At 37.7% G+C, this 72089-nt stretch overlaps 5 protein-coding genes and 1 pseudogene across 8 annotated transcripts; 3 read left to right on the top strand and 3 right to left on the bottom strand.

The window, feature by feature from the left end:
- Positions 1-7117: 7117 nt before the first annotated feature.
- On the bottom strand, positions 7118-11964 carry TRFL8 (TRF-like 8). Its single transcript, XM_079075420.1, has 8 exons — positions 11717-11964; positions 10851-11016; positions 10506-10558; positions 8781-8865; positions 8070-8692; positions 7749-7976; positions 7563-7619; positions 7118-7441 (listed from the first exon to the last, which is right to left on the bottom strand). The coding sequence occupies exons 1-8, from the start codon at positions 11723-11725 to the stop codon at positions 7250-7252; spliced, it is 1413 nt and encodes a 470-aa protein (XP_078931546.1). The 5' UTR covers positions 11726-11964; the 3' UTR covers positions 7118-7249.
- A 20360-nt stretch (positions 11965-32324) lies between these two features.
- LOC145117699 (uncharacterized) lies at positions 32325-33233 on the bottom strand. Its single transcript, XM_079054008.1, has 3 exons — positions 32812-33233; positions 32595-32742; positions 32325-32504 (listed from the first exon to the last, which is right to left on the bottom strand). Exons 1-3 carry the CDS (start codon positions 33231-33233, stop codon positions 32325-32327), a joined length of 750 nt encoding a protein of 249 aa, XP_078910134.1.
- An 8838-nt stretch (positions 33234-42071) lies between these two features.
- Positions 42072-46917, top strand: LOC145152576 (putative white-brown complex homolog protein 30). 3 transcript variants are annotated; one of them, XM_079075416.1, is made up of 14 exons: positions 42073-42685; positions 42772-42848; positions 42940-43236; positions 43321-43384; positions 43495-43641; positions 43734-43768; positions 43867-43940; positions 44043-44905; positions 45003-45299; positions 45386-45808; positions 45873-46021; positions 46105-46394; positions 46508-46593; positions 46683-46917. In XM_079075416.1, the coding sequence occupies exons 1-14, from the start codon at positions 42432-42434 to the stop codon at positions 46834-46836; spliced, it is 3210 nt and encodes a 1069-aa protein (XP_078931542.1). In that variant the 5' UTR covers positions 42073-42431; the 3' UTR covers positions 46837-46917. The 3 variants fall into 3 exon arrangements, with proteins under 3 accessions (XP_078931543.1, XP_078931542.1, XP_078931541.1); XM_079075415.1 differs by having other exon boundaries at positions 42074-42685; positions 46463-46593; XM_079075417.1 differs by lacking the exons at positions 46508-46593; positions 46683-46917 and having other exon boundaries at positions 42072-42685; positions 45873-46017; positions 46105-46246.
- LOC145152612 (pollen receptor-like kinase 1) lies at positions 46742-50393 on the bottom strand. The gene is made up of 4 exons (XM_079075419.1): positions 50176-50393; positions 48086-49967; positions 47619-48005; positions 46742-47545 (listed from the first exon to the last, which is right to left on the bottom strand). Exons 2-4 carry the CDS (start codon positions 48990-48992, stop codon positions 46938-46940), a joined length of 1902 nt encoding a protein of 633 aa, XP_078931545.1. The 5' UTR covers positions 48993-49967; positions 50176-50393; the 3' UTR covers positions 46742-46937.
- Positions 50394-60688: 10295 nt separating this feature from the next.
- LOC145152560 (Translin family protein) lies at positions 60689-62579 on the top strand. Its single transcript, XM_079075414.1, has 7 exons — positions 60689-61090; positions 61481-61577; positions 61669-61784; positions 61883-61924; positions 62010-62035; positions 62119-62254; positions 62349-62579. Exons 1-7 carry the CDS (start codon positions 60718-60720, stop codon positions 62456-62458), a joined length of 900 nt encoding a protein of 299 aa, XP_078931540.1. The 5' UTR covers positions 60689-60717; the 3' UTR covers positions 62459-62579.
- Positions 62580-64948: 2369 nt separating this feature from the next.
- LOC145117676 (serine/threonine-protein kinase PCRK1 pseudogene) lies at positions 64949-66536 on the top strand (annotated as a pseudogene). Its single transcript, XR_013712743.1, has 3 exons — positions 64949-65299; positions 65411-65713; positions 65792-66536. The product of XR_013712743.1 is annotated as a serine/threonine-protein kinase PCRK1 pseudogene (transcript).
- Positions 66537-72089: the final 5553 nt, after the last annotated feature.

Here is a 72089-nt window from a genome sequence, read left to right as displayed (position 1 = left end):
TATTCTCAGGTAATCGTTAAGCAGGAGGATTTTCAAGTGTGTATGGAATTATTTTGTGTAACATCACTCATCGTACTATTAATACTTTGGATTTATGTAACCTATGACAATGTACTTGATGTGAACAATACCAGCTGTAATATGTAATGTTTGGTGATGAATGTGTTATGTTTCATGTATATTCATTGTGATGATATTTCAATTTATAGTCACACGAGCCCTCGTACGTTTCCGCCGTCTGGTTCGGGGGTGTGACATCTAGAAAGTTCATTTTATTGGAAAGATATGAATGATATTTTTTCGATTAAATGGAAAAAAGACAAATAAGTAAATGATTAATGTCTTGACCCGTTAAGTCTGTTTTTTTTTAAGTCATTAAATCATAAGAATATGACTTAATAAGGTAATTAAGTTTTCGGTTTGTTTACATCTGGGTAACTATTTTTTTTGTACACATCTAGGTAACGAACTTTTTGGAAGTGTTCACATATGACATGCTGTAGCAAGTTACATCTGGTCATAATGGTCATATGTGAACACCTTCAACAAGTTCGTTACCTAGATGTGTACAAAAAAAATAGTTACCCAAATATGAACAAAACGAAAAGTAAAAGTAAATTACACGAATGGTCTCTGTGGTTTAGGGGAATTTGTGTGTTTGGTCCCTAACTTATTTTTTTTAACTCAGATGGTCCCTACTGTTTATTTTTGTTGCGCGTTTGGTCTCTGTCTTACCTAAAAATACTATTGTGGCCTTATTATTTAATTTTCTTATTTATATATTTATTTTTTATATATTTAAAAAAACTAATAGACCCCACATATTTGTATCTTCTCACCCTAAACCTAAAACCACATTTGAGAAATTTAATATGGGTCTCACCAGTCACCATCCCATCTCCCATCATCCCCAACTTCTATTTACTTTCCATCTTTAGTGACATCGACGTCTTCACCATCCCTTCTTTTTTCGGTTCTTCAACTCCGGCGAACCAACACCATAAAAGATGGAAAGGAAATAGAAGTTGTGGTGGTGGAAAATTCGATGAAGAGATAGTGGGTTGTGGTGTTGGTTCGCCGGAGTTAAAGGACCGGAAAAAGAAGGGATGGTGAAGACGTCGATGTCACTAAAGATGGAAAGAAAATAGAAGTTGGGGAGGATGAGAGATGGGATGGTGATCGGTGGGACCCAGATTAAATTTCTTAAATGTGGTTTCAAGTTTAAGGTGAGGAGATACAGATATGTGGGGTTTATTAATTTTTTAAAATATATAAAAAATAAATACATAAATAAGAAAATTAATTAAAAAATAAATTAATAATGGCACAATAGTCTTTTTAGGTAAGACAGGGACTAAACGCGCAACAAAAATAAACAGTATTTTACTCTTACTTTTCGTTTTGTTCATATTTGGGTAACTATTTTCTTTGTACACATCTAGGTAACGAACTTGTTGAAATTGTTCACATATAACCATTATGATCGGATGTAACCTGCTACAGCAGGTCATAATGGTCATATGTGAACATTTCCAAAAAGTTCGTTGCCTAGATGTGTACAAAAAAAAAAAGAATTGTTACCAAGAAACAAACCGAAAAGTTAAATACCTTAATAAGTCATATTTCTTTAAATCTGTAACACCCATAAAAATCAAGTCAATTTAAAACTTTTTCAAACATCCAAAAGCCATCAGTTATTACAAAGTGTTTTCAAAATGGTTTAATATCAGAGTATCCCAGAAACCATAAGTCCAAAACACGAGGATGTGTACGGTCACGCCTTCGCCTTGCCAAGTCATCTGAAGCACCTGAAACAATAAACTGAAACCGTAAGCACAAAGCTTAGTGAGTTACCCCCAAAATACCGATACGCATACAGTCCACATAACAATAACAACAATACATAGCATAACGAAACAATACAGCATGCAACGGTCCACAACTTTACATACTGAATTACCCTTGGCCCACAATGTGAGTCTGGATTGCCTTCCGAGCCCACAGCTCACATCTGGATTGCCTCCGAGCCCACAGTACGAGTCTGGCATACCCTACCCGGCCCTCAGCTCGTATCTGGAATGCTCTCGAGCCCTCAGTATGAGTCTGGCATGCCTTGCCCGACCCTCAGCTCATATCTGGGATACTTTAGGGTTTGTTGGCTACCGCACGGAGCAGTACAACCTCAACCCATCTCATATAACATGTCGACATGTAACAGATAAATGCACATACAGATAATCAATCAGTATCACACGTAGTCCTACAGATCTACCAGACTAGCATATCAACTGGCATACATCACTAACTCAAACTCAACATATTAATAACTACTAGGATATCAAATCCAATGGGCCGACCTTGGTGCCTTAAACCCCTTAGTATTGTGAGGATAACTCACCTGGCACTGCTAAAGTCCTGCAGATAAAACTCCAGTTGCTGGTTGACAGATCCCCGAACTGTCAACATCAAACAATACCCAATTAATAATTGGGTTCCAAGCCCAAGGTCCAACTCACACTACAAAAGCCAAAGTCAAATAATGGGCCAAAGCCCAACATATGGCCCAATTTTCCAAATTGGGCCCAGACCTCCACATGGTCTTTCCTTAAGGCCCATCCAATTATTCCAGTCCAATTCCCATGGCCCAATATTACATAATCATAAAGGCCCAATTATGGCCCATCTATGGCCCAATTTTCCAAATTGGGCCCAAGTCTTTCATATGGACCTTATCCTAAAGCCCATCTAATTATTTTGGTCCATTAACTTGTTCTTGGATAGTCCATCAATAGTCCAATCGCCAAAGCCCAATAGGAAAACCCAACACAAGGCCCAAGTGAAATTAAGGTTTTCACATGAAATGACAATTAATGTTAAGTGTTCCTACTTAACCCATTAAGGACTTAATCCATTAAGTCTAATATTGCTTTAGGTTAATTTGCCAATGATTATTAATTATTATTTTATGTTTAATAATTAATTCCAACGTGGGTCCCGATCAATCCCCAAAATTAGGGTTTCATGACATTAGGGTTTTCCAAACCCTAATTAGGGTTTCCAACCCAATACTAGCCCATTAGTCAATTGGTTGGGCTTTTAGGTCAATTTGGGCTTCATTGGGCCCATTAGGGTTTCTTTGGGCCTACTAGGGTTTCTTTAGGCCCATTCTGTCCAAGCATCTCAAACGAGTCCAAAACGCAAACGAGGCACACCGCCACCCAACACGGCAGCTGGTGGCGGCAGGAGGCGGCAGCCACCACCCTATGGTGGTGGTTTTTGAGTTTTTATTATCATTCCGACACCGATTACAGTTTACAACCCAATCCCGATATCACACGCTCACACACTAATATAAACACACACACACATAGAGACACGCACACAGCCACCACCACGCGGCGGCTGGTGGTGGTAGAACAGAAAGGTGGCGATAACCACCATGGTTGGCAGCCATGGTGGTTTTTCCATGGTTTCCGGCCAAAAGGGCACAACCACCCTCGAGCAGCAACACCAAAACACACACAAGCATGAACTGATCACGCAAACCCATCCATCAACGACCTGGAGGCGGCAAGCGGTGGTAGATGGTGGCAGGAAAACGGCAGCAACAGCAATATGGCGTCCGGCGGCAGCAGCAACGCGAGTGGCGGCGACAGCCGCGATTTTAGAAATGGCAGCCACCACCTCACGGTGGTGGCGGTGACTTCTCTTGGTTCCCAACCAAATAACTTCGACCTAACGCGAGCAGACGGCACACGGACCCAAGCCCCGTCGTCAGATACGCACCCACCTCGGTCGCTTTGGGGTGGCAGCAGCAGTGTTTGTGATGAAAGCCACCACCTCACGGTGGTGGCGGTGGTTTGCTTCTTGATTCACAGCCCAGTATCACGTCACCCACACAAGAGATGACGTGAATCGGTATCCCTCAGCCACCGACTGTGGTGGCGCTACGATGGCGAGGCGGAGGAACGGCGGCAGTACCCGACGGATGATCTTCCGACTTCAATGGAGACGGCAGCGGTGTTATTTGGTCTGGCGACCCATGGAACCAACGTCACGGAAGGCTATTCGTCGTTGTCGTGGTTGCACCGTCGGTTGGCTTGGACGCGGCGGCCGGACATAGCAACCATGGATGCGACGGCTGGAGAATGGAGGAAGGGAGAGGTGGCGGTTGGAGCTTAGAGCATCTAGGGTTAGGGTTTAGAGGGATAGACGGGTTATATACCTGGTTCCTTAGGCTTTATCCCATAATAGCAAAAATGGTCCCTCCTTGTATTATTCTTTTCAAAACAAATCCCTAATTTACCAATTAAACCCCGTCTTCTGAAAACCTTTCCAAATCAAGTCCAAAATGTTATCAAGCAGCCCCTCCTCTACAAAATCTTCTCATCTTAGGTCCAGAACTTACTCTTTAGTCCATGCTTCCATAAATCCTTACAAATTAAGTCCCAAAATTACACTTTAACCCCTGTAGATTCAAATCTTGTCATTTGACTTCCCGAAACAAACTCCCAACTAATTATTATTTGGTTTTGGATTATTATAATATTAAATAATAATAATAATAAAACTTGCTTCTCGGGGTTCCGGGTTTATTATTTAATTATTATATTTTAAATGGGATTTCACAAAATCATTATGTTAATATTTATGTTAATATTTAGTGAAATGAAACAAGGTTATTAAGTCAACAATAGTAAGACGTATATAGATTTCATATTAAATATTTAACACATTAAACTTAATAAATAAAAAAAAGAATATTATAACTGTTCAACCACTTTACATATTAAATGTTTTCAACCATTAAACTTACTATAAAAACAAAATAAATAAATAAACCCTATATATAACTATTCAACCACTTTATCAACACCTAAACCACTTAACGGAGAAGAAAAAACAACCCATTAACTTTCATTCAAACGATATAATTTTACGTTAATCGCTATCATCAAAAAACAGAAGATTTTACAACACAAAATTATCATATTTTATAAATAATCATTAATTTTACAAAATAACTTTTACAGAATTACTTTAACTTAACCGAGTGATCCCCACTACAAAAAAACATCCCACTTGCTAGTTATTCGCAAAATAGGTATTTTCACAAAAGAAAATCGCTCTTCGCAAAATTGTCCATATTTTGTGATATATTTACTCATGCTTATTCTGCAAAATTCTACATATTTTCCCAAAATCTTAAAATTTATGTACTTACTGTTTTAAGCACTATACTTCAGTTTTCTATCCAAACGATATTATATTAGGCCAGGTGGAGTGGGTGCGGTCTAGGTCGCACTCCATTAGCCACATAAGCACAAACACCGCTCCCTGGGTGCGGTCCAGGTGCAGCTGAGGCCGCACTACGGCCTTCCAGGGGAGCGTTTCTTCCTTGATTTTGATTGGTCCTCGTGGTTACCGTTTGCAAACGGTCATTTTTCAAAAACAATAAAAAATTTTTACTAACACTATAAATACCTTATCAAATTAACCAAAAACACTCGCAAACATTTTATTTTTTTACCATCTTCTCTATTTTAAAACCCACAAAAATATCATCCTCCAAAAATCCAACCAACCAAAAAACACCCACTAGAAAAACCACAACTCCAATACCTTCACTCGATCAACCGGTTTATTCACCTCATTTCTACCACTATGGGGGTATGCTTCCCTATTTTCCGCAACATATCCAACAACCACAACGTCCTACGCAACCATTTCCACAAACACAACCACAATTTGACCAAGATTTTGATCCTTTTGATTTTGGTTCTCAACCAGAGTTTGTTCCACAAACACAATCACAACCACAAACACCCATTTCTGAATCCGAACCAAAATTTGTTCCACAAACTCAACCCTCTCAACCAAGAAATAAAAGAAAAGAGAAGGCGGAAGCTAAACTGTGGGAACCTCAAGAAGAGTTAGTATTAGCACAATCATGGATTGACGTTTCAGATGACGCGAAGACGGGAGTCAACCAAAAACATGAGCGTTTTTTGATGCGCGTTAGAGCTCGATTCCACAAAGGAATGAACCTAGAACCATATCGTACTAAACATCAAGTGTACTCAAAATGGGGAAAGATGAACAAAGACGTCATGTTGTTTAACGGTTTATATAACAACATGAAACGACAATGGAAAATCGGCGAAAGTGACGAAGTGATTTTGGAGAAAGCTTTTAACATTTATCAAAAAGAGCAAAATAAGACTTTCAAGTTTTTTGAAGTTTGGAATCTACTCAAAGGCAACAAAAAATGGCAAAATCTAAAAACAAGCGACGAGCACATCAATAGTGGATCAAAACGGTCAAGAACTTCCGAATCCGAACACACATCATCGGATGCTAGTGTTGGTTTCGACCTTAACGAGGACGAGCCCGTTCAAGTGTCACCAACCCCCCCCCCCCCCCCCCCCCCCGGACCAATGGGAAGGGACAAAACAAAAAACAAAGGCAATGGCAAAGCGTCAGAATCAGACGACTTGAAAGAAATTGGCGATAATGTGCAAGGCATAAAAGATGGAATGGATAAATTTTTGCAACTTGCTTCGGATAGATAAAGTCGGAAACAAATGGACAGCGACCTGAGAGTGTTATCGATGGACACGTCGAATTTGACCGGGGATGCGTTTTAAATTGTTTTGCAAATGAAAGAAGACGTTAAAAAACGTTACGCTAATCGTGGTTCATTTGTAGTTGTTGTCCAAGTTTTTAATTATTTGATGTGTGTGTGTGTTTTTTTTAAGTTGTAGGTTTAAGCTTCTAGTTTTTTATTTTCTAATTTCCTAAGATTTTTTTTAATGTCATGTTTTTTTTAAAGTAATGTAATGATTTTTATTTTTAATTAATGAAATCTTTTGTTTTTAATTAAAACTAAAATATTTATTTATTTAAAAATAAAAATAATTAAAAGAGTGGCACCATTCCTTGGAACCACACTTTTGTGGTAAATGATGAAGTGGCGCCTACATGTCACTGCGGTTTCATGAGGATTCCCTCCAGCCTTATATTGTGCTGCTATTTTATATAAAATCATAATCTAGTCAACGAATTTGGAGAGAAAACCTTCATTATGCACATCATGTACTTACTTTACCAGTTGCAATTAATCAGAATCATAGGCTACATATATATATATATATTTCCTTCCATTAAAAGCTAGAGTATCCAAATGGAGCTTCTAATCAATGTCAACTTTCCTTCAAGTACATATTTTTTTTCTATACACAAACGTTTTTCAAACAACAGGGACCTTATTACCTTTTATTCCCTCAGAAAATGACACGTGGGGCACAATTGGAAATTTGGATTTTGAAATCTTTGAATTATTAGCTTCTCGTGGGTATGGATAAGTAGATGCCAATTCTCTCACACGACATAAAATCGATTTTGGCAATGGACGCCATGGCTGACTCCTTTTTTGCTCATCCTGCCATTAAAACAAACTTCCCATTCAGTTATAATCATCATAATCCAAAAAAATTCGAAAATAAAAAACTATAAAGATTAATTGCATTCAAATAATAGAAGATAAAACAAGATTAACTAACCTCTATCCTGCTTCCCTTTAGTGCACGACTTGCTTTCAAAAGATTTCGCCATTTGTCCTGCGAAATATATATATATATATATATATATATATATAAAATTAAAACAGAAAGAAAAAGAAGACATTTTTTCATAAAGGGTACTGTTGGAATTACATAAACATTATGATAGAGGAAGAAAGGTGGCACCTTTAGATCTACAGGCGTTCTATGAACAGATGTTGAAAAGAGTAGTTTCTTGATATGTGTCCATTTTCCTACCCCAAAATGAGCAACACCATCAATCAATTTCTTTACTTCAGAAACAGTCCACAGTCTATGAAGCTTTCTCTGATTGCCACCTGTCATTGATCTCATCATCTGAGTCTCAGAATCATCTCCAGACCCACTTGAAAAACTCTCAATCTGGTTTTCCGTCTGTTCAAGAAAAAGATAAAAAGATATAAAACTTATCACAAACCCAAGATTTTTTCTTTTTAAAAAAAGTTAAGGGGTATTTGTGTAATTTACCGTAGTTGGTAGACTGATTTTTTGACATTCTGTTGGGCATTGAGAGATAAAAGGTACTTGAATGGCTTTACCAAAAGAGATTTCAGAAGATTGGATGTTTTCTTTAGGTTTGACCTCGTTTTGACTTTTGACACGTCGAACCGTTGACATTTTGACTTTAGACATTGAAGAAGGCTCTTTTCTTTTCTTACAATTCTTTAGAGTCAAATTTGATGACTCATCGATGTATCTTTTTGTGGGCTTTCTTGATCTTTTGTGTGTGATTCCACCAACACCATGTTCTTGAGCAGAGTTGGTAATTAGATCTTGACGAAAAGGTGTCAATTCCATTCCGGTTTGTGCAAACTGGAGTGGGAGATTCCCTTCGTCGTCTTCCTCGTCTATGAATGATTTTGAAAAATCTTCAAATTTATCTACGGTTTTCGAATCGGTTCCAAAAATGTTGCCAAGGAAGTAATTCTGGCATTCGGACTCCGGAATGGAATCCGTCAATGAATTTTGTATTCCGAAATTGCCCTTGTTGCGGAACATTGGAAACGGCGATTCCGAGCTAGAGTTTCCGACATGCAAAGGTTCATTGGAAACATAGTCTATACAAGCACCATGGTCAACGTATCCAATATCTGTAGTCAACATGTAAAACATATAACATTATAATGTCATATGATTTTATTTAGGGAAAAAGAAAAAGAGAATAGTATGAAGAATCACCTATGAGATAATCATCACAAGGAGAGATTCCATTTGATGTTAGGAGATTTTCTACTCCAACTTCATGTGGTAAAACATCAAGTGCCTACAAATATGCTATTTCATAAAGATAAATACAACAAATATGAGAAAAATAAACATTATAAAAACTAAAAGGCCATTAAAACCCAAAGCTCCCATAATGTACAATCCTACATAAAAGCTCCCATAGTTTGATTGATCCAATGGTATGTGAGGTTGGCATGTATATACATTGTTATATGAATTTTTATACTATATGTAAATACATTACATAGTTTAATTATTATTTTAATTATAATTATAGAATTTATTATTAACAAAACAATAAATAAATAAATAAACATTATAAAAGGCTATTAAAACCCAAATAAGTTCTAATAAAAGAAATATTTTCTTCTTATTTTTTAGAAAATGAGAATTATAATAGGTTGATCATTGGAATAAAATGATGTAGTCAAACTATTGACAAATATATATTGTTAAAAAAAACTAATTCATTGTCATTAACTAATAAAATTGTAATTTTCTACTAAATTAAAAAACTGATATAAAATATTGTCATTTTCTTGGAGCATGTGATAAAAGAAAAGGGTGTTAGAATAGGTACTTACATTGGACCACATGATCTCAATCCCCTCTACACATAGATTTTTAACTATTATTATACTTAAATGATTTAAAAAGTTTTACGTCGATCATGATAATTTTTTTTCAAATACAAACCATTATTTCCAATCTAATGTAATTTTTTATATTATATATTTTTTAGTTAAATGTAATATTTTTTATCCAACACTATTCTTAAGTATTGCTATTTTTATTTAAGTTAAAAACTAGCAATTCACTAATTTGGACATTTTTTTATTATTTTTAAACATAGCCTTCAGACAATTTTTTAGTTTATTTGACATATAACATCATATTTAAATTAACAAATTAAGTATACTTACTAATTGGTTATATATATTAAGAAATTGGGATGCTACCTCTTAAAATTCAGAATTTTATTTTAAGTTTCAAAGTTAAACACTTCAGATTTAAAGAAAAAGCCTCATAAAAATTAAAAATTGATGCTAAATAATATGTTGGAATCAGTTCACTAATATCCAACGTTATGATTTCTAATAATAGATAAACCTGTGTGCAGATAATAGATAACAAGATAATAAATAACAGATAATAAATAGATCATCACCTTTCAACTTTTAGCAAAAATGGTTAATATATTACAATTCTTTAACAAATGGAAGGAATTTGATGCCTTTAGGAATGGTCCATTCCATTCCTTCTGGCAATGCAAACAGCCTTTTCAATTCCATGGAATGGATCATTCCATTCCTTCTCCGGTTCAGTTATACCAAACACTACCAGAATGCTATATGATCTCTTAGTTATTATTTACTAATAAAAAAATAGCTTCAGAAAAAGTTATTAGCCACCTAAAAGTTATAGTTGTTGGATGTAACCATTAAAGAGTCAATTATATATAATTTAAGCCACAAACAAATAAGATTAGTGATCTTGACATGTCTTTAAGGACAAAAAGCATATAATAATGACCAATATGAGTAAATCCTGCCTAATCATGAAATAATAATCACTTTTATTGACAAACAAGAACCAAAATAACAAGATATGCAAAAAAAAAAAAGAAAAAAAAAAAAAAAAAAAAGGTGTTTAGTTGAGATGGGGTAGAAGACTTACATTAAGCTTTGTTGTATCTACACCTTCCACGTTTATATTTGAATCTGGGACACCTTCACAAGAGGTAAAAAGTAACTTTCATCAAAAACCCATAACGTTAGTCAAATGTCTAAAATACCCTTCAATAATGACTAAACAAGAAAGAAACTTGTGAACCAAAATCAATAGTCTCAAGATTTTGTAGGAATGAACTTGAAAATAATCGAATATGAAAATTTAGCTCAACAACTTGGAAAAGTTGCCATAAATATAGAACAACCCAACCCTTATTAGAAATTGTTGCAATTTTCATGGGACAAAAGGGGTAGAAGCTAACAATATTTAGTATTTACTAACATAATTTACCTAAATTGTAAGAAGCATCTTCAGTTTTTATGCATTTCCCAATGTTATCTTCTTCAAAACACCATACACTACTTACTGAAACTTGGTCAGACCGAGGTTCCACAAGTAGACAATCAACATCGATTGCTTCTTCCTCTAAAGAATGGTATAAAGATTCTTCTTCAACCTATGAAAAATAATAACATAATAAGAAAAATACATCGTAACAGAAATAGCATATTAACAAGAAAAATAATAACATAATTTTACTATTTTGAATCAACGATCGTCATATAAAATCGAAGCGAAATCATTGTGATTCACGATTGTTTCACTAATTGTGCAATAATAAACCCACATTCCTTACAGGCTACAGCATTTCGGTGAATTAGCATATGAGAACATATTATAGCAGTTCACAATATTAACAATTACTACCTGATTGCATAAAATTACTAAATAAAGAAAGAATCGAAAGCATAGATTGCAAGAAGTTAGAAGTAAATACTAGAAAAATGGGGTAAAATATACATTAGAAACATCAACAGATGCCCATAAAAGTCTCGAACATAATCAATACTACATTTCACACTAAGAAACTTAGAAAATGTCCATGAGAGTGTCAAACAAAAATCTGTTGTCAATATCCTCAAATTTAATCAAAAAGAGAACTAAACACAAACACAATGATTTCAAGAATCACATGCATACACTGGAGAAAATCTAGAGTAAATACAAAAATGCGAAAATTCAAGACTATAATTCCCACAAAAACCCAAATGGAGGACCATTTACAGATGCCCATTAAAGTGAGAAGCAGAAACCCCATTATCAAAAGCCTCGAATCGAATTCCATGAAGTGATAATGCAAGTAGACAAAAACTGACCTGATTCATCAGTACGATCAGAACGAAACACGCGATGAACTCACTCTACTGAAAAGAAAAGCTCCGATCGACCGAATTCCTTCATAGGATTCTCGAATGTGACAAAAAAACAGCACACAGAGGATTGTGAGAATGTGAGAAAAGGGGGAGTGAGATTATTATTGGACGGAATCGAAATGTTTTGTAGGAAATCAGAATGGAATTTGTATTTGGAATCCGGGTGTGGCGACGCGTGTGGAATCAAACGGACAACGACCACCGTTTTGCGCTCCAGCTGCTTTCATCGCTTATTTAAAGAAGCAGCAACAGCAACCAATGGATTATGACAGCTGTCTGTTTGGTCCCACTTTTGATTTTAATGTTATTATAGAAAAAATGGTTTTTTAGCCGTAGGTTTAATTAAAATTTTCCTTTTGGGACAAATTAGTTTATTTATGAAAGATGGTGATAAGTCAATCATTAATGTCTTAACACAAAAATTAGAAATAAGTTTGTTTACAACAAGATTCCTAAACCACTAATGGGAATTTAGTTACATAAGTACATAATAATGTAAATATCATTTGAGTTTTACTAATTATATTATTATTAATATTTTATTTATTTTGGAAAAGAAACTTTTCTAATGTAAGTTTTCCAGTCAATTTTTGTACATTCTCCACTACAAGCATAAGATTATGTTTAATGTTCAAGAGTCATTGCAACTCCTTGCAGGGAACATATATAGCCACATGGACCGAGAAGTATCAAGATTTTAACTAGTATGAATTGGGAACATATATGGCCACATGGACCGAGGAGTATCAAGATTTTAACTAGTATGAATTGGTTGATTAGAATAAAAATTAATTGAATGAAAAACAGTGTTATATGTCTAATATTATTAATATAGGATAATGTCAATGTAGCTCAACCAACTTTTAGGTTTTTGTTTTAAAAGATAGTTTATGTTTTTTTTTTTGGTATTCTACATCCCTAAATTATTATTTACTTGTTAAAATCGGGAATGATCCCTTTTGCTTCTGATTCCACCGGTTACAGTTAATCAATCTTGTTTTTTTTAAATAGGTATATTAGAAATTACCAATTCTATATGGCTTTTTTTATCTAGGCGTGTTTAAAAGGGGAAAACCCTAATATCCTAACCTTATTATACCCTTCACAAGGGCCGGTCTCCTCCACAACCACCACTTCTACAAAATTCAACACAATAAGCATCCACCACCACTCTTTGCATCATCTTAACCATCACCATCACCACCTTCCTCTTTCTCCTTTTCTTCATTTCCCTATTCTCATCCCTACCACCATCGTCTTTGTTCTCCGCCCAATACTTCATCCGACTCCTTTTGTCTATCTACCATCCAAGAAACCAATCTCTTCTTCATCTTGATCGTATTGCCCTAAAAAAAGAACGCAACTTTTTAGCCTTACTCATTCAATCAATTTTGGTGTGTTGGACGCACAAAATGTTAATGTTATAGGGAAATTGTAACACCCTGTTTATTTAATTAATAAATAAATTAATTAATGAACGAATAATAGCTCTGAAATAAATAATTACATGTAAAAGGATGGTCTCCCAGAGCTAATTGTCATAATCTGGAAGTTGAGGGTTAAAAGTGTAGTTCCAGACTGATTTTGTAAGTATTTATGAAGGCGGGGACTAGATGGTAAATTCTGAACCTTAATTGAAAAGAATTTGTCAAGCAAGGGGCTGTTTTGTAAATCTCGAACTTAATTAGTAAAGATTTTCCGGGACAGGATTTAAAAGGTAAATTTGGGATTTACTTTGAAATAATTTCTAGTTGGAGGGGCTAAATCGTAAATTTCGGATGTTAGTTGGAAAGAATAATGGAAGGAGGGACCATTTATGCGATTATGGGATAGATCTTAAGGGAACCGGGTATTTAACTGTTTCATTGTCTCATAACCCTAACCCTAAGGGGCAGCAGCCGCCACCCTCTCCATCTTCACTTCCGGTAGCCGCCATCACCATTGGAACCCTCATCAGCCACCGGTTACATCACCGAGTCTGGCAGCCCGGTTCCGCCTACTGCCTTGTCGACGAGCATTACCGAACCACCATCTTGCGCCGCCGACGTTCCCTTTTCCTGTGATGACAAAGTTTGTCGCTGCTGCCGGAGACGTTGGTGCGCCGTTGGAGCCGCCAAAGACGGAGGAGGGAACCGCGAGCATCGTCGTCGCACGAACCGTGAACGAGCTGCTCTCAGGCGTACTCTCCTTCTCCACCTTCTTCCGTTGTTGTGTCATCACTGCCGCCCCAGCGGCTGTTCCCTTCCGCTGCCGACCTTCGTCAGTTGCACGCCATCAGGTGGAGGTGTGTCTAAGTTAACGTGTGTTGCTGCTACGGTTTATGTTTGCTGTGTGAGCATGAAAGCTTAGCCGGAGATCGAAAGATAAAACCCACCAAGGCCGCCGACCATGGTGGTTGTTGCCCTGAAACCGTTTTCCGCCACCACAGGCCACCGTGAGGTGGTAGCTGTGTGAGTAAACCCTTGGATCAGTGTGTTTTGAAGTTGGTTGCATAATATTTGGCCGGAAATCGCAAGAGCCGCCACTGCCACCACCGTGAGGTGGTGGCTGCCACCTTCTACCACCACCGGCCACCATAGGGTGGCTGTGTGTGTGCTTATGTTGTTTAGTGTATGTGTTTATTTTGAGTTTTCAGCATTGTAAAGTGTAAATTACAAATTGAATAATGGAAAGAAATTTGAAACCACCACCGTGAGGTGGTGGCTGCCGCCACCGGCCGCCCTGTCGGGTGGCGGTGTGCTTTGATGGTGTTTGGACTCGTTTGGATGTTTGGACAAGGGACTAAGAAACTCTAATGGTCCCAATGAGGCTTAATGGGCTTAATGAACCCTAATGGGCCCAATGAAGCTTAATGGACCCAAAAGCCCAAACATGTGACTAATGGGTGTAATAAACCCTAATTGGCCTAAGGAAAACCCTAATGGGCTTAAGGACTTGGTTTTGGGCCTGTTGGGCTAAGATGGGATTGGAAACCCTAATTAGGGTTTAGAAAACCCTAATATTGGATTTATGGGCTTGGACTTATTGAGACCCACTTTTGGGCCATTAGAATGGAATTGTGTGATTAAGCCCAATCACACCATATGACTTATTTAGAAGAATGATGGACTTAATGGATTAAGTCCTTAATGGATTAAGTCCTTAATGGATTAAGTCCTTAATGGGTTAAGTGAGAAATACTTAACCCTAATCGTCATTTTATGTGAAACCCTAATTTCACATGGGTGTATTGATGGGCCTTCTATTGGGCCTTGATGATTGCGTTATTAATGGGCCTAGGGTAAGGCTCATGTAAGGGGTTTGGGCCCAATTTGGAAAATTGGGCCATAGATAGGCCATAGTTTGGGCCTTAATGATTATATGATGTCGGGCCTTAGAATGAGACCATGTATAGGCCTAGGCCCAATTTGGAAACTTGGGCCATGTGTTGGGCTTTGATTCCTAATTGACTTTGGGCCTATGGATTGGGCCTTGGGCTTGAATAAGCCAAGCTAGGGGTAATGTAGTAATTACCCAAAGAATGTACTTATGGTTATGTAGTGGGACCCAATTATTCATTGGGTAATGTTTGATATTGACAGATCGGGAATCTGTCATCCAGCAGCTAGGGTTGAGTCTGCGGGACTTCAGCAGTGTGGGGTTGAGTCTTCGGGACTTCAGCAGTGCGAGGTGAGTTACCTTCCAGTAGGGGTGGGTCTAAGGCCACAATGCCGGCCCACCAACAGGGGTAGTTGGTAGATAATTGTCTTTGTGATAATTATCTTGGTATGATATGCTTGTGAGATATGCTTATGTGATATGCTTATGTGATATGCTATGTATGTTAATGGTAGTAGCAGGGAATAGTTTTTCCCTGACTCGGTCGTTAGGCCCGAAGGGTAGGTCAGTACCCCAGATATGCCTGAATGTATGATTATATCCTGTTATTGTATGATAGTGGTAGGGGTGAAATAGTCGAAAGATACCGACGACAGATACCGGTTGAAAGATACCGATGGCAGATACCGGTTGAAAGATACCGACGGCAGATACCGGTTGAAAGATACCGAAGGGGTATACAGAACCCATGCAATGCTTATCTGTCTGTTTATGATGTTAGTATGTGATCAGTATGTTTATGATGTTAGTATGTGATCTGTATGGTTATGATACATTATTATGTGATAGTGGTAGGGGTGAAATAGTCCCCCGGTTACCGGTTGAAAGATACCGATGATATTATGTGGTATGTGGTATGATGGGGGAACTCACTAAGCTTTGTGCTTACGGTTTACAGTATTGGTTTCAGGTACTCGTTTTCAAAGGAAAGGAGCCGACTTGATCGCATCGCATCACACTATGTTTTCCGCACATGAGATCTTGGGGATTACACTCTGATATTATTTTATGATAATATGTTTTGATTACTGACACTTTGGTTTGACACGAGATATTATTATGAATGTGTTTATACTGATGGATTTTATGTAATAACTTATTTAAAAATGAAATTTTTGGCCTTGAATTTTGGGATGTTACAGAAATCTCATATATTTTCTCCTAAAGGATCCTCTTCTATTTCTTCTACTTTACATAGCATTATTATTCTTGTGAAGTTTTGCCGTGATCGAGATTGGTTGATTAATCTCTTTGTTGCTAATTACCACTTGTTACTCAAGATGGTAATCTTCACTTTTGCATATTTTACTACAATTAGTTTGTTTCTAACCTCATTTTTACATATTCTTGACTGCTTAATTTCATTGTTTGTTTCAAGTAACATTTTCTTAGCAACTCACGGTTTATACAATGAATGAGTTTCATAAGTGATTATGTTAAATATTATAATTTTACGTGGTCATAATTTGCTTTGGTGGTGGTGGTGGAAGGTGGAGAGTGGGTTGAAGGAGAAGGTGATGAGGTGAGAAAACAAAGTGTCAATGGCAACTTTGGATTTTTCATGGTCAAAGTTCATGTAGACGCAACGCCACGTGGACACAAACATTGTCAACTAAGAGGGGTAACCAACTAACCTTTTTACATTTGAAATAGGGATGTTTTTTATACCGATTTTCATAGTTTAATACTTTAGAGTACAAAAAAATACAAGAGGAATTTTTTAAACAAAAAATCAAGAGTTCATTAGGCTACAATGACACTATCCTTATTTTTTATTTTTTTAAAACGACATTTATTAGGAAAAAACAAACAAAAAGCTAGCAAGGAGCTAGCAAAAACCAATTACAAGTTCATAGGGAATTGAATCCAAACATTCCAATCCCTAGACATTTTACGGTTCCTAACACAATATCAATTAAAGGAATACAATTTAACGGTATCAACAGGAGTATCTTTTCGATACTTTTTAGTGCGAAATACCATCGCATTTCTTTAACCCCATAAGACCCATAACATAGTCATAACAATTGCAATAGTCTTCTCTTTCTGCATCTCTTGCATCGATAAAGCATCCAACCAATCATAAACCTCTTGTAGCGAACCAAACGAAGGCATATGTAAATCCGCCCACCCGCAATTCGACTCCATAGTTGTTCGCTAACTCACATTTAAAAAACACATGATTTTAATACTCCAAGTCCTTATCGCACATAGGACATCTAGTAGAGGGAATATCAACCCCTCTAATCTCCAAATTAACCCGAGTAGGTAACCTATCCAAAGCAATCCTCCAAACCAAAACGTTCACTTTAATTGGCACAAACCTATTCCATCTATACAACACATGACCCATGGGAAGCAAAACATCATCTAAATGATTACGAAGATATCCAACGGTAAAATAATCCAAGTTACCTAACTCCCATCTCCAAGCATCCTTGTTATTCGAACATTTTACTTGTTGTAACTCCTCCAACAACATTTGTAGTTGTTTTGCCTCAATTCCTCCCCTAATGTCCCTGTGCCATTGCAAGACCCAGTCTTCGCCATTCCAGTAGTCGCTCACCTGAAACATCCTAAAAGTTATGACCAAAAATTTCGTTTTTAATCATCAAATAAACCATAGCTATCAAAATCATTTCATCCAAAAACATAAGTCATCGTATCAAATCAAAGTATCATATCAAAACACATGTCAATATATCAGAGTAAAACATCCCAGGCTAAACAAATGGTGTGTGCACTGCAGTCATCCCGAACTCTTCTCTTTGTAACTAGAAATACCTGAAACCAAAACTGAAAAACCGTAAGCACGAAGCTTAGTGAGTCTCTCAAACTACCACATACCATACACATAATCACATAAACTGGGCCCCCGCCCCCTTCCTCTGGCCCCGCCCGACATCGGACAGAATCCAGCATCAGGCCCCGCCTGGCATCGAGCCCCGCTCGGTATACATATCTGTTTCTCCCAGTCCCCGTCTGCTATACACATACAGACAATAACATATAATCATGCTAGTACATAAAGAATCATACACAGTACTATATATTCTAGTCCTAATGCCTCGCCTATCATGGGCCCCACCCTTACTCTGCTAATGATGAGATATGGAACCATCTCCATTCTCAGCTAGTGATGAGATACAGGACCCCGCCTACACTTACCTTCCTATCAGGCACATACAAGTATCACAAAGACAACAAGTATAACTAAACATGCATTCCTTCATCGGGTACCACCCGACATCGAACCGTAGTTCGGAAACATACATGTACACATTCCTCGGGCCCCGCCCGACATCGGACCGAAATCCGGAAGCATTCAAACATTCCTCGGGCTCTCCCCGGCATGGGACCGAAGTCTGGAAACATATAAAACAAGCACATGCAAGAACCATGAAGACATCAAGCATACAAACATTCATCGGGCACCACCCGACATCGGATTGGAATCCGCAAACATAATAACCTACATCGGGCATTGCCCGACATCGGACCTTAGTCCGGAACATACTAACATACATAAAATGGCCGGCATTGGTTCCTTCGACCCGTCCCTACAGCAGAAAACTCACCTCACAAAGGTGACTGCATAATCCCACGGATAAACCTCTGGCTGCTAGCTGGCAGATCCCCGAACTGCTGATCTCTCGAATTCCCGAGCTACTAATCATCATACAAGTTAGATAAGTCCGGGATTCTCATAACTTAACCATAAGTCCTCACTGGGGTAAAAGACCATTCTACCCCTCACATACTCTTGTCCCAAACTGAACTTTACCCAAAACTTGGAACAAAAGATAAACACTTCCACAAGGCCCAATATATGGCCCAATTTCCAATTGGGCCCAATCCCTTCACATGGGCCTCAACCTAAGGCCCAATAATACTTCTCAAGTCCAAAAGTCCAATTCAGATGGCCGACTAAAACCCAAGATACCAGCCCATGGAAAAGGCCCAAACAACGCCAAGCCCAAATCTGATGAGTATGCGGGCGTACTCCTCTGTACGCTAAGCGTACAGGCTGTATGGCATGTACGCCCAACGTACTGCCCTGTTAAGTCATATTCCTCAAAAAGTGCTTAATCCTTCAAGACCTTAAGTCCAAATTACAGATCTGAGTCCATTATCATGTCTTAACTCATAAAGTCGATTACTTGGTGGCTTGCAACCCACCAAATGGACCCAAACTTGGAATATAGCAACTAACTTCCATGGAAATGGCTAGAATTCATGCATGATCACAAAAGGACCTTAAAGATCGAAACTTTACTGCTAATGGGACTCATATAGCACTAAGGGTGGCAACCCTAAGCCTAGATATGAAGTTGAACCATAAAAATCCATTCTTGGGACCTAAAAAGGTCCAAAACTCCATTGACATAGATCTAAGCATTCATGAGGCAAGTTGAAAGCTTTTTACCTCAAATGAGTGTCAAATGGTGATGTTATCTTGGATTCTTGAGCTCAAGCTACTCAAGTTCTTCTTCTCCAACTTCTTCTTTCTTATTTCAAGCTTCTAAACACCACCAAGAACTTCACAAAGCCAAAAACACACAAGGATGAAGGATGAGAGGCTATCTAGGGTTTCTGAGGTTGAGAGGCTGGTAAGGAGGTTAGGGTCTGAGTCATAATGTTCCTTATATAGTGCTTAACCCTAAAAACTAGGGTTTAGGGACTCTGAACGTACGTTGGGCGTACTTCTTGTATGCTAGGCGTACGCCTCCAACACCCACGTCCATTTACTCCTCTACGTTGGGCGTACTTTCGTGCCTACCACCTTGCATACATGGTACATTCTTGCCACTTTTCTCCATTAGGGACCAATATTGCCAATAATTTCAAAGTGTCATATCTTCCTCATCCGGGGTCCGTTCCCGACGAACTTTATCCACGAAAGGTGGCGAGAAGCCCTATGCTCCTAACAACACGCCCAAGCCTTTCGAATTAAACCCAAATTCATAAAAAGCTCAAACTGCCACTTTACCGATATACCATTTGGCTCCAAGACATAACCCAGCTCCCGGATCACCTCAATTACATTATCCATACCAAAATGAGTCTAGATCTCTCTTTTCCAAAGGCCCTAAGCCTTATGATAACCTATCTTCAGGCCACAGTTCCGAATTAGGAAAACGATTCGGAATAGAGTGTTACATCACCACCCATTCTTTAGCCAACGAGAGACACTATCCTTATTAATACTATAACAACAACGCAAACTATGGATAATTCCAAGAAATCTAATGTTATTAATACTTTATATTAAATTATTAAGACTTTTGTAATGCTAGTCCAATTAGGATTTTAAATTTATATTAAATGATTAAGACTTTTGTAATTTTAGTCCAATTAGGATTTTAAATGTACATATCGTCTGTTATCAAGCTTAAACAACCTACCATAAATTTAAATTATTTTATATAATTAACATAAAATGAAAAATTAAATGGTTAAATCAAATAATTAAATGGATTAAGTTAAAAATTTATAAAAGTTGGTTACTTTGTAGTTGCATTGTCAGTTACAAACCTTACATGGTTTGGTAACTAAGATCTTAATTATCCGTAAGTGTTACAAAAAAAAATGTTAATTTAAACACTTTAATAATATAAATAAAAAAAGAATTGTAACAAAAACGTTAAAATCATATACATTCATTTGTAGGAAATTAACGTTATTGCCAAGAACCTATAACGCACGTTACGCACCGCATGAAAAATTATGCTAACTTGACAAGCACTTTGTGTATGACTTGCGGAGTTAGTGTTTCCTTTCATTATGATTTTGAGGATGCAGTCGTTTCTTTATGGGATTATAAGGTAATAATCATCATCACTTTATAAAATACTTATTTATTTTATAGTGGAACTACAAAAGAAAAAAAAGTAATACATATAATGATGAAAAATCAATCAAACAAATATTAGTTTCAATAATAAAAGATCGATTAAATACATATTACGAAAATTTCTTGTAAGTCTATAGATAATAGAGTATTTATATACATCAATAATTAATCGACTAAAAATATAGAAGGTGTTAGGAAAAAATTAAAAACAAACGGATTTTGAGTATGGATCTTTGGGTATGGAAAAAATATGGATCGATGGATCGAAGAACTGCCTATATACATGTTGCTTCTCATATCATATTGTAAAGATCTTTGGCGGTCATATTTATATTTTGAGTCTACGTTGCAAACCATATATTAATATAAACCCTAAGATTAAAATATGTCTAACTTCCATAAAAAAAATCGTTACAAAATGTTCATTTGTCACGATGAAGACCTAGTGGCTTCATGAAGGTATTTGAGACCATAATAGAGCTTTGATCCTAACATTATTATAATTGACCAAAAAGGCAATTTGATCATTTAGAAGAATTTTATGAATTAAGAAGATGTAAAGTACATGAAATGAGTTAGGATAGGTCTAAGTCATATTTATAAAATAAGATAAGTGAGTTCAAGAGAAGAAATGCATGAGATGATGCATTTAGGCCTTACAGGGTAAAATGAGAATTTTATGCTTTTTGGTCTAAATTTGTGACTTAATAGATTAAGATATGTATGTTGTAAGTCAGAAGTCACTTAATGGAGTTGTAGAACTCATCCCCACATTCGCGTGTATATAAAGATCATTGAAAACGTGTTTGAAACGGACAAGTTATGAACGTTAGAAGATTGGAAGTAAGTTGTCCCCAAAGCAGGAAAGGAATTAGCTAAGGATCTGTTGTAATGCAGTTAACGTGCCACAGTAAGGTCTTTATCACGACACGGTGGGCAAAGCGGTAAAAGGGACAAAAGCTCTGTTGTAAGTCAAGGGAAACGTACTTTGCATCGTGGCGTGGTGGCAAAAGTAGGATTTTATATGAGGAAGGCACTGGAAGTCCGAAACCTAATAGCGCGCACCACAACATAATAGAGATATCACCGCGACGCGGTTACATTGTCTCGAAATAGATTAAAACAAATTGAGAGTTCATTTTCGATCAAAAACACTCCCCAATTCGATAGAGATAAGTTGAAGGCAAATTGTCAAAAAAAGTCCAAATATTTTCGGAAAAGTTTCACTTTAGTCCCAAAATTTATTTTTTGAACATAAAAGTCCCGATTATTTCATTTTGGCTCAAATTAACAAAAAAACCATTTTTTTCTTTTAACAGGAAATGACATATTATCGTGTAAAATCAAATAATCGGGGCTTTTCTGTTAAAAAAAAACTTTTGAGACTAAAGTGAAACCTTTCTGAAAATTAGGACTTTTCTAACAATTTCCCTAAGTTGAATGACGATTTTGAACCCAATATGGTCCCAAGACAAGCTAGAGATGGTAGATTTCAAGGATTAACATCCTTTCCCCCTCAAGGTAATAATTTCTCCCTTAGATGAAGCTCTAAGCTTCAATGGTGAAATGTTTAGTTTGACTAGATTGTTTGAGTTAATCAGTTTTAATAACTCAATTAGTATGTTATTTAAAGTATTTAGAAGCTTTGAATAAAGCTTTGTATGTAATTTCCATGGTGAAATCTATATATGGAAATTTAGGTTTTGAAACCCTAACTATCGAGGATAATGAATTGATGCATTAGAGATTAGAGTGTAATGAATTAGGTATTATGGGATGCTTAATTCATTAGGTAAAATAGATTTAGAGGTACAAGATGAAATGTTAGAATTATGATTAATTAAGTGATCATTTTGACATAGAAAGTGATTAATCTCTTAATATGCAACGACAAGTCCTAAGAACTTGATATGATGTATAAATAGGCCTCGAGCAAAGAAGATGGATCAAGATGCATCAATTGAAGAATAAAAGCTGTAACACCCCGATTCCCAGGTATGAATTTAAAGCTTAATATATATTCATTTTCAGGGCAACTCAACGAGTTGGGAGGCTCCAACTCCTCATGTAGAGTTTTAAATGGTCGCGTATCTTTAAGGTCTACTCGACGAGTTGGAAGGCCCCAACTCAATGAGTTGAGGGCTGAACATGAAACCCTAATTTTCAGGGTTTTGCACCCTATTTAAAGACCTTATGACCCTTTGTTAGCCTCCCTCACCGTCCCCTCGGTCCATAGAAACCCTAGTTTGCGCCTCATCTCTCATTTTGAGTGTGTGTGTGTGTGTGTGAGCTTGGAGTGTGATTTTTGGTGCTCTTTTGGAAGGAACTTGAAGCTTGAAGTGGATTGATTCAGATGAAGGCTTTAGATCCGGGATTTGCATTGTTGTTGCAGTCATTCTAAGATATAAAGTTGATACCTTGACCATCCCTTTGCTAGATCTCTTCATTTGAAAGTTTATGGCCATTATTAGCCCATTTTGGGATTTGAGCATGTTATGAAGCTATGACTTCAGATCTGGACATCTCATGGCCGCCATGGACTTAAAGTCGCCAACTTTATCAAGTCTTGTCCCTCCTTCATGCTCTAAAGTCCCTTAATAAGCTTGATTTTAGTGTTTTAGCCCCTTGATGCCATGCATGGACGTAAAGCTTGCAGCTTTACATGGTATCTCAACCCTAGGGGACCAGCTCTATAATTTGGAGGCATTAGACTCGCTTGGAAAACGACTTAATGTATTAAGACTAGGACAACTCGACGAGTTGCTTAGCCAAATCGACGAGTTGAATCGGACTTTCCCGATTTCTAGATGATGAAGGACTCGATGAATTGCTCTGGTAACTCGACGAGTTGTCTCGAGATTTTCATGATTTTCTGAGATATGAAGGAACTCGATGAGTTAGTAGATGCACTCGACGAGTTGGGTCAACATTGACTGTTAACCTTGACTATTGACCTTGACTGTTGACTTTGACTTTGACCATGGTTGACCAAGTTTGACCATGAGGGTATTTTGGGTATTTCGGGATTTTTAATGGATTTGATTACATGGTGGTTGTAGGCAGTTGAGTTCGGAGCTGTGTTTTGGGAGTTTGACCTTATCACAGTGTTGCTTGTGAGGTGAGTTTTCCTCACTATACTAACAAGGTCTAAGGCACCAAGGTCGGCCCTTTGGATTGTTACCCTGATTTGTCATATGATTAAGCACTGTTATGGTCTGTTAGATCGGTATCCTGGTAGATAGGATGTTGCTATGTTGTCGTGATCTGTATCATGGTAGATAGGATGTTGCTATGCTTAGTGATTTGTTAGATCTGTTTGACTAGTTGTATACCGTTATATGATTATCTGTTATATGTGTACATGTTTGATTGGTGGCTGAGGCTTCACTGCTTTGCACGTAAGCCAACAGGCCGGGGTATTCCAACCCGATGGTTGAGGGCCAGAGTATTCCATCTCGAGGATGATTGGACTATTAGTATGTTGGAATTCCAACCCAATGGTTGAGGGGCTTGGGGTATTCAACGCGATGGTTGATTGGACCTATAGTATGTTGGCATTCCAACCCGATGGTTGAGGGGCCTGGGGTTTTCCAACCCGATGGTTGATTGGACCCACAGTATGTTGTTTGTGATATGTGTTATTTTGTGTGTGTTGGTACTTTGGGGGAACTCACTAAGTTTCATGCTTACAGTTGTGGATTTTGTTTCAGGTACTTCGGATGAACGCGGGAAGGCGAAGGCTTGATCGTGCACCTCCTCATATTTTATGTTATGATTTCTGGGATTACTCTGATGACAAACTATTTTGAAAAACAATTTGTATTAAATGGTGGTTTTTGGATGTTTGAAAAAGTTTAAAATTTTTGTGAATTTTATGGATGTTATCATATGTTGACTACGAGGCGATTTGAGACCGGATCCGGGTCAGGATCGGAAGCTGGCAGTCAGGATAGGCCAACATTGACAGAGGATCGCGTCAGGGAGATCATCCTTGGGGAGGTGGTTGAGATTGTCCGGGGTCAGATTTCGGTGATGTTTGGGTCTATCAAGACCACGATGATGGAGTATTTTTTATGACAGATACGCAGCCATTGCTGAGCCTGCTGCTGCTGCAGCCTCTGCAGCTGTGGCGGCTGCAGGTGTTGGGCCTGGACGGGTGTTTCAGTATCGGAACTTCGATAATACGAAGCCTCCGACTTTTGATGGAGTTCAGGACCCGATTGTGTCCATGCGGTGGATATCTGATGTGGAGGGATGCTTCTTCACTTGTCCATGCCCTGTTGACCAGAAGATTAGATGCGCTCTGAACCTCCTGATGTCCGGAGCGAAGGACTGGTGTATACTTGTTACAGGATCATACTCCGATGAGCAGAGGGATGTAGTGTCATGGGATCAGTTCATGGAGATGTCCCGCGCTCGCTACATTCCTAGGGTTGAGTGAGAAAGGTTGGCTCAGGAGTTTTTGGAGTTGAGACAGGGTACGGAGTCGGTGATGGAAATCACTCGGATGTTTACTGAGAGGGCGATGTTTTGCCCTGAGTTTGCTTCTAAGCAGGCTCAGATGACCCGATATCTGAGCATGCTCAAGACGGACATCGGACAGTTCATGTCCACTCAGAGATGTGATGCTTCGCTAGAGTTACAGGAGGCCGCCGGGCGGCGTGAGCTGGAGATTGAGCTTCGGTTGAGGGAGCATAGACAGGCCCCGAAGCAGTCACAACCTGCGTCGAAACGGTTTAGGACGGCTGACTCCAGGCCAGGGAGTCAGAGGGGTCACACTTGTGGGAAGTGCGGCAAGGTGCATGATGGGAGTTGTCGGTCTTCTTCGGGTTGCCATAAATGTGGCAGGCAGAGCCACATTGCGAGGGATTTTACACAGCCGACTCCAGCTTCTGGAGTCAGAATTTGTTACCATTGTGAGCAGGTGGGCCATATGAAGGCCTAGTGTCCCTTACTAGCTGCCAGGCCGGCGCAGGCTCCAGCGCTGACTACCTTGAGGATCACGGACGGGAGCCAGGGTAGGGCAGAGCCCCCGAGGGCTCGGGGACATGGCTTCCAGCTCACTGCCGAGGTGGCCAGAACCGCACCAGATGTTAACAAAAAGGAGTCAGGTTACGAGCCAGAAAGCGAACAAGAATCAAACAAACTAAGCGAACCCGAAAGTGAGCCAAAAGCCAACATGACGGACATTGACAACATGACGATGAAGGCATACAAGAGACGGATGCGTGAAGACAACAGACTGGGACTTGTGCAACCCACAATTCCCAACACAACCAACTTTGAACTGAAAGGACACATACTTGCTCAACTAAAAGACATACCCTTCTATGGGAAAGACCATAGGGACACCTACAAGCACATTGATGAGGTCAATAATATCGCCGACTACTTCAACATACAAAACATACCACGAGAGACAGTTTTGCTAAGAATGCTCCCCATTACTCTTAAGAGTGCAACAAAAGATTGGTAACTTCATGGCGTCCTTCTTGCCCAATAGTCCTAATATTGTGCATACTTTGTTTTGGACGCGTTGGGTTGTCCTTTCAGACCCTAGGATGGGTCCTAAGGCATAAAAATGAGGTCTCTTGAGCTAGTTTGGTCCCTTGTTCCTTGTGGGAGGTCTTAATGGGTTAAGACCATGTATTAAGCCATTTTTGGACGTCTAAAGTATTAAAGTTTGAGACTTTATGATTTGGGAGTACTTTTGAGTCATGGATCTAAAGTTTGGGCTTAAGTGCTTAAGCCATTAAGCACTTAACAAGGTTTTGGGCTCTGCGAGGGTACGCACCGCGTAGGAAGAAGTACGCCTCGCGTACCTGGTCAGCATCCTCGTATGCGGTCAATGCGAGGCTCGCATACGCCCTGCGTACCTTCGAGGTACGCCCAACGTATGCCATCTGTTGGGCTTTCACAATTGGGCTTTGTGTTATGGGCCACCTTTTGGGCTTTGATTCTTGGGCCCTAGTGGGCTATCTGAGTAGTGTGTTCTGGACTAATTGGAGGATTGGACCTTAGGATAAGGCCCAATAAGGAGTTGGGCCCAATTTGGAAAATTAGGCCAATCATGGGCTTTGAAGTAGTTTGGACCTTTTTAGATCAAGAATTGGGGTTGGGTCTTGGCCCAAATCGGGAAAGGGTAAAATGGATATTTACCCTAAGTATCGATCATTAGTCAAGGATGGTGATCTAATTGTTAAGTGGATGTTTGTTTTGTTGTGAAGTTTAGGATTCTTCGTGAGCCAGCAGTCGGAGGTTTTCAGTATGATTCGACATTGCAAGGTGAGTTTTCCTCACGGTACTTTCGGGTCGAAGGCACCAAGGCTGGCCCATTGGTTTGATATCCTGCTATTTGATGATATGTCGACTATGGAATAGATATGCATGCGTATGCTAGTTCTTTATATGCTAGTTTGGTAGATCTGTAAGACTACCTATGATTATGTCTGCATGATTTTCTGCGCATGTCGTTATTTGTCAGCATATTGTGTTGGGTTGAGGTTGTACTGCTTCGTGCTATAGCCAACAAACCCTGGGGCATTCCATATATGAGCTGAGGGTCGGGTAGGGCATGTCAGACTCATACTGACGGCTCAATAGCATTCCAGATACAAGCTGAGGACCCGGTTGGCATGCTAGACTCGTACTGAGGGCTTGAGGGTATTGGAGCAATCCAGATATGAGCCGAGGGACAGGTAGGGCATGTCAGACTCAACTGAGGGCCCAATAGCATTCCAGATACGAGCTGAGGACCCGGTTGGTATGCCAAGCTCGTACTGAGGGCTAAACATTGATATTTCGGTTCGATGACCGTACACATCCTCGCGTTTTGGACTCATGATTTCTGGGAAACTCTGATAAAGTAAATGTTTTGAAAACTATGTCGAAAGCGATTCTGATTTTAAATAATGTTTTGGGAAAAATAGTTTTGTAAACACTTCTTTAGAAAAAGGGTTGTTTTGAAAAGTTGAAATTTTATGAATTTTTATGGATGTCGCATACCACCACACAACACATAACATATACAAATCAGCATGTTGGGTCCACAACCTCCTGATTGGATTACCTTGGCCCACAACCTCCCGGTTGGATTGCCCTGCATATCACGTATTAGGTCCATAACCTCCCGGTTGGATTACCCTGGCCCACAACCTCCCGGTTGGAATCCTTTGGCTTACAACCTCCTGATTGGATTGCCCCAGTTTGTTGGCTGACGGCACAAAACATAAGTCTCAACCCCAACATAACATGTCGACATATAACAGATAACATACATATTCAGCGAACAGATAATCATACAACCAGTAATCATAGGTAGTCCTACAGATCTACCAGTATAACGCATCTAAACAACTATCAGATAATCATACATATCTATCGCATACTCACACATCATCACCCAATATATAATATGATATCAATCCATTGGGCCAGCCTTGGTGCCTTCGATCCACAAGTACAATGAGAAAAACTCACATATCAGTCTGAAAAGATCGATGAACAGGAGACAACTCCAAATATCAGCTCAACAGTAACCTATTTAATTGATAATGACCAGTCTCAATTACAACTCAAAATACCCAAATATACCCGCATGTCAAACTTGGGCAAAGTCAAAGTTAACTTCAGTAGGTCGCCACACTGTGGCCACCAAATGACAAAACAGTCAAGTATCAGCCCAACCGCCATGCCGTGGAGCCTTGGCTACGCCGTGGGCCTGGGCTCCCCAACAACTTAATGGATTAAGTTAATTTCCTTAGTCTTAAGGGCTCCAAAGCCCAGATCTGGTCCACTCTAAGGTCAAAGTGGATAAAGTTTCCAACATTATCCCTTTAGACTCTATAAAGGATAAAGATCCCATTTATAGACCTAAAAAGGGGAAGAACAAAACTTAGCTTAGCCCATTAAGCACTTTCTCTTGAAGATTATTATATCCCCATTTCCATAACGTTTCTAGCATCAAATAACAACATAAAAATCCTTACTTTCTAGACATGCATGTCCAATGCATGTCTTAGACTCTATTAGGTCAAAATGAGGATTTTGGCCAAATCTTCCATGCATGATGCTAAAACTCAATGCTATTCTATTTCATTAAATGTGTCATTAAATTTGACGCATGTCAACATTTGATATGGTAGGAAGATAAGTAGGAATAAAATGTAGGGGGATATTTAATTTCTCACAAGCAATATATTTGTGTGTTTGATACTTTCCATATACATTCCGAAATTATTATGTACATGAGATTTTTTCGAGTGCTAGTTTCTAGTGGAGGGCAATGACAACATATCGACAAATGTATGCAATATCTTGCTCTGGACTACACATTCTTTGGTGTAGATATAAGCAATGATATCAACTTCATTGGGTTAGTTACGTTGGTTGCTTCTAAGTCCAGGTTACACATTAATCAAACACGTATATCTTTACAATAACCTGGATCATATATAATTAGGCATATTCTTGACGATAGTGATGTTAGATATTTTCTTAGTTTTGTTAGTATTATGCCTCCTAACATAGTATAATTGTTTGTTGTTAATAATGTTATGAAAAATGGTACTAGTCGATTTCCCGAGGAAAATCGTTCTAGTGGAAATGGGTCTTCTAGTGCAGGAAGTAATCAAATTTGTAATTTATTAACTATGACAACCAATCATGTTCCGTCTTACAATAACCCAATAAATGGGGGTGATTATAAGTCTAAAAGTAACGTTGTTGTTCACGTTGAACCTATTGTTGATGTTGATGAATTTGCGAATGATGAGACAAAACTAATGATGTTGGTTGAGGATGGTAATATAATTCCACATGGAGAACCAGTTGAACATTTTCAGAGTTACACTGAATTTGATAGGGATGATCCTAAAGGCGGAGATGAGGAAACTGATCCCTTACATCCCCGAAAAGCACAAGAGGAAAATTTTCCTTTTTAGTTTCCGATTAGGAAGAAACACAAACCACCCACTAGGGTATGTCTGAACCTTTACCATTGCCCGAATTCGCTCAACAAAAATGTAACTATACTTCCCATGCGAAGTTATACTAACCCTTCAAAGGCATAGAAACACTTAGGCTTAGTTTAGGATTCAAAAGTGTTAGTTAATGGTTCCAATATAAAGTGAAAAAATCTACAAAAGACATGTTTGAAGCTGTTTGCTTTATGGATAATTATGAATGGAGGTTACGGGCAACAAAACATAATACTACTGATAGATTCAAAGTGGTTAAACTTTTGGAGAAACACACTTGCTCAAATAGACAACTACGTCCCCATCACCGGCAAGCTAACAAAAAAATATTGGGTCACTTCTTGAAGGGCATATTAGCTGATAGTACGAGTAATATGTTACGGGGGAAACAGATACAACGAACTTTAAATGACCGTCTTTATGTACATATTTCATACTGGAAAACATGGAATGCTAAAATGTATGATCTAAATCTATTGAGAGGGACCCCTGAAGAAAGCTTTCAAATACTAACTTTATACTGTTACAACTTGGAGAAGAAGATTGCACACACGGTTACATATATAAAGACGAGTGATGCCAAAAAAAATTGAATACTTTTTGAAGGCTATCGGTTGCGCGATAATATATTTTATATACTGACTTCTTTATATTTAATGTCTATACACGTGCGTTCTTTTTAATTAGATTATTAATTACTTTTTAGGTTCGGGCGTTTCAAAAAAGTTTGCATCCTATTATTATCATTGACGAAGCACCCCTTAAAGGGAAATACTTGGGCATGATGTTCCTAGCAGTAGGCATGGATGGTAATAACCAAATCCTACCTATTACATTTGGTGTTTGGAAAACTGAAAGTGAAGAGTCATGGATTTGGTTTTTATCAAGACTTAAAGAATGTATTGAGGACATTTCGTCTTTGGCTATCATATCAGATAGATCCAATTCAATTAAAATGGTCATTCAAGTCGTGTTCCCGAATGCATGTCATAGAGTCTATTGTTACCATTTGTTGATGAATACGAGAGCAAAGATCGACAAACAAGAGAGAACAAAGATTTTTTTAGGAGGCTGCAAAAGCCTACCGAGAGTCTGATTCAAAGAAAGCTTGGGTAGGCTACGTCGTGTACTAAACGATGATTGTCGTACATGGCTAGACATAATCGGTAACAAGAGATGGGAAAGGTCGTGTTTCCCTGTGGGTTGGTACAATCTTATGACATCAAACAGTGTTGAGTCCGTCAATGCATTATCAAGAGACGCACGAAAACTACCAATAACAATGTTGGTTGATTTCTTTCGAGCAACTATGCAACAATGGTGGTGTTAGCGACGTAATGTTGGAGGTAAGTGTTTATATTGTAATACTTCCATGATAATTGTAGTGTAATTTATTGTGCATGAAAACATATACGTAAACATTTTTTTTATAAATGGAAGCAAAAAAGATGTTACTAAGTATTCTAAGAAGGTCATCGATAGGATGATCAACAAATCCTCTGTTTTTCGGGTATACCAGATTGATCAAAGCAAATATGAGGTGACTGACCAAATGAAAAATGGTATAGTAAACTTGGAAAGTCGTTGTTGCACGTGTGGGAAATGGAAATTTTTGAGTATACCTTGTACTCATGATATGGCGATATTCAAGGAACTAAGATATCAACACTGCAGTGCATGGGTGTCATTGTCCTTCACAATGGAAACATACCGATCGACATATATAGAGGTTGTGTTCCATGTGCCAGTTCCAGCTGAATACGAAGAACCGAATGAAGTCATGGTTGTATTGCCACCATTGATGGACAAACGACAAGTTGGACGGCCTAAAAACCATAACCGTATCCCATCCCTAGGTGAAGGTCCGATTCAGAAAAAATGCAGCCGTTGCCAAAGGATCAGTCACACAAATAGAAATTGTGACGCTTTGTTTCCCGCAGAGTCAACAAAAAATGAATTTTCAAGTAGGACCATGTCAAGTGCCAAAAGTAAAGTTAAGTCTAAGAGTAAACCTAAAGTTAATACTAGTAAAAAAAGTAGCCAACAATATGATATTGTTGATCTAAAAAACTCATAGTGATGTTTGTACGAAATCATAATATTCTACAAAATGTTGTTCACAATGATAAACTTTTTTTTGCTACATATTCCTAAGAAAATTGTTTTAAAACATAGACAAAGAAAACCATAAGTCAAACATTAGTATAATCTGCAACATCTATCCACGGGACACTCTCAATCCACCATAAAGCAACACGCTCCTATGCAGTAGGCTGCAACAATTCGTTAGGGGGACGTTGCATAAAAACAATATATAAAGGTTAATGTTAAGTTATTTATGTCATAACAACTTATAAATTACAAGGTCGACTAAACTACATATATTAGTAACATCGAGAATACGTTGACAATCAGGTGCCTGCAAACGCCTCATCCTAGGGTATGTAACTGCCCGAGGAATAACACTTGGTATAGGGGAACCAACTATCCTACAGTTGGGAAATGTCTCCATGATCCAAATCTACAAAATTAAGATGTCAAACAACTTACCAACTTAACAAAATTACAATACTTGTTGCTTAAAAACTCTTATTAATCATAATGTACATACCTTAAATGCATAGACAAATCCCTGTAGAGTATATGTGTGTCTACTGTCGACTCTTGGCGTATTCTGGTTCAAATGGTCTTTGATCTTATCAAACACAATACACATCTCTTTGTAAGTGAAATCCCATATCACTCTGCCCCATGAGTACCTATGTCAAAAAATGCACTTAATAAGTATATGTATCATTTTGATATAATGTGTGTAAAAAACTATGTACCTGTTAAACTCGTTTAAATTAGAGACGAGTGTCATGCGTTCATTAGTAACTAGCTGTCGAGGGTATTTCCCCAAAAATCCGTGCTCTAGTATATACAACAGGGAGTCTCTCACCACGTCTTTATTACTTAATTGATGAAGTAAGTTATTGAACATGTGCATAAGGTCATCCATACTCACCGAACGTGAAAGCGACACAAATGGAAACATACGTTCTCTGAACTCTGCAAAACCAAAACTAGGAGGGAAATACTCTCCGAACCGCAAGCCGGTGACCAAGCAGAATGCTTTCCTGTCAAAGCAAACATGATAGTCGCTAACCGGAAATATAAACTCTTGTAGGTCAATTGGATCAAAAGTAGTAAATTCCTTGAGCATAAGATAGTGACATACTAAAGGGTGACATTCGACACCCATTGGCATGTTCACGTAATCACCAAAACATGATTGCCTAAACATGACCCCACAAACTGGTCAGTTTTGTAAATGCGTTATGATTTCGCGCCCAAGTTCAAGCTTGCATGTTGTAGTAACAACTTTGTATGTTCAATCGTACTACAATCAAAAGAATAATTAATTAGGCATTTTTGTATGTATGTTCCGAAACGCAAGTCCGGACCATAAATTACGGACCAAAATTCCGGAACCGGTTCCTTGTATTCCGGAGAGTTCTAAGTATTCCAGACATGATTTTCGGATTCCGGACATGCTCCAGACTAGTGAAAATGACGATTTTTTATAACAATTTTTGATATAGTGTACATGTATAAGTACATGTAATTCTATAATTGTCTTAACACGATAGAAAACTCTATAATACTTATATAATTGCAAAAACTAAACATGCTTTAACGTATAATCTAAAATAAAGACATAATTATAAACAAAATAGAAACGTACATATAAAAACTACATCTCATCGCTGCTATCAGAAGACATTTTTAGTTTTAGTAGTGTCCGAAATGGGATGTCGGGTAATCCAAAACAAATGACGAAATCTAGTCTGAAATGAGGTTAAATGGTATTTATAGGAGGATCATATTATCGGTTCGGATCTATTACCCAGTTACAGAATATAAAATCGGGTCCGAAATACCCCATTTCGGACCAAGTGGTCATTTTACAAAAAAAAAAGTTAAAAAAACACAAAAAATGGTTAAATTACTCAGTTTCCCTGAAATTGAACTTTTATTTCATATACGTCCTTGCAAAAATTAAATATTACGTCTATATCCTTGTAAAGTTTATACATACATATATATCATTATTAACTTATTAAACTCACATTTATATCTAATCTAGTAATTTAATGAGGTATAAATCAATTTAATACCCTAAAATATATTTAAAAATCAAAATAAAACATGAATGTACTAAAATATCCTTTCCAAATTATTAGATAACTAGGGAAGAATCCCGCGTTACGAGTATTGGAGTTGCGGGGGTTGGAGGGTATTTCATAGCCTTTTATTAAAAAACAGAAAATAACAACAAACTTTGTTTTTTTGTTGAATGTGTATGTTGCTTGTTGTTATGGGTTAGGATAGTATTTGTTTTTTTTTTTCATTAAGTTGTTGTCATTATGAGTCTGTTGTTGTTATTGATTATGTGTGTAGAATTAGTGGAGGTGGATTCTAAAAAATGTCGATTTGTTGGTAATCGGAGAGTCATCTCCAATAGCCTGTTGTTCCAGTGTTAATTTCAATCTATTAATCTATATTCTTTTCTATTGGTGCCATTTATAGTGTAATAGGAAGGACATAAATGTACGATGCTTCAATAGACAACCAAATGAAAGTAAGTTGCTATTAAACTTAACTTTATAATACATAAAAATGAGGACCTTGATTTGCCACTTGCACAAATATCAAAATACATATGTGGGTTTGTATCTGGCAAGGTCCCACTTCGAAAATCTCCATCCTCAACGTATTTAAGGACCATTTCAACTCTTTCTTAGTCTTCATTGTTCAAAAGATTTGTAGTATGCCCCTTACTTCGACTTTGATATGCAGAGAATAAAGTATTATTTTCAAATAATCAAACTATATAATTAAACCTTTTGAAAAAAAGGGCATCAATGTTTGATATTTGAATATGAATGGAAATCCCATAATACAAATATAATACTTCTCAATCGAGAACAAAAAAGTAAATACATCAAAGTTAGGTTGTGGTTTGAAAATTAGAATTTGAATTCCATGTATGGGGTGGGAGAGGGTATTTAAGGAAATATAAATTTTCAACCTTCCAATTGCAGGGACTTCACATAACAGAAAACTTCAAACATTTGCTAATGTATATGAGTTCATTAAGTCATATGTCGCGTATCTGCAAAAGAACCTCAACAAATGAAATACAAAAACAAAATAAGACAAAGGCATTGTTTATGATAATTCAATAACCAAGATTGCATGATGAAAGAATATCAAATGCAGAAAGGTTATCCTGTAAAAAAAAACAAAAACAAAAAAAGGAGTACAAACCATAACCTTTGGTTCAGTAAGAAAAAGATTACATGGCCTAACATAAGCTTTTTTTTTCGGCATCAACAGCCAGCTGAGTTGTCATCATTTCATCATCTCCATTTGTAATTAGCTTAGCTAGTCGGACCTTAAATCTTGACTGGAAAAATTCCTTTAATTATTAAAGCTCTTATTGGTAGAGGTTAACCCACTGCTGCAAATACATACCCAAAATGCAGAAATGCACATAACCTCCTCCATGGTCCTCCATCAGCACCCCTCATTTCTAAATACCTTTTCAGTCTCACCTGTTCAATCACCAGGTAACAAATCCCAATATTATATTATATCACAATACAACAGATTGTTAGATTAATATTTTCATATTAAATGTAAATTGTAAATGTCTTGATAGTATAGGGGTAGTTTATGTTATTTTGGTAGTTTTATTTTGAATTCGGGTTATATCCCCTTTGTATGTTTTTCTGATCGATCGATTAGTTTTTTGAATGAGAATAACTTTCTCTCAAGTTCTTCTTTCTTCTTTCATTCAAATCTAACATGGTATCAGAGCGGGTTTGTTGATCCAAACCTTGTTATTATTATTCATCAATCGTTGTTGATTGATTTCTCAATCATCGGTAATCATGCCTCGTACAACCCTAGAGACCGAAGTTTCATCATCCTCTGAAACTTCTCCAAATCCTTCAAGTCCATATTTTATTTCTTCATCTGACAACCCGAATTCCATTCTCGTTTCATCTGTTTTTAATGGAGTGGGTTTCAATTCATGGAAACGGTCCATGACAATTTCTCTCACCGCCAAAAACAAAATTGGCTTTGTTGATGGAACCATTGTAGCACCTTCTGAAATCGATCCAGAATACACTTTTTGGTTTCGAGCAAATTCAATGGTTATCGGTTGGTTGCTGAATTCCCTTCACAAAAACATCGCAGACAGTGTTCTTTTCCTACAAACCGCAAAAGAAATTTGGACAGAGTTGAAAAGCCGTTATGAACAATCAGATGGAGCTTTACTCTACCAGATTCAACAACAACTTTATTCGTTGTCTCAAGGTACAGAGGATTTCTCATCTTATTACACTAAATTAAGTAAGATATGGGATGAGTTAAGAATCGTTCAAGGTGTGCCCGCATTTTCTTGTGCCTCTGCCACTGCAATCAACAAATTCCTCGAAGAACAACGTTTAATTCAGTTGTTAATGGGTCTCAATGATTCATATAAAGTCATTCGTGGTCAGATATTGATGATGAAACCGCTGCCTTCAATATCTACTACTTATTCCATGATCATTCAAGAAGAACGTCAAAGAGGCATAACTGCTTCTTCTCCCTTACAATCCGATGCCATTGCAATGCTTGCTTCTGGTGACTCATCAAAGAAGCTATTGACCTGCACACACTGCAAAAAGACGAGACATACAAAATCTCAGTGCTATCGGTTGAACGGTTTTCCCCCAAATTTCAAATTCACCAAAAATAATCGCAATGACACTAAACCTTCTGCTCAACATGTTGAAACCGTCTCTGCACCTACCATCACCACTGATCAATATGATCATCTTCTCCAGCTTCTCAATGCAAATAACATAAGTCCATCAACTATTCCAAATCAAGTCAATGTTTCAATCACTGATGGTGCAATGGCACATGAAGGTAAACCTTTTTCTTTCGCCAAGTTTGCTTCAAATGTCTATAAATCCAAAGAGTTTTTACAACCTCACTACTCTTGGATCATAGACAGTGGAGCAACAGATCACATGTGTTCCAACAGTTCCTTATTTCTTTTCATGAATAAACTTTCTCAGCCTATTTCAATTGGTCTTCCTGATGGTCATACCGCTTCTGTTACTTATATTGGTGACATTCAAATCCACAGTAATCTCATTCTTCATAGAGTCTTTTATTTGCCCTCCTTCAAATACAATTTAATGTCAATTACCAAGTTCACTTCACAACTTCAAACTTTTGTTATCTTTACTGATACAAAATGTTTTGTGCAGGACCCTTCTTCTAAGGGTAGCATATCTCTTGGCGTTTTGGGAGATAGAGTCAATGATCTTTATGTGTTTGACCACAGAAGACTTCAGAAGACTTTTTCTTTTTGTAATTCTGTTTCCAAATTGTTTCCTGTTTTATATAATCTTGTCAAACAATCTTGTTTCAATTCTGTACTTTGGCACAAACGTTTTGGCCATATTCCAATCAAGAAGTTACATTCCCTTTCATTAATTCCTTCTTCTACTTCTGTTGATTCGATTGATATGTGTGATATTTGTTCCAAGGCCAAACAACATAAGTTACCTTTTCCTAAAAGTATCTCTGTCACTTCTAATCCATTTGATCTAATTCACATAGATATTTGGGGTCCCTACAAACATTCTACATGTGATGGCCACAAATATTTCTTAACCATTGTGGATGATCACACCAGATACACATGGGTTCATTTGTTAAAACACAAAAGCTATGCTTTTGTTCTAATTAAGGCTTTTATTGCTCTCATCCAAACTCAATTCTCCAAAACTGTCAAATGCATTAGAAGTGATAATGCCTATGAACTGGGATCAAGTAATGAGGGTCATGAGTTTTTTAAAAATCAAGGCATCATACATCAAACTTCTATTGCTCATTTACCTCAACAAAATGGATTAGTAGAGAGGAAACACAGACAAATTCTGGAGATATCTCGTGCACTGTTCTTTCAATCTGGGTTGGGTATTGCATACTGGGGTGAGTGTATCATGACAGCCATTCATCTTATGAACAGAATGCCATCAAAAATCATCAATCACAAAGCACCATTTGAAATTCTGTTCAATCATAAACCACATCTTGAATATCTCAGAAGTTTTGGGTGCCTCTGTCATGTCTCTACCTCTTCTGTAGGCAGAGATAAATTTATGCCAAGATCAACTTCTTGTGTTTTCATAGGATATCCAATAGGCAAAAAGGGATATAAGTGCCTAGATATTCAGACCAAAGAAATCTTATATCAAGGGATGTTAAGTTCTTTGAGAACATTTACCCTTTGAAGTCCTTTAGCCAGCAGGATTCCTCCAATTCACCATCATTTCTTCCTATCAATTCCACCGAATCTGAGCCTGTCACCTCTCCTTCATCCAATAATCAATCAGATCCTCCTCTCAGGAGAACCACTAGACCTTCACATCCTCCAACATACTTAAATGATTTTGTATGTAATCATGTAAATTCCAACCTATGTCCTCATACTGTAACCAATTTCAGTTTTGATGAGTCATCACATCTATCCTCCATTTATCCTCCTACCAGTCATGTTTTTCACACTATCACCCATCCTGTCGAGCCTGCATTTTATAATCAGGCTCAAGGTCAACCAGAATAGGAGGCTGCAATGAAAACTGAACTCCAAGCTCTTGATCTCAATCATACATGGGATATTATCAAATTACCAAAAGGGAAGAAGCCTATCTCTTGTAAATGGGTCTACAAAATTAAACAGAAAGCTGATGGCAGCATTGAAAGGTACAAAGCCCGTTTAGTTGCAAAGGGATTCACACAAAAACATGGAATTGACTTCCATGAAACATTCTCTCCAGTTGTCAAGTTCACTACTATCAGATCCATCGTTGCTTTGGCACTCAAAAAGGGCTGGAATATACATCAATTTGATGTAAACAATGCTTTTCTACATGGAGAGCTACATGAAGATGTTTATATGAAGGTCCCACCTGGATTGACAGTTTCTTCGCCTTCTCTTGTTTGCAAACTCAAAAAGTCCTTATATGAACTTAAACAAGCAAGTCGCCAATGGTATGCTAGGTTATCAGTTGCTTTAAGAACCAAAGGCTTCATTCCATCCAAAAATGACTACTCATTATTTCTCAGAAAAAGTGGGGACAAAACTGTAATTGTGGCCGTGTATGTGGATGATATTCTTGTCACAGGAGATGATGTGTCTCAAATTCTTTCTCTCAAAACATTTTTAGATGAAGAATTCAAGATAAAAGACCTTGGCCAACTCAGTTTCTTCTTAGGTCTGGAGTTTCAAAAGACTGACAAAGGTATGGTTATTCATCAACACAAATACATCAAAGAGTTACTGGATCTGTATTCAATTCACAGTTCAAAAACAGTCTCCATGCCACTACCACAGAAACCACAACTCCTATCTAACATGCCTGATCCTCTACCGGATGCTTCCATTTATAGACAACTCATTGGTAAACTAAATTTTCTTTTACACACAAGACCTGATTTGTCTTTCTCAGTTCAACACTTGAGCCAATTCAACCAAAATCCTTGTCAATCTCACTATGATGCTGCTATTCATGTTTTACAATACCTGCATGGCACTTCAACTCAAGGATTATTTTTTTAACTCAAATTCATCTTTCAAAGTAGAGGCCTACTGTGACTCTGATTGGGCTGTTTGCCCAATCACAAGAAAATCTGTCAGTGGTTTTTTTTATCATGTTTGGTGATTGTCCAATCTCTTGGAAGTCCAAAAAGCAAAACACTGTTTCATTGTCTTCATCGGAAGCAGAGTATCGATCTATGCGAAGGGTATGTTCAGAATTGGCATGGATAAGCCGTCTTCTCACTGAGATTCGTGTGCCTGACATCACTCCCATTCCCTTAAAATGCGACAACTTGGCAGCAATTTACATTGCCAAAAACCCTGTTTTCCACGAGAGAACAAAACACATCGAATTGGACTGTCATTTTGTGCGAGAAAAACTACAAGCAGGCTTAATCTCTTTAACTCATGTCTCCACTACTAATCAACACGCAGATGTGTTCACAAAAGCTTTATCCGGAACAAATCACAAGAATGCTATCGGCAATCTGGGGCTACTTTCCTACCCTCCAACTTGAGGGGGGGTGTTAGATTAATATTTTCATATTAAATGTAAATTGTAAATGTCTTGATAGTATAGGGGTAGTTTATGTTATTTTGGTAGTTTTATTTTGAATTCGGGTTATATCCCTTTTGTATGTTTTTCTGATCGATCGATCAGTTTTTTGAAAGAGAATAACTTTCTCTCAAGTTCTTCTTTCTTCTTTCATTCAAATCTAACACAGATTGATATATATATATATATATATATATATATATATATATATATATATATATATATATATATAACCCACAACCTAACTCTTTAACGCATAAACGAAGAGCAATAAAAAAACCTTGATGGAGAGCAAAGTACATTCCGCACCGATTGGAGTGAAATAGGATTAAAAAATAGATCCAAAAGCAATATGTCACTAAGAGATTGTAACTCCAATATCTTTAATTTGTGAAAACTAAGAAGATGTATGCCCATTTCACCTATCGATGGGACTGTGACAGAGAAAGGGGCAATTCCGGCATGACCCACTTTCAAATAATCCGATCTCAATCTTCATGGTTGCCTCTCTATTGTTCTTGCCCAGCAATACCCCTCTGCAACAAAATTCATGAATTTTTCAGATGAAATAGAAAAAAGATGAATAGTATAAACATACCTAAGAAGTTGGAAAGACAAAGAAGGGGAAAAAGGAATTGGGCTCTGATAACGCCCAAATTCATGATGGTCGGGGCTGCTGCATCACTTCGCTTGTTGCAGTTCCGTCGTGAAAGCCTAAATCGGAATCAATAGGACACAAAAGGAAGCCGACGATGGCAGCAGTAGAAACGACAGCGAAGCAGTGGGTAATGAGATTCCATGAAGGATGGAATAAAAGAAATAGGATGGATCGATTATGTCCAAAATCTTGGGTTTGAAGCGGTGAAAGGTAAGTGGATGTGGGAGGCGGTGAGAAGATGAAGAAGATAGATGAGGTACATAGAAAACACCACGTAACATAACAGAAAACACCACGTAACATAACACGTGTTTAAACAATAATCCAGACACCCACCATTAAACAAAACAGACACGTGTAATCCACTTTGAGATCCAGTATTAAAAATTTTTGTAGACAAAGACAAATAACACAACATAAAAAGGAAAAAGAAAATCCTGTTGAGCAAGGACTTCTCAATTAGTATGTATATAAATAGAACAAAATGAATCCAATTAAGATTAAACCTAATTAAATAAAGAAAAACCTCAAACATATGATTTACAAAAACCTTCATGATCTCGAACACGTCAAAATCCAAATAATCATTAGTTACAATATGCAAGTTAAGCCTTGTTAAACAACTGAAACCTCACAAATAATCGTGATGCACGTTAATTAATATACCTGCTTCAATAGATTCGTGATACATGCATAAATAACCGGCAACTTGGAAACTTTAATAGTCTTTTATATTTAAATTGGTCATATATCAGAAAATATTTTTGACTTACCGAATTCTCATATACAACGCATACTATCCATTGCCGGTAATGAAATCGCATGTATGAGGTCAATGAAGAAATTTATTCAGGCAGCATATAGTGTATTTTGGTTTGAGACTTAATTTTGCCTCTCATTAACAATTTCTAGCAAAAAGTAATAGTATTTAATTTGGGATATAATTTACAAAGAGTATTTTGGTAGATTTATATATACATTTTATATTTTTAAATATATTTGTTGGTATTAAATTGATTTATATCTCAATAAATTATAAAATAGGATATAAATGTGAGTTTAATAGGTTAAGAAGATATATACGTAATTATGAATATTGGAATGATATATACCTAATATTTAATGTTTGCAAAGGAAGTGAATGAATTTTTTCTTAAAGTTAAAACCAAAAGAAAAAAAAAAGCTGATTTACCACACACGTATAAAATGGTGGTCACTTGAATCTGCGAATCCCTCCAGATCCCTGGCTTGTCGCCTCACCTTTCTCCTAACCATCTCTTCCGCCAAAAACCATGGCCTCCCTCTCGATTCTCAATCCATCACCAATCTTCTCAACAACAAACACACCTTCATTGACCAACGTCCTCCTCTTTTGTCAATTCAACTCAAAATCATTCAACCTCTGGTCAAAATTTCATGGGTTCATCATCTTCAAGACTTATCCCCAATCCCCATTTCGCAACCTAAAACCTGAATAATTCGAACAAACAGAAACACGGTGATTGATTCCCTATTCCTCCCCAAACTAATTCCTCGTTTTTTGTTTCCCGGGAAAAGAAGTCATGATTCCGATTGCAGTATGCACGAGAAGATGAATGGAGAGAAGAAGGCAATCACCTCTTCGATCGGATGTTTGATCCTCATTCTCGTTGTTTCGGGTTATCTGCCACGTTGTGTTCGTTGTCAAGACGACCCCGATGATCCTCCTGCGAACAATAAACGACCTAGAATTGCCCCATTGTTTTCAAATTTCCTTTCTCAACAATTCAACAAGTCGATTAGGAGATACAAAACTTCAATTCAAAGAACCCTACACTATTGCACTGAAGATGTGTGAGTATCGAGTAATATGCACCACTCATAATCTCCTCCAATTTCACATTCCACTTCGTATGTTCACAATTTCCATTATGTTCTAGGGACAAAGACATAAACGGAGCTTTCAACTTCGAAGGCAAAGACCAATTCTTCACAAATTGTCAAGTGAAGTTCAAAGGTACAAAGTAGAAACAAACCCTTTACAATTTACATACATGATGCATCCACTATATGCAATTATGCATACTACTAATAGCTTACAAAAACAGATCTTGCAAAGAGATTATGTACAGCAGCTGAACTTAGAGTATACTTCACAAGTTTTATAAAAGAAGTCGATGATTCCACAAAAAGCATTTCACAAGCTCATTTCTTGGACCCTAACAGAAACTGTAATCTGACATCATGGACAAGAGGATGTGAGGCAGGATGGGCTAGCGCTGTAAATCCAGGCCAGAAATATGAATTCAATGAGACAGATCCACGTAAAATCCCTTTCAGAACAGATAACAGTCAACCATGTTGTGAAGGGTTTTTCTGTCCTCAAGGTCTCACTTGCATGATTCGTAAGTGTCTAATTAACCATTTTCTTCATAAAAAATGTATTTTTTGCTTGTTATTGACAAATATTTGTCAATTTGTGACTGAAGCATGCCCTTTGGGTGCATATTGTCCTGTTGCAAAGCTGAATAAAAAAAGTGGAATTTGTGATCCGTAAGTTATACTATTATATGCTATTTTGGAATTCTTTTCTTATAGTTTTTAAGATTTGATTATGGTTTATATGGATTACTAAGACATAAATGGGTTGAGAAAATTTTCAGATACCACTACCAACAACCTGCAGGAAAGCCAAATTACACTTGTGGAGCGGCTGATATGTGGGGTCCTGTACAGATGGGTAGTGACATTTTTTGTGCGCCAGGGCATTATTGTCCAACCACAATTAAGGAAATCCCTTGCCCCAAAGGGTATTATTGTACTTTCACACCCTTCACTGATTTTTATGTTCTTTGATATCAAGATTTTCTTTGATGACATCTAAGTTTTTGTTTGGTTGCAGGCGTTACTGCAGGATGGGCTCTGTCAAAAGCAAGCGTGAGTTCTATTCATAATATCATATTATATATTATATTCGTTACATATTTGCTATTTTGTGAAATACTCCTATGATCTAACATATGATATTTGTGCAGTTTGTTTTGCTGGATCAAGGTGTGAGAAAGAGACAAACATTCCAAGCATGAAGGCTTTCGGAATCATGCTCATTGTAAGTAATTGATCTCTTATTTGTTCTCAAAAAGTTGTTATTTGTCAAAAATTGAGAATAATAATAATTAAACTAGTGGCATTTTCATTATTGTTTTTGTAGGTTTTGTTGACGGCTATACTAATTATCGTGTATAATTGCTCAGACCAACTCATGTCAACTCGCTACAAAAAACAGGCCAAATCCCGAGAAGCAGCAGCAAAACACGTTCGAGAAACAGTTCAAGCGAGAGAAAGATGGCAAGCTGCAAAAGAAATGGCCAAATCCTCAGACTTATTAGGGTTACAACAACAGCTCTCGAAAACCATTTCAAGAAGAACAAGTGCAAGACACGATTCAAAACCAAAAATCCCCAATCCCTTTTCAATCGGAAGTAAAAAGGAAACATCGAAACTCAACGAAATGTTGGAGTCGATGGACGATGGATCCAGCAACAACAATGACGACAACAGTTGGTTCAGTTTGGAAGATGTCACGAAGAAAAAGGGGAAAACGAAGAAAGATCTTCACACGAAAAGCAAAATATATAAATACGCGTATGGTCAAATCGAGAAGGAGAAACAAATGGAGGAGATGAATAAGAACATGACGTTTTCGGGATTGCTTTCGATGGCACAACGAAAAGGTGATGATATTAGGAAAAGACCTCGGATTGAGATTGCTTTCCAGGAGTTGACTTTGACTCTGAAAGGGAAACAGAGATATATTATGCGATCTGTTAGTGGCAAAATTATGCCGGGGAGAATATCTGCAGTCATGGGTCCTTCCGGCGCCGGAAAAACCACCTTCCTCTCTGCTCTCACCGGAAAGATAACTGGATGCACCATGTCGGGGATGATTCTGGTCAACGGAAAAAACGAATCCATTCATTCTTACAAGAAAATCGTCGGTTTTGTCCCCCAAGATGACATCGTTCATGGCGATTTGACAGTGGAAGAGAATCTCCGATTCAGTGCTCGCTGTAGGTATGCATTCTTAGAGAGAGAATCAGAAGCTACTGAACTAGCACCTTTATAGTTTGACCAGTTGACTAATTTTGACTTTTTTCTTGAATTTTTAAAGACTATCCGCTGACTTGCCAAAACACGATAAAGTTCTTATAATCGAAAGAGTAATTGAGTCATTAGGACTCCAGGGAATACGCAATTCCACAGTTGGAACAGTGGAAAAGAGAGGGATTTCCGGAGGCCAAAAGAAACGAGTAAACGTCGGATTGGAAATGGTGATGGAACCCTCGTTGTTGATATTAGACGAACCGACGTCAGGTCTCGATAGTTCATCTTCCAGTTTGCTTCTTAGAGCTCTTCGTCGTGAAGCTCTTGAAGGTGTTAACATCAGCATGGTCGTTCACCAACCAAGGTAAGTAAGTAAGGTCGCCGGAAAATTCTCCATCTCGCATTTCCGGCGAAAAACTCACCGGGTTTTAATTTCTTTTAATTCTTCAGTTACTCGTTGTACAAGATGTTTGACGACTTGATACTTCTGGCGAAAGGCGGAATTACAGTCTACCATGGACCTGTGAAAAAGGTGGAAGAGTATTTCGCAGGGTTAGGGATTACGATACCAGAGCGTGTAAATACACCGGATTATTTAATCGATATTCTCGAAGGTATGATAAAGCCAGACGGCGGCGTGACAGCTCAGCAACTTCCGGTAAGATGGATGCTTCATAACGGATACAGAGTACCCCCTGATATGTTACATCTCTGCGATCAGAGTTCTTCTTCTTCACCTTCACCTTCAAATCCCGAAGCCAAAACCAGTGAAATCCAACGAGATGTTCCAACGTATAGTTTCTTCAGAACTCCAGATTTATCCGGCAGAGTAACTCCCGGAGTTTTAACGCAGTATAAGTATTACCTCGAAAGGTGAGTGATTAGTTAATTTATACTATTTTTCCGTTCACTTTTAACTTGTGCATATGAAATTTAGGGTTTTCCGGCAACGATTACGTGAGGGAAGAGTACAAGCTGCAGATTATCTGATTCTTTTATTGGCGGGAACATGCTTAGGAACAATGGCGAAAGTGACAGACGACACATTTGGGGCTACTGGTTATCAGTACACAGTCATTGCTGTATGTAAGTGGTGAAAAACAAAAAACGAATTTGAATTTGAATTGAATTTAACAAACTTTTAATTTGGATTAATGTTTAATTTGTAGCACTGTTATGCATGATTGGAGCTTTGAGAACGTTTTCACTGGATAAACTACAGTATAAAAGGGAAAGCTCTAGTGGGATGAACAGTTTATCGTATTTTCTATCAAAAGATACAATGGACCATATAAATACAGTGATGAAGCCTTTAGTTTATCTTTGTTTATTCTATTTCTTCAACTATCCAAGATCAAGCTTCGGGTCAAATTATATAGTTTTGGTCTGCCTTGTTTATTGTGTAACCGGCATAGCCTATACACTCGCCATCTCCCTCCAGTTTAGTCAAGCCCAATTGGTATGTACTAACATTTATTAAAAAAATATAATTTAATAATTTAATAAATAATATTCTTCTCTCTACAGTGGTCTGTACTTTTTCCTGTTGTTCTAACCCTAATCGCGAATCAGAGCAAAAATTCTGCTGTTTCGGTTATAACACCATTTGTGTTTCCAAAATGGGCTTTGGAAGCTTTTATTATTGCAAATGCAAAAGAGTATGTTCTATTGTTCTCTAGACATTAATTACCTTATGAGATAATAATATTTTAACACTAAGTGCATAAACTAAAATGTAAATTTTCAGGTACAATGGTGTGTGGTTGATGACACGATGTGCTGCATTGAAGCATTATGATTATGATATTCATAACTCGAACAAATGTTTATGTTTACTTATTGCTACTGGTTTAGGTACACGTATTATAGCTTTCACTTGTTTGCTTACTAGACAGAGATAGCCGAAAAAACCTTTGTAATTTGTACAATCCTTCTTTTCACAATTTTTTTTTTAAATAGATACATGATTGAAACGAATATCATACTAAGAGTGCAACCCATTTTATGAGTTAACCTCTATGTTGACGACTTGGGGTTGATGGATTTCTTGTAATCTGATTAAAATTTGGGTCATTTTAGGTCGTCTTTCAGGTGAAATGTGAGTACAATCAAGTGCTAACTCAGCGAGCTTCAACATATCTTCATGCCTTTCTTTCTCTCCTAATATTTCCAAGTCAAATATGTCCATTGACCAGTCACTATTCAAAACACCTCTAACCCAATCTAAAAGATCCTCATGGTTATTATTATCATTATCCCCTGCTACTTTCCCTGTAATCACCTCCAACAGCAAAACCCCAAAACAATAAACATCAGCTTTGTTTGTCATCTTCTTCCCTTCCACAAACTCGGGACACTTCCCAATTGCAAGTTTCTCTGATGATCTTCGCGAGGGTAAAAGTGGAAAGCAGCCATAATCCGTGAGCTTGGCTTGTACGCTTTCGGTTTCTTCTGTAAAGTTGATAAGTACATTTGACGATTTTAGGTTTCCGTGAGCCACCTTTTGTGAAGATAGAGATTGTTCCAAGAAAATTAAACCCTTTGCAACATCCATCATGATTTCTACCCTTGTTGTCCATTCAAGTGGTACTCTCGCAAACCCTCGATTTTCTACACATTTCAACAACTACCAGATAAAGTTATATAGACAGATAGATAGATAGACAGACAGATAGATACAAACCATGTAATAACTCGAATAGGCTTCCATTTTGGATGAATTCGTGAATGATTAGCTTTTCTTCTTTGGAGTAGTAAAAGGAAACAATCTCTACGAGGTTTTGATGCTTTAACTTTCCGAGTAATTGCATTTGTTGTACGAATTCCTTTTTGCTTAAGGAATTCATTTCTTTCATTCTTTTTACAGCAACCACCATACCCGATTCCAGTGTGGCTTTGTAAGTGGTGCCTAGTTTTCCATTCCCGAGTACTTCAGCCGATGATCTCAGCAAATCATCCAAGTCAAAAACTGGCTTATGTTTGTCAAAAAACTCCAAATTTTTCGTTTTTTCAGGATCATCCGTGCTTCGCGACCATTGAGCTTTAGCGACACCTTCATTAGGATTTTCCTCTGTACATATAAGATTCATCAGCTTTACAGGAATTTCATCGAACACATGGCATGCACTATATATTTAACGTATTACGTACCAATGGCCTTCTGTTTCTTAGCTGCTTTTTCTTGAAATCTTTTGTAACAACAAAACAAAAGCAAAATCACAAAAAATGGCACGATTGCAGCTGCTGCAGCAATCAACACAATACTCCATATTTCAAGAGTTTTCTTCTTGTCTTTTGGAGGTGGAGAAAAAGGGCATGGTGTTTCCAGAGGCTTTCCACATAACCCTGTGTTGTGATCAAATGAACTGATTCCGAATCTCTTTAGGATTTTTGTTTCCGGGATTGGTCCAGAAAGCTTATTGTATGACAAATTGAGAGAAGTTAATGATTCCTGATTGAAAGGTGGAATTGTGCCTGTGATTTCGTTCTCCTGAATCTCGAGTGTAGTGAGCTTCGGGAGGTCGAGGTAGTCCGATGGAATGGGACCGGAAAAGCGATTACCGGAAAGGAATACGGATTCCAGATTCGTAAGATTGGTGAGGGTTGGAAGGTCTCCGGAAATGGAATTGTTGTTTAAGTTGAGTTCTGATAAGAAGGTAATGTTTTGTAGGAATCCGATCGGGAGTGATCCTGATAAATTTATGGATTCCAGAGTCAGGTGAGTTATATGGGAATTGGTACACCCAATTCCCGTCCACCTGCTCATATTGGTCCGACACGGCGGACCAGTCCAGTTTCCATGTAAATTGAAACTGGACTTCATAGAGTCCCGAAATGGAATCAATGAATCCCTTTCCTCGTCATAGAATTCTCGTGTTACTATGTCTGACTTAACAAACATGAACATGGTAAACATGAGTTGAATTATGATAACTTGGTAAAATCTTGCTATGTGGACCATGGTGGTTGCAGGGTGGTGGTGAACGGAGGATGGTGGTGGGAGTTGAGATTGGGGAGGACAACTGTGTGTTGAAGAATGTATCGTTGTGAAAGACATGGAAGGAAAGTGATACCTTATTTTAACGTGTCAACCAATGAACCATCTTTAGCATTGTCACAAATTAATATAATTACAACTTATAATGACTTGTTTAACAACGTACGATACAATGCAAAACAGATGAATATTTTATCTTTTTCCATTTGGTTTTTGGATCTTTTAGAAAAGAATATTTGATTGTTAATTGGATGTTTGCTCAGTTGGTTTTTGTCTACCTGTTGGAAATTTTTGAAAGACATGACTAAAAATAATGTTCTTAGACATATTGTTGAAGTATGTAAAGTCAAAATTTGAAAATTTATCTTGTATGAATGTGATACTATTTTTATGTATTACCATCTTAAAGAAAAGGTACTAATACAATATTGGATAAAATTGGATTTCACGTGGTGTTGAAAATGACGCGGAAAATAATTAATTAATGAAAAATTTACAAAGGAAGAAGTTAACAGCTTTGCTTGACTTGAAATCTTAGTTGGAATCCTTTGGTTTCTTGTTGGGTTTTTCTCTTTGTAATCAACTTTCAATTTTCAACAGCAAGTTGTCCAGCTTTACAAGAGACGTAAATTTTGTTAATGTAAACTACATATTCTTGTTGTTACGAAATAAATAACTTTATATGATTTAAGTATATATATTATTACAGACTTCATGATTTAAGTATGTCAAAATATTATACAATTCAATTCTGATTTGTCCTCTGGCTTATCAAGCTAATTTTTATAAAATATTACTAATTAATTATCAGTTAGTTTATAAACAAAAAGGTATTTTTTTCAGCTATTCTCCCTTCCCATTCCACACAGTGTTTAACGATTCATATACATCAATGGCTGCTAAGTGCTACCCATCTTTTTCTACCATTTACTATATTTCATGATCAAGTAATGGAAGAAAAGGTACCCTCTTCAAATTCAATCATTGAACTGCTTCTGCTTGCACAATAAATTGTACCCACAAGCTGATTTAAAGCTGTAAACAAGCAGAATTAATGTAATTGTATCACATCACATGTTATATGAAACAAAAATGTGAAACTAAGAACATCTAATCCAATCTACATAGAGGTAAAACCAATTAGAAGTTTGGAAAATTGGTTATTTCAGATGTTAGGGTTTAAAGTGGTGGAGATCTATCTAAAAATTAGCATATAGAAGAAGTTAGGGTTTCAGGTTACAACCTTAAGGGTAAGAGTAGAAACAGCAGAAACAACGACAACAACGTTTGAAGCAGTTGCAGTAGAAGTAACGAAAAGGTGATTGACGCGGCTTCGAGGAAGATGGTGCAGATGTCTCCATTCGTCGGGGACGAGAATTGGCAATTCCCAGTCGTGGCGGCAAAATCACGCCGGGTTCGTTTGATCCAGTTTCGAGGGTATGATTAGTCTATTATCATCTTTTTAAATGTCGACCACTAAACTCTTCATTTCCTTCAAAGTTGGCCCTTAACTTTGAAACTTCAATTTCATTGAAGTAAAATGGGAAATCTTCAAAATAGTCCCAAAGTTTTGGGAAAAGTTACACTTTTGTCCCAATATTTTTTTTTGAACAAAAAAACTCAGAAAACCGGATAAATTGAACATTTCGGCCCTATGTTACCGGGGACCTTGATTTAGCCGGTTAAATTGGCTTATGTGGCAAGGACATGCTGAGGTGGTTGGTGAGTCATTTAATGGCCTTGTATTAAAGTCTAAATATAGTGGAAAACTTCATTCGTGCCGTAGCAGACAACGATTGAAGCAGGAGCAGTGGAGGACCAAGACAAATGTTGTGACATCCCCATTTTTCACGGCCAGAAAAGACCGATATGTTTATGCTTTGTTTTGAAATCAAAGTAATCGTTTAAAGAAAACTGCTGCAGAATTTGTTCCCAAAACAAAATGTGATAAGAATTTATCAAAGCATTTCTTTAAAGAAATGTATTTTCATTAAATAACAAAATCTATGGATGTCATGTTCCGATACAGACCAAAAGCATAAACAGTATAAAATAGACCTTACAACAGATATTTACAACTACTGGTCTATTATCCAAAATCTCTCGTCAAGTCCACCAATTTATACTCTTGTGTCGTTACCTGTAATACAATGAAAACTGAGTGGGTCAGGCTTGGGAGCCTGGTGAGCATATAGGGTTTTCAACCCACAGTAAGATATTATATTGTATTTAATCATCAGACAATCAACCCAAATTACCCATCCCCATTATCTCCTTCTATTTCTTAAAGCTTTACCCTAAGAGTTAATTATCCTTCATTCATTCGTTCCTAAGGATTGACCTAAGGGATTGGCACAAAAATCCATTTGCTTCCACAATTTATACAACAGGCACCACGTCACATAGTCGTTAGGGTTTGTACAATAGGCACTACGTCTCATAGTCACCAGGGTTTACACAATAGGCACTACGTCACATAGTCACCAGGGTTTACACAATAGGCACTACGTCTCATAGTCATCAGGGTTTACACAATAGGCACTACGTCTCATAGTCACCAGGGTTTACACAATAGGCACTACGTCTCATAGTCACCAGGTATTTCATCTACCCATGTTCTACCCAACATATTTGTAGATATAAAATACATATACGGTTTAAATCATTTAAAAACCTGTATAAAACATTCATTCGACACCCATCACAAATAAACAAACAATACATAACACATAACACGTATTTCATAGCAAATACTTCATATTTATGTGTTAGAAGAAAGTAACTACACACTCACTTGATAAGACAATGATCGGATAGCACTACGGCTCTAAGAGTAGTATTTCTTCAGTGAAACCGGGGGATCTTCACAAAAACCGGGCTTCTCGTGGGCAGAGTTTCGGCTCGGAAACTTTACTTCTCGGGATCTTTGGGGCTTCGGGACTCGCTTCGGGTCTTGGGATGATACCAGGGCTTCGGGGGTATAAATTGCATGCAAATCGAGGCAATAAGGAGTGAGAGAGAAGAAATGAGCAACAAATCCCGGAGACCTTGCATTCTATTTATAGGGGAGGCTGACCCTCCGAACACAGCGCGTTCTCTGAACGAACGCAGCGCGTTCCGCCGTGCGTCATTGCTTACGAACTTCGGACTTGACAGGCGACGAGACAGGCTCTGGGCTCCGAACGCGGGGCGTTCCCCAATTGAACGCGGGGCGTTCCCCTTTGGGATGCGCGCCTCGAACTTCAGAAAATCATAACTCTCGCATACGATCTCCGATTTCGACGTTCTTTATGTCCACGCGTAGGTGAGACTATGGTCTACACCTCTCGTTTAGACTCCGTCGGCTAATTTTGATTTGATTTTTTTTATTATATTATTTTTAGTAGGCCGGGACACGAAAACTCTGTTAGAAATTCATAACTTCTTCATCTGACGTCCGTTTCCGTCTGTCTTTTTACCGCTGGACTACTAACGACGAGATCTTCGATTCTCGTTTAGATTGTTTCGGCCAAATATCACTCGATCTCAATTTCGAGATTTGGGTTGCATACCGCTAAGTCGAAACTTAGAAAAATCATAACTTCCTCATACGAAGTCAGATTTAGACGTTCTTTTTATGCACACTCTCGATTTAACGAACTCTATGACTTTAGTTTAGACCACTAAGGCTAAATATCGCTCTATCATAAATTCACTATTTACGTCGCGCTGTGTCGTGCCGGTTCTATCGCGAAACTTCGACAAGTCATAACTTCTTCGTTATAACTCGGATTTCGGCATTCTTTATATTTTCGGAAACCTTGCCACGACCACTACAACTTAGTTAAGATTATTCATTCTAAATAATCTTTTATCAAAAAGTCATTTTTTTGACGCTTATCGTCTCTAAATTGTCTAGCCCGGATCTACGGGCGTTACAAATGCCTTCTTCGTCTTCTTCATCTTCAATGAATCGTCTCAGAAAGAGGTGCTACTGTGGTGATCTTGTAGGAAGATGGACTTCATGGACTCCATTAAACCCATAAAGAAGGTTTATAGGATGCCCAAATTACCAGAATGGACTCAAAGATTGCAAGTACTTTTGTTGGGTGGATCCTCATCTACCAAGCCAGTGGTATGCAGATCTGTTATTAGTATCACACAACAATGTCAATTTGGAGAACCATCGAATATTTGGGGAGTTTGGGCAAGAACAACCAGCTGGGAACTTTTTTGGAGACGTTGTGGAACAACCAATGACACAACAACCAGTTGCACAACAAGCAGTGGAAAGAGGAAGATGGAAATCATTGCTTTATGTATCTGTGGTTTCTTTTGTGTTTTTGTTGGTTATGTTGATGGATTGGTAGGATATAAAGTTGTTTTAATGTATTTTGGTTGTGTTTGTTTTGGTTATGACTAAGGGTTGTTAGTTTACTATGAATGTAGTATCTTGTGACTCATCTGATTATGAATGAAGTAACTAGTTTATGTATGAACTTTAAATGTGTTGATTGTAATCAATGAATGGAATCAAAGTATGCCTGTAATAAGTTAATAATGGACTTGATACACAAAGGACTCAATACATAATGAGTCATTAAATAAAACGAATCAATACATAATGGAGTCAATCATGCATGATCGGAATCATGCATGACTGGAATCAAGCATGACTGGAATCATGCATGACCGGAATCAAGCATGACTGGAATCATGCATGACCGGAATCAAGCATGACCGGAATCATGCATGACTGGAATCATGCATAACTAGTATCCATATAAGCAAACATTGAAAGCACAAGTAATGTATGCATGACTGGAATCTATAAAACAAGGAATCAATATAACCAAAGGGAACATAAACATTGTTAATTATAGAACATGTAGTAATATTAACCAAAGCCAAACAAGTTTTATGGCAAGTTGTGTAAATGCCCAAAAATATGATCAAGGGGCCCAAAGCCTATAGTTTATATGGATGTAAACAAAAAGGGCTATCAACATTTACCCAAACCCAAAAGTTTTATACATGTTCTTAACAAAATTAGGGATTAGAAACACCCTAATCTAGACTAAGGGGGTTGGATGAACTCATCCCCTTTCCATTCTTGACAGCTACCACCTTTTGCAACTTGATCTCTGTTATCCTTTCCGAAGGCTTCCTTCTTCTGACTTGATGCACATTGCTCCTCTTTGTAGTCTTCCTTCTGACTTGATTCACTTGTTGTGTGATAGGTATTTCTCTCTCACCATCCATCCTTTCCTCATTCATCATTACCTCACCCATCCCTGCCTCATCTATGCCATCCTCCTCATTCATCATTTCCTCATCTCCAAGTGCTTGAGTTGTAGGGAGATCTTCAACTGTTATTTGGCTACCAATTCCAATATCCTGTAACAAGCATAACAAAAAGGCCAGTTAGCAAGATTTAACATCACAAAATGAATAATGAGAAAGCATACTTGTGACATAGCAACATCCGCATCTTCAATTTGTTGTACTTCTGCTTCACTCAATCCAAGACCTTCAATTTGTTGTAATTCTGCTTCACTCAATCCAAGACCTTCAATTTGTTGTAATTCTGCTTCATTGAGTCCAAGACAGTCAATGATCTCTTCTGAAGTGTATAAAGATTTCCTTAGGTTGTCAATTGTTAAGCTTATATGATTGTGAAAATCTGGACTTGCATCATTTTCACTCTCAACATTTGGAATGGCAACATGTTCAGGCTCACATTTAGGAAACTCAGAAGTACCCTTCCCATATTCTGTTTGGACTCCTTCACTAGATCCCCTACCACCACCTCTATTGCCTCTTCCACTAGATCCCCTGCCACCACCTCTACTCCTTCCTCCACCAGCCCTTCCACCACCTCTAGATCCTCTTTTAGTTCCTGACCAATTAAGCAAATCAGGTTCCAACCTAGGCCTGCCCATTTTTTTTGGTTGAGGTTCTGGAACCACTGTAGGATTCTTGCATGATGTTTTATTGTGTCCCCTTTGTAGACAATTTTTACACTGGACAGTTCTACCCTTGCTTGACACTTGAGAGTACTTGTCTTGATTTTCTGAAACATGTCTTCTTCTTTTAACACTAGGCCTTCCTGGCATCCTCCTTTCAATGGGTGGAAGGGGCTTAGTGTAACTTGTTTCTTCCCATAAGATACTTCCATTGACTGGGTGTATATTCTGATCATAAGTTGCCTTGTAATTATTCTTGCTGAACCAACTACTTATAAAGTTAAGTGGATCTTGATTGGTGTACAATATTGCCACTTGTGCATGCACACAAGGTATTCCTGAAAGTTCCCATAATCTACAAGCACACATTTTTTCCTTCAAGTTAACTCCATAGTTTTGAAACCCATTCCTTACTTCATATTCATTCACTCCACTTGGAACTGCATACCAACTTCTGCAAACATATAAGATAGAACATAAGATGCAAACACGTAAGATAGAACATGTAAAAACAAAACAATTGAGAATACTTACTTAATGTCTTCTCCAAATTCTTCCATCTTTGTTATCGCGGAAGGACAAACTTCACCAACCCATTTTTCAGCCTCTTGTTTCAGATTGAAAGCCCTTTCCATCATGTAAAGCCTAATCTCTTCAAGCATAGTCAGTAAAGGTTTCTTTCTTGCGTCTACAATGATTGCATTGAAACACTCAGCAATCCCATTCTCTACAGCCTCACAAGCCAAGCCAGTAGAGAAATAAGCCTTGCACCATGAAGTTGGTTCCCTTTCCATGAGATGATCATAAGCAGCAGAACTTATTGCCCTAATCCTTTCCATATTAAACTTGAAATCTCATTCTGTGGTAGATTTTGCAGCTGCCCAAAACATGTTTCTGAACTGCACTCCACTATAAACTTTTCTGAAATTGGCATAGATATGCCTTGCACATTGCCTGTGCTCAACGTATGGTAGAATATCCTTACTAGCTTCAACAAGACCCTATAACATGAAAAAAAAGTTAATTAGCAACACCATACACTATTGTAAATAATGAAAAATAAAGAGATAGTTACTTTACCTTGTGTTGGTCACTAATTACACACACACCCTTTCCACCCTGCAATCCAAGATCATCATTAACCAAATCCAGGAACCATTTCCAGTTGTTCTTGTTCTCTACATCAACAACTGCCCAAGCTATAGGATACACCTGATTATTGGCATCCCTACCTATTGCAGTTAACAGTTCACCCTTACATTGTCTCTTCAAAAAAGAACCATCCAATCCTATTACCCTACGACATCCCCTTTTCCACCCCTCTCTTATTGCTTTAAAGCAAATGTAGAATCTATGAAATGTTATGGTATTATCAGGGTTTACAGTAACTGTAATCCTAACTGTGCTGTCTGGATTGGATCTCAGTAGCTCATGCCCATAATCCCAAACTCTTGCGTAGTGGTCACTCAATTTCCCATGAATTAATGACAATGCCCTCATCCTTGATCTATAACACTTTGACCATGAAATTTACTTTGTATAATTACCTGCCTCTCTTTGCATTTTAAATTAGGTTTCTTAATCAACTCCTTCACAAATTTCCTAGCTAACCAGGTAGGATCCATAAGCCTTGAATTGTTAAAATTCCTAACACATTTATGAATGTCTGTCATCTTTTTGACTTGGAAAGACCTTTCAGTACTCATCCAAGAAGCCCTAACCACAAATGGACACTTCTCTGGATCACTTCCACATATTGCCACTAGTCTAATACTATCACATTTTTTGAAATGGATTTGAAAACCCTTACTAGCAGCATAGTTGGTTAAACACAATTTCAGTTCATGTGGGGATTCATACCTTTCACCAAGCGTTGGTCTCATTTTGTTCCATTTCACGTTTGGATTGTGGGTGGAATACTCAAATTCCTCATCACTATCTTCCTCGTTACTACGTTCTAGATAATCTTCATCTGATTCTTCTTTAGTGATTCCAGTTTGAGAATCGTTTCTAGTTTGAGCATCATTTTCAGTTTGAGCATGATTTTCAGTTTGAGCATCATCTACTGCCTCGTAATCGTCTTCTTCACATAGAATATTGAGAAATTCGTCTTTGCATCGGGAAGCTTGTTTCTTTTTGAAGTACGCATCCAGCTCCACATCTATTGTATCAAAATCATGGATGTCATGCATGATTTCAACTGCACGGGGATAAAAACCCTAGTTTACTGAGGGGGAGGGAGAATGTGAAATGAGAGAAGTAAGTTGTATTGTATATGTGTGTGTGTAAATGAGATCGATTAAACCCACGTAAGCACTCCTGGCCACATAAGCAATTTTAACCGGCTAAATGAGGGTTGCCGGTAAAATAGGGCCAAAATGTTCGATTTACCCGGTTTCCTGGGTTTTTTTGTTCAAAAAAATAATGTTGGGACAAAAGTGTAACTTTTCCCAAAAGTTTGGGACTTTTTTGAAAATTTCCCAAGTAAAATATAAAATATGATTTTTATTTTTATTTTTATTTTTTTTAACTTTTATTATTATTTTATTTATTTTTTAATTCATAATTGTTATTTTAGTCGATTTCTAGTTAATGGAAATTAGAGAAATTCAATGCATAACCTTTTCGACGTCCCATTTAACAAAATAATTATATTTTTTTGACTAATTGTAAAAATTATCACAATTTTCGTAATTAGTCAAGTTGCAAATTATGAAAGTAACCCACTTCAAAAAAAACACAAAATACCTTAGGCTTAATAAGGTATTAAAACGTTTTATTAAAAAACAATCATTTCTAAAATGTAAGAACCATCTTGAATTTTTTTTTTTTTTTTTTTTTTTTTTGTGTGGAGAGCTATTATGACCTTTTATTTTCTTAAAATCTTGCAAAATTAATGGCCAATTTGTAATTTGTGGAAAAAGATGATACTTTATGAGCTCATCCATACATCATACATAATAATAAATGATTTTTTATACACAATATTTTCTTTTTTCATATATAATAATAACATAATTGTTATAACCTTTCTAAAACATAAATTATCGTACATAACACAATTATTACATACAAATTAGCAAATATTTGTTAGATGGAAGATTATTGATCATTTAGATATTAAAAGCTAAGGGATATAGTGATTATATCTCCATTAAAAAAGTGTCGTCACATCTACGTCACGTTATTTTCACTACATGTTCACTGCCATATTACTACCCCTTTAAAACGGTTATTATTCCATATTATTTATCTTCTTATTTTTTATTTTTATTTTAATATATACAAACACATGCATTCATTGGCTAGCTTTTTGATCGTTTGGAAAGAATTAATTTTATTGGGCGTAATCAAGCTTAGCAAGCTTCACTCCACATTACACCTACTACCCCTTAGGACGGTGTTTACTAGTGAACATATATGACACATCAACATTCCACTTGTGGGAATCATTGCACAACCCAACATTTATTTCACATTTATTTTTTGTTATTCAAAATATTTTGTGTTGAGAATACAATTTTTTTTGAACGGCAAACAATATTATTAAAACGAAAAGACGGCTAAACGAGAAGTTCGAGCCATATTACAAAAAAACATTCGAGATGGGAGACATGCTCCAGCTAGCCAAATCTATTTTACAATGATTAAATCTATTATTAATCCAATTAAAAGTAAGAGCAGTAATGTCGTCCGCCATGATCATATGATAGCTCGCTGTTCGTTATGAAAAAATAATAGCATTTAAAGTCTTCCAGATAGTTCATAAGGTAGTGTAAACAAGAGAGAGCCTCAATTTTTTCATCTTTTTACTTCCAGTACTCGAATTTATCATCTCCAACAACTCCAAGCAATGTAGGGGTATATTCGGAAGTATGGAAGACCAATTGACCAGCCAACTCCAAACTTACGATGTAACATGACAGGAGAAAAAAACATGGTCTAAATCTTCATCCATTGAGTGACAGAAGGGACAAAGAGTTGAAGAAACGGTAACCCCCCTCTTGGAAAGACCGATTAAATTGAGAATTCCATTTTTAAGCAACTTCCACGCAAAACAATTGATTTTTAGCGAGATCCAGTTCACTCCAATGAATGGTGTAACCGTACCACCCCTCGAAGCATCAATAGCTAATCGAACATCCTTTTACCGAAAATGAATTTTCTCCACCACCAACCCAATGCCATTTATCATATCTCGTTGAGAACTGAAAAGAATCTAACAAATTAAATAGCAGGAACAATTGATCAACTTCAGTTCCAACAAGTCTCCAGTTCCAACAAGTCTCCATATCAACCCCTTTTCACTCTATCAACAACCTTACCATCTTTCTTTATCTCTAACACATATCAATTAGGACAAAGATCTTTCAAAGCTACATCTCCACACCATGTATCATTCCAAAAGAAAGTTTTAGCACCAATACCGACTATTCTTTTAAAAAGATCATTTAAATTAACACCTTTATCACCAAGATCTATGTGTAGTTGAGATATACTTAACCACACACCATTCAATGATTTTTTGCCAAAGGTTTACCATCTATAAGTTTGATGTTGTGAATGCTTTTAATACATGAAAATTAAAAGGAATCGTACCCATTTTTCAAGTGCCACCATCATTTAGCAAGCAGAGCCAAATTAGCGGAGTGGAGAGAACCAACTCCTAGACCAACTTATTTTTTGGCTTAGTGACAACCTTCCCATAGAAACCTCCTTCTAGTCCCCTCAAGGATACTTATAATCTTTTTTGGAGCTCTAAAAAGTGAAAAATAATATAAAAAAAGGCGAGAAATTAAATATCCTACTACTTTTCTTCCTAAATATCTTCCTACCTATTTGAAATGGTGACAAGTGTCCTAAAATATAAATAATTTTATCAAAATATAACACTTGTCACCATTTTATATTGGTAGAAAGATAAATAGCAAGAAAAAGTAAGAGATTATTTAATTTCTCAAAAAAGGCTATTGAGAACTATATCAACAAGTATAAGTAGACAATAGACAATGATTTCACTTTCCATTTAGAACAACAATAAGACCCCACTCTTTTGCTAGCTTCGTATTGGCTCCAACCTAAGGGAATGGAAGGCTATTAAGAATACAAATGGGTAGGGGTGAGCAAACCCAAACCAACAAACTGAGAAACCGACTAAAACATGCGAAACCGAAACCGAAGCAAAACCGACGGTTAGGGTTTGAATTTTTTAAAAACCGAAAAGTCGGGTTCGGTTTCGGTTTTTACCCAGAAACCGACCCATCCAACCCGAGAAACCGACCCATACATAAAACCGATAAACCGCCCCAAGAAACCGACCCATCCAACCCGAGAAACCGACTCATACTTGATTGTATTTTGGTTATAACAGACTATTCCAGGCTTTGGTTGTAACTTGTAGTAGACTATTTGGTTGTAAGATTCATGTTTTTTGAAGTATTTAACTTCAATTTGGTGTTTTTGATGTATTTTAATTTTTGCTTCATTTTTGGAAAATGGGTTAAAACCCAAAACCCATGGGTTTAAACCCAGAACCCGTGAGTGTATGGGTTGAACCAAAGAAACCGAAAAACCGACCTTAGAACCCAAGAAACCGAACCGACCAGAAACCGATCCTATTGGGTTCTGAAAACCAGAAACCGAACATTTATGGGTTGGGTTGGGTTTGGGTCTATGTACAGCCCTACAAATGGGCTAATATGTTTATTTTACGTCTCATTTTTGAGGTCATATCCAAAAACGTACACATATGAAAGCACCCTGTACAAATATCTAATGCCTAGTATAGAGTAAAAAGCAAAAATTAGGCCACAGCGAGCACAAAACACCATTAAACAATCATGATGAAGTCTGCCTACCGGACCGCATTAATATTGGCCACCGCTCTTTCCCATCGCTCCTTAAACCCTAACCCCGTCACCCCTTTCTTCCTTCGCAACGCCTCCGCCACCGCTTCTCTTCCTCTGATCTACTGCACCACCACTGTCACGCGGCGGCCACCTACCTGCAACCATTTCTGCACTTCAATGGCAACCGGTGACTCCTCCCCTACTTCCGCAGCAGTCGAGAAGCAGTTTGATAAGTTTCGTTACAGTCTAGAAGAATCTGGAAACTTACGTGACCGCATCAAAGCTGTTTCCACTGAGATTGATTCGACTACGAGGATCATGCACTCTATTCTTCTTCTTGTTCATCAATCTCGCCCTATTCCTGGTATTAATTTTCATTTTCTAAAATTATAAACGCTCTTCCGCTTCGGCTAACGTATGTGATGTTCATATGTTGTCTCGTTGTCGTTTACTCTGAGAGTGAGGGGAAACATGTTAATATGATCATACATTGAACTGAGTGATTTAGGGAGAAACATGTCATTGGCTGCATTTCAAACATTCTGTAAGCAATCGGTTAATGCGATCATAAAATGAACTAACTGATGTTGTAATGTGTAAAACGAGATGGATTTAGGGGCTATTTGGCTGCCATTGCAATTTTGTTTGAAAGCAATCGGTTGGTTCTATAATACATTATCAGTTTGGGTCTACTAGCTAGAAATAATATCGATATAACTTGTGCTTATTCTTTCCCTTTTTTCCTTACAATCAGCGGTTCTAGAGAAGGTTAACTCTCAGGTTGACAAATTGAAGCAGCTTTTCAGTAAGCTTGCAGAAATTGTTGGTGAACAACCTGGGCAATACTACAGGTGATTTTCAACAGTTACAGATATATTATCACTTATTAATTTGCATAACCACTTACTATCACTTCTTCTTGTTGTTAATGTTCACTAACAGGTATCATGGTGATTGGCGAAGTGAGACACAGCAAGTAGTATCTCTCCTTGCTTTTACACATTGGCTAGAAACAGGAAGCCTTCTAATCCATACAGAAATGGAGCAAAAACTAGAGCGTGAGTCTTTCTTTTGAACAATCATTGGCAAATCTATAAAATACCTTAAATTAAAGTGTTAATTAATTTAATGCAATTGCTTTTGATGGGTAATGCAGTGAATTCTGAGTTTTGCCTTGATGTTGAAGACTACCTTACTGGTGAGTGACCGATGTTATTGTTCTATATAAAATGCATTCATGTTCAAATCTGTTGCAATTTTAGTAATGTAATTTCTTATTACAGGAATCTGCTTCATGTCAAATGAATTGGTAAGAAATCAAGAATCCTTTTGTACTATATTTGCTGTGTTTTTTTTTAAACAAATATAATCAAGTAGTTATGTTTTTTGCAGCCTAGGTATGTGGTGAATCAAGTGACAGCAGGGGATTATGATTGCCCTAGAAAGGTGTTAAAGTTTTTAACTGATCTTCATGCTTCATTTCGCATGCTTAATCTCAGAAATGATTTCTTGCGAAAAAAGTTCGATGGTTTGTTTTCATTTTTCTGTCATCCCCAAATTGCCCCTGACATGGCAGATTGGCAGTTAAGTTACTAACTGTTTATTTAAATCTTATTTTGCAGGAATGAAGTACGATTTGAGGAAAGTTGAAGAGGTTTATTATGATGTGAAGATCCGAGGGTTGGGATCTAAGGGTGTTGCGGAAGGAGATCAAAGTATACAAGAAAGTTAGATCTTTTTGGAATATGTAAAGGATGCGCTAAATTATGGGGGATTGTAGGTGAATTGTGGCGAATTGTTTTTTGGACAATTTTTTATTTGCTAGCTTATCTTAGTATCTATGGTGTTTTGTATTGTGTGTTTTGATATTCGAGTTAGACTGATGACTATGGGTGAACGGTGTCCACATGGTTAGCGTGCGGGTCAGTGGCGGTAGCGCCAATTGAATCAAACCGTGATCAATCCCTCCCTACGCTCTCTCTACCCTTGCATTTGTTTTTGAAAAAAAAAGGACAACTGCGAAAATGGTTTCTGTGGTATTCATTTTTTCCGGGTTTTAGTCAAAATCATAACTTTTTTGGATTTGTGGTTTTTTTGAGCTAGTTTCGTTGCGGATTTGGTCCCTCCGAAAATTAATGACTATAATACCTTTGGTGTTTTCATTAATTTTTGATATTTTGTTTTATATTTCCCGTCTCCTCCTCAATGCTTCAAACAACCATAAGATGAGACATATATATAATTATTTAAGGATAAATGTTGCCACTATTACATTTATTTTAGTATTTTCATTAAATTTTGATATTTTGTTTTATATTTCCCAGTCTCTTCCTCAATGCTTCAAACAACCATAAGATGAGACATATATATAATTATTTAATTATAAATAAATAATATTTTATAAGCGAAAATTGATAAAATTTTGTTATTCTTGTTCGATGTTTTTTGTTAGTTTGGTACTCATGATATCAATTAATTATCTTATATAGTTTCGATTAGGATTCTTTGATATAAACTATTACTATATATGTTAAATTTAGAGGACACGGTTGACCAACCTCAATCGGGTACGGTAATACGCTGCAAAAATGGGTATCCGGAGATCCACATTAATTTAAAACAAGGAATGGGTTGGGGCTGTATATCCCAATCCCTAACCCGTCTCATCCCCGCTTTGATGATATATATATATATATATATATATATATATATATATATATATATATATATATATATATATATATATATATATATATTGAAAAGTTTATTGAATTTGAATTAAGTCTATTAAGTATGATTTGTATTAGACTGTATTAGACCATCAGAGATATAATCCATATACTGAATTATGTTCCCAATTCCAAGAGTTTGCCGATCGTTAGTTCCTTCGATGGTCCGTATACAAATTTGTCACTTCTTATTTTGATGTTTGTTAAACTTTATTGATATAAACACAATCTAATTATAACATCTAGTTTTGATGACTTATTAACCTTGAAATTATTTTTTTGCATAAGCTGAGTTTATTTTGTTGATATACTAGGAATGAACCAGGAAATAGCCCAAAATCTAAAGGGGAGGGAATTCGATTTTCTACACCCGTCTAGGATCAGCAGGAGGTTAGACACTCCAGGAGAGGGGCGTATCTAGTATGGACCAAGGTAGGTCCTAGGACCTACCTAAATTTTCAAGTTTATTTACAATATATATTGTAGAAAAATTAGGAACTACCTTAGAAAAAATAAGGGACCTACCTTGAATTTGTTTTTTAAAACAATGTCTTAAAAATCATTTTAAAAGAAGAAAAAAATAAATTATTAGGATCAATTTGTTATTTTAAATTATGGGATTGATAACAAAAAATTAACCACTCTTAATCGGCACTCTCAAAATATCAATAAATAGATAAATTGCTGTAATAAAAAGAAGTCCACATGCTAATGACTCTCACTCTTCGTTCACCGCTTTATCAATGGACTAATAATCAACTAGTTTTTCATTAAAAACGTACTGCTTTTTTCATTTATATTTCAATCGTTTTGTTAAAAATTTTAATTGGTGGTGTCTGATCGGTTTTAACAAGTTGAACTGATTCGTCCAGTTTTTTAAGGTATACGACCCGACCCGACCTCAGACAAATGTTGTTGAATTTTTTTTATTGGCTTCACTTAATTTGGGAACCACGTGATTTTTTGGTCTAGATTCGCCACTGCTCCGGGATGTGGACGTGGACCGTCAATCGCGCCCCAATTTCATCCGTACACACCCACAAATACATATCCTATCATTATAGGGTTTTTTAGCACCATCCTAAATTTATATATAAATTCGAGCACAATTATTCTTTAAAAATAAAGAACTAATAAATAAATAGAATATTCAATTGAAAGAATTTAACAAAATTTCATAAGCTGCTTTTAAATATCTTTGCCAAACATAACAAAAGGAAAAAAAACAAAAAAAGTTAGCTGTATCTTATTTTGCACTTAGAAATTTATATAATTCGATAAAAGCGAGACCCTTTTCCGACGATAGCGGAAGCTTGCACGGATGAAAGTACACCTTTCTAAGTTGCAACCTTATCCTAAAAGTTAAGCGTTACCTCCGATATGTGAACACCAATTACAATTTTCGGCGACGCACGTTGTGATTCACGCCTACTCAAGTACTCAACATAAACGAACCGGCCCTAATGCTGTGAAACCAGATAACTGAAGGAGCAATGGTGTTTTCTTGCAGGTGTTTCTCAGTCTATTTTGGAGAAGAGACCGAGTACCTAACCATAGCAAAATCTTCAAGCGAAAGCTATCATACTGCTTGTTCGGAATTTGATGGAAAACGATTTGGATCCGAACCTAATTTTCAGGATGAGTTACCCGATTTAGCGAAGAGACCAAGGAATCCGCGAGTATTTACACTTACTGAGCTCAAAGCAGCCACTACAAATTTCTGCAGGTCTTCAAAGATTCGGGAAAGTGAATCAGGAAGTGTTTGTATGGGCAGGATCAAGAGTTCTGTGTATCCGTATAAGACGATTAAGGTGTCTGTGAAGCTACGTAATAGTGGAGTGCAGGCACGTGTTTCTTTCTTTAACTTTCTTCATTCCTAACATCGAAATATATACTTCCTCAATATTGTTTATAGAAACGTTTGAAGCTTGATCTTTTGGATGAAAGCTTGCTGATCAAAGCTTATTGACTCTGTTACATTTTTAATTAGCAAACAGGGTGACAAACAGTTAGCGACAGAAGTCAATGAACTGTGGAAGATTGAGCATCCTAACCTCGTCAAGCTAATCGGTTACTGTGATGAGGTTGACAAACATGGAACTCTAGAGCTTATAGTTCATGAATATATGTCTAATGGAAGCTTGCATGATCATTTATCTGCTAAGTCAGATGCACCTCTCTCATGGGCCAGAAGATTACGAGTAGCACGTGATACTGCATGTGGCTTGACATACCTACACGAGGGAATGGACCACCCGGTATTCAATCCGACAATATCCTTGTGCTTCAGTTTTCTTTCTGTATCATGCTAAAAGTTAAACACATGGTGTATGCAGGTTATCTTCAGCGATTTCACACCCTCTAACGTTCTTCTAGATAAAGAATGGCATGCTAAGCTTTTAAACTTTGGCAACACATCATTAAGTACTTCAGAAGGACAGACCCATGTATCAGGGTATGCAGCACCTGAATATATGAAGACGGGATATCTAACAACAAAGAGCAACGTATGGAGCTATGGAGTCTTGTTGTATGTGCTTATCACAGGTTGGCCTCCATTAGATCCTCATCGCCCCATGAACGAGCAAAAGCTCTTGGACTGGGTGAAACCTTACTTATCGGATGACAAATTTTGCCAAATAGTCGACTCTAGGATTGAGATCGACGATTTTGGTTTACGTGAAGCAAAAAGACTGTCGATTATAGCCAATAGTTGCTTGCGCAAAAACATAAAGGTACGACCAAAGATGAGCCGTGTTTTGGATATGCTTGACCAGCTCATGACGAAATCTGTAATGGAAAGAGCTAGTGACAATGAACACCGTGTTTTGCATGAACCATATAGTTCGATGAAAATGAAATTCAAAGGTAAGAGAAGATTCGAATGCTTGCCTTGTGTATGTTCATCGACCAAATAGGATTTGGATGGGAATATTTATTATGAATTATTTATGTATAGTTAAAGCATTTTTGCTCTGTAAAATGAATGATACAATAGTGTGGCAATGTATATATACATACTATAATCCACATAGTCATGTACTAGACTACATCACGATGACTCACATATACAAAACAGCCGTGAGTCCGTAACTAATTAACCACTAACTTCTACATGTGATATAGCTTAACATCCCCCATCTAGCTCAACGGCGAAAAGACCTTCCAACTTAGATTGAAAAATGAAGATGGGCAGACGGTCCTTTGGCAAGAACATCAACAAGCCAAAGTTTGTGTGGGAGGAGGTGAACGGGTGGTGGAAGGGGAGTTAGGAGGCGAGTTTTCATTTGTAAGGGTTGTGGTGTAGTTGGAAGATGATACGAATTGTCTGGATTTGAGGGAGGTGTAAGATAGTTCATCCAAAAATGTGTAGGACAGATGTGAGTTTCGTGTCATCTAGGCAAAGGGAAAAGTGTTTTCATCGAAAACATGACTATAGATTTATGATATTTTTGGAAGCCAAGCCTAATCATCTAAAATCTCATTTGGATGTTATTAGAATCACATAGACTATGCAAATGAGCATTGTATAATCTATCTTCTCGACTGCCACATTGAAAGGTTTGAATATCACATTTTAATTGATTTTTGACTTAAGCATGAAAAATAAGTGAAACACTATTATTTTCCCATAAATCCTCTCATTAAACAACGATATATATATATATATATATATATATATATATATATATATATATATATATATATATATATATATATATATATATATATATATATATATATATATATATATATATATATATATATATATAGAGAGAGAGAGAGAGAGAGAGAGAGAGAGAGAGAGAGAGAGAGAGAGAGAGAGAGTGTGGTTCACAAATATTGTGTGGATGTAGGAGAGAGAAAGGTTCATGTATTCTAACTAATTATTGTGTGGATGTAGGAATGATTGTGGCCCAATCAAAATTAAATAAAAAATTAAATAATTAAATAAATAAATAAAGGTAATTTAGTAACTTGATAAATAATTTCCACAAATATTTCCTATAATCATTGTAGTATTATTGACTTTTAACTTAATTTCTCCCCAATTTTATCTACAATCGTTCTCTCTGTAACACCACCGCCCATTCCCCCTATTTCTCTAAAAATCCATCGTCTACTGTAATCTTGGCCGCCGACCACCACACTTCTGCAATCTCCATCTTCAACGCCTTCTTACCGACCGTCCGACCATCATTGCCACCGAACACCACCGCCAACCATTACTTTCATCCACGATAATCATTATCTGTTTTCAAATTCGTCTTCAAGTTATCGAAGTCTTTGGAGGTTAACGCAAATCTAGAACAACCAGACTTTAGTACCCCAATTTCAGAATGTAATACAACACCAAAATTGTTGCAAAATCTGAATCTCCTCTCAATTTTCGTCAACTTTCTGCTCTCTCGCTCGTTTCGGGTATAAAAAAGGTAGGCCTTTTTTTTTTTTTTTTTTTTTTTTTTTTTTTTTTTATCAATTTCTTGAGAATCGTTTCAAAGGAACTCGACCTAGGGCTGATTGAGATTGGATCCTTCTCCTTTAAGCACCGATCAAGACGCCACTATTGAAGTTCGGCCGGAAAACCACCACATGCTGCCATCCCTTTCCTTGTAGCTGCTGGAAATCGGAAGTTCAATGAAAGGAGCTCGACCTAGGGCTGATTGAGATTGGATCCTTCATTAAAGGTACCTTAATTTCGCTATTCCTTTGATTTCTTCCTTCTTTCTAATCAAAAACCGCAACCACCACCACTGTAACAGTGGTGACAGGCACCTCCGACCACCGCTTCCATGATGACAGTGGGTGGTGATGTTTCCAGCTTCAATTTCGGACGTTTATCTTCTCATCTTAAAATCGGAATTGTGAGCTCCTTATAGCATTTTATCAGTATATGATCATAATGTCATTCACTTATCAAATTTGTGTTGATCGGATTCTAATTAGTTACAACTGAGGTATACAGGATTGAAAAATGTTGGATATGATGGAGTATACAGGATTGAAAAATGTTGGATATGATGGAGTATACAGGATTAAAAAATACTGGAGGAAACCTGGAATTCAAGTAAGATTCTGAAAATCACACAATTCCTTGATATTATATAGTCTTTCTTTTTCTAAAATGGCGTTTAACATTTACTTTCTGACAGGGATACAAGGTATGCATGTATCTTTTTGTTCGCTGTGATAATGATCCTGCTCTATGGACAAGGTTTGTGATTGATCTCATGATTTTGATGTTTATATGAAGTTTCTAAATGGGTTTTATTAAAGCTATTTACTTTTGATTATAAATTTGCAGTGATGAAATTCGTGATCGTCCAAGGCCTTTACCTGTCATCAAGGAGCTTAAGGAAGCAACATATATAACAGATAGGAAGGGTCCTCCTTCTTGGGATTATGATGTGAGATGATCTTTGGATTAGGATTTGGATGGTAATGATTCTAGCTTATTTCCCGGTTAACTTTGTGTAACATCGTAAATTCCAAAACAATTTTTCACTTTTAAAAATATAATTTCATTCATAAATATTATCAATCTCCATGTATCACATATCAATCCATAAAACTCATCCCAAGATCACAATACATAAAAACTCCACAAGTGTGTACTGATCATGCCGACGCCTTCCCGTGATCCTCACTGGTACCTGAAACACATAACACAAAACACTGTAAGCATAAATGCTTAGTGAGTTCCCCAAAATACCACATATAACACATATTAGCCACTCGAGGCTATAACTCTGTGGGCCCACTGGCCCTAACTCTGTGGACCCTCTGGTCCTAACTCTGTGGACCTTCCGGTCCTAACTCTGTAAACTCTGGAATAAACACAACATAAATCACATAGAAATAATGCAGTGCAACACATCACATACATAGCATATAAGATACTCTGTCACATAAATCTACTTACTACTCAAGGTAAAGTATAATGAGAAGACTCACCTCGGATAGCTCGGTAAACCTCGAACTCGGAAATACTGATCTAGCCTTCGCCTAATCACATAAAATAATTACTCTAATTAATACGTTTTTCAAAGACTAGGCTAATCCCTCTCTAAGTTCTCTAAGAAGGGTAAAAGACCATTCTACCCCTCCAATGGCTCACAAGTCCAAACATTGACTCAACCCTAAAAGTCAACGAAGTCAACTCTAGTCAACGGTCAAACTTTGACCAGACTCGTCGAGTGTATCCGGGCGACTCGGCGAGTCCACGCGGGTCCTCTGAATCCTTCTAAGCCTCACTTGGCACATCGAGTCCCTCCTCCACTCGCCGGGTTTCTCTGCAACGAATCGCGGGGCAACCCCGACTCGACTCGTCGAGTCCACTTATGAACTCGGCAAGTTGCTCCCATGACAACACTCAAATGACCTTCTGAGGTTAGATCTGCTTCTCTAAACTATAGATCTGACTTCCCCATGACCAATAACCACGTAAAGGTCGAATCTTGACTCACATGCAACGCACCCAAGGCTTCTTTTAGCGAAATAGCCTCTAAAATGGCAACCTAGGTTCATATCTCTAATGGAATAGCATAAAGCAAGATAGATAGGACTCTCTGGACCTCTTAAGGCCCAGATCTAAGAAGAACTCCACCTTGGGACCTCACATACTTCGAATCCAAGCTAAAGAAGGCATAAGAAAACCCTAGATTCAAGTAGATCACCAAATACACGAGATTGAGCACAAATTAATACCTCTAGCAGCCTCTTCTGATCAAATGGTGGTAGATCTAAGCTCCTCAATCTTCCTTGCTTGCCCTCCTTCCTTCTTTCTTGCAAAAATCACACTTAGAATGATGAAAACGGCTCCTTCTCTCTCTCTCTCTCTCTCTCTCTCTCTCACACACACACACACACACAACGCTCTCAGGTGCTCTGGTGCTCTCAAGGGTGATGGTGGCCGCAAATGAGGGCCATAAGGTCCCTTAAATAGGGCACAGGCCCGGGGATTTAGGGTTTCCACCCACAGCGCCTACTCGGCGAGTCTACTCTTGGACTCGTCGAGTAGTTCATTAAACTTACGTGGCCACCCCGCTTCTACTCGACGAGTTATAGCACCAACTCGTCGAGTAGATCAAAGATTCACAAAAATAAATAATTAAAATAATATACCTGAAAATCCGGGTGTTACAATTCTCCCCCACTAGAATCAGACTTCGCCCTCGAAGTCTCGCTCCGCAAATAACTCAGGATGTTGCTCCCGCATCTCCGCCTCCGGCTCCCAAGTCAACTCGGACCCTCTCCGATGTTGCCACTGGATCTGAACCAGGGGCACTTCCTTGTTTCGCAGGACCTTGATCTTCCGATCCAAGATCGTGATCGGTCTCTCAACATAATTCAGTCTCGTATCCACCTGAATATCCTCCAGCGGCACCACCGCCGACTCGTTGGCTATACACTTCCTCAATTGAGACACGTGGAAGGTATCATGAATCTGGCTCAACTCCGCAGGTAGCTCCAAACGGTACGCTACCCTGCCCACCCTCGCGGTCACCCTGAACGGACCAATATACCGGGGCCCCAGCTTGCCCCTTTTCCTGAATCGGATCACTCCTTTCCAAGGAGACACCTTCAGGAGTACGAAGTCTCCCACCTGGAACTCAAGCTCGGATCGTCGCCTATCCGCATAACTCTTCTGGCGACTTTGAGCTGTCAACAACCTCTGCCTGACCTGCTGTATCTGCTCAGTCGTCTGTAGCACTATCTCGGTGCTACCCATCATGCGCTGCCCTACCTCTCCCCAACAAATGGGAGTCCGACATCTCCTCCCATACAACAACTCGAAGGGAGGCATACCGATACTCGAATGGTGGCTGTTGTTATAGGAAAACTCAGCCAACGGCAAGTACGTGTCCCAACTTCCTCCGAAGTGTAACACACATACTCGAAGCATATCCTCGAGTGTCTGAATCGTCCGCTCACTCTGCCCGTCCGTCTGTGGGTGGTATGCGCTACTGAAATCCAGCCTCGTACCCAACTCCTCATGGAACTTCTTCCAGAACCTGGAAGTGAAACGTACATCTCGATCTGACACAATCGAGATCGGTACTCCATGACGCGATACCACCTCTCTCACATATAACTCGGCCAGCCTCTCTGCGGAAGAGCTCTTACTAATAGCAAGGAAGTGAGCGCTCTTCGTCAGCCGGTCAACGATCACCCAAATTGCATCGACGCCCCTCGCGGTCCTCGACAATTTGGTGATAAAATCCATAGAAATCTGTTCCCACTTCCACTGGGGAATCTCAAGTGGCTGTAACTTGCCATGCGGACGCTGGTGCTCGGCCTTAACCTTGCGACAGGTCAAGCACCTCTCCACAAACCACGCGACATCCCTCTTCATACAGGGCCACCAATACTCTCTCTTCAGGTCCAAATACATCTTAGTGGCCCCGGGATGGATCGAGAACCTCGATCTGTGCGCCTCTTCCATCAGAATGGTACGTGCCCCGCCTGTATACGGCACCCAAATCCGACCTTGAAAGGTCATCAACCCTTGGCCATCGGTAACGAACTCAGACACCTGCTCGATCACCCGCTCCCTCTTGCGGTTCTCTAGTATCACGGCCTCTGCCTGGGCCTCCCAAATGGTGTCCAACACCGGAGTCATCACCGTCAATC

This window comes from Lactuca virosa, chromosome 1 (assembly GCF_052849685.1).
Source record: "Lactuca virosa cultivar CGN04683 chromosome 1, Lactuca_virosa_CGN04683_v6, whole genome shotgun sequence".
Taxonomy (NCBI): domain Eukaryota; kingdom Viridiplantae; phylum Streptophyta; class Magnoliopsida; order Asterales; family Asteraceae; genus Lactuca; species Lactuca virosa.
This window is presented reverse-complemented; position numbering and strand designations above follow the sequence as displayed.

Bases quoted from the DNA above. Each gene is read 5' to 3' on its own strand.
- TRFL8 (XM_079075420.1), bottom strand. The intron at 8,866-10,505 runs GTAAGTCTTCTA...GCATATTTGTAG, and splicing joins TAGATACAACAAAGCTTAAT to GCACTTGATGTTTTACCACA. The intron at 7,977-8,069 runs GTAAATTACACA...TTTCTTGAACAG, and splicing joins AAATCAGTCTACCAACTACG to ACGGAAAACCAGATTGAGAG.
- LOC145152576 (XM_079075415.1), top strand. From the start codon at position 42,432: ATGCACGAGAAGATGAATGGAGAGAAGAAGGCAATCACCTCTTCGATC. The intron at 43,237-43,320 runs GTAAGTGTCTAA...TTGTGACTGAAG, and splicing joins AGGTCTCACTTGCATGATTC to CATGCCCTTTGGGTGCATAT. The intron at 46,594-46,682 runs GTATGTTCTATT...GTAAATTTTCAG, and splicing joins ATTATTGCAAATGCAAAAGA to GTACAATGGTGTGTGGTTGA.
- LOC145152560 (XM_079075414.1), top strand. From the start codon at position 60,718: ATGATGAAGTCTGCCTACCGGACCGCATTAATATTGGCCACCGCTCTT. The intron at 61,091-61,480 runs GTATTAATTTTC...CCTTACAATCAG, and splicing joins TCAATCTCGCCCTATTCCTG to CGGTTCTAGAGAAGGTTAAC. The intron at 62,255-62,348 runs GTTTGTTTTCAT...CTTATTTTGCAG, and splicing joins CTTGCGAAAAAAGTTCGATG to GAATGAAGTACGATTTGAGG.
- LOC145117699 (XM_079054008.1), bottom strand. From the start codon at position 33,233: ATGCCAATGGGTGTCGAATGTCACCCTTTAGTATGTCACTATCTTATG. The intron at 32,743-32,811 runs GTACATAGTTTT...TTTTTGACATAG, and splicing joins AATTTAAACGAGTTTAACAG to GTACTCATGGGGCAGAGTGA. The intron at 32,505-32,594 runs GTATGTACATTA...TTAATTTTGTAG, and splicing joins GATTTGTCTATGCATTTAAG to ATTTGGATCATGGAGACATT.
- LOC145152612 (XM_079075419.1), bottom strand. From the start codon at position 48,992: ATGTCTTTCACAACGATACATTCTTCAACACACAGTTGTCCTCCCCAA. The intron at 48,006-48,085 runs GTACGTAATACG...TTATATGTACAG, and splicing joins TAAGAAACAGAAGGCCATTG to AGGAAAATCCTAATGAAGGT. The intron at 47,546-47,618 runs GTTTGTATCTAT...TGAAATGTGTAG, and splicing joins CCTATTCGAGTTATTACATG to AAAATCGAGGGTTTGCGAGA.